The sequence below is a fragment of the Bubalus kerabau genome, chromosome 1, assembly GCF_029407905.1.
Source record: "Bubalus kerabau isolate K-KA32 ecotype Philippines breed swamp buffalo chromosome 1, PCC_UOA_SB_1v2, whole genome shotgun sequence".
In the NCBI taxonomy this organism is placed as follows: domain Eukaryota; kingdom Metazoa; phylum Chordata; class Mammalia; order Artiodactyla; family Bovidae; genus Bubalus; species Bubalus kerabau.
In genome coordinates this window covers 167,468,348-167,540,121 of record NC_073624.1, presented here as the reverse complement: position 1 = coordinate 167,540,121, position 71,774 = coordinate 167,468,348, and the positions used below count along the sequence as shown (strand labels likewise).

The 71,774-nt window shown below is 47.7% G+C and overlaps 1 protein-coding gene across 2 annotated transcripts; it reads left to right on the top strand.

Moving 5' to 3' along the window:
• Positions 1-19,531: 19,531 nt before the first annotated feature.
• ALOX5 (arachidonate 5-lipoxygenase) lies at positions 19,532-66,634 on the top strand. 2 transcript variants are annotated; one of them, XM_055538927.1, is made up of 14 exons: positions 19,532-19,787; positions 26,082-26,280; positions 28,226-28,307; positions 42,355-42,477; positions 48,352-48,458; positions 50,377-50,549; positions 55,042-55,188; positions 60,631-60,834; positions 61,555-61,641; positions 63,241-63,419; positions 63,726-63,847; positions 64,218-64,318; positions 64,647-64,817; positions 65,933-66,634. In XM_055538927.1, exons 1-14 carry the CDS (start codon positions 19,638-19,640, stop codon positions 66,110-66,112), a joined length of 2,025 nt encoding a protein of 674 aa, XP_055394902.1. In that variant the 5' UTR covers positions 19,532-19,637; the 3' UTR covers positions 66,113-66,634. The 2 variants fall into 2 exon arrangements, with proteins under 2 accessions (XP_055394902.1, XP_055394912.1); XM_055538937.1 differs by lacking the exon at positions 64,647-64,817.
• Positions 66,635-71,774: the final 5,140 nt, after the last annotated feature.

Sequence of the window (71,774 nt, the reverse complement as noted above, 5' to 3'; positions counted from 1 at the left end):
ATAGAGGACTTAAAATTTTTTTTTAATTAAAAAAAAAGAATGATCATAAAAATAGCAAAAACATATCTAGGACTTTCTCTGATGTTGTTGTGGGTATTGTGGGTTCAGTTCATTTTCAACTAGTTCCTTGTTCCGGCTTATATTTCTCAAGATCTATAGGCCCCTTCCTATGTAGTCGGTACTAACCACGGGGTTTTAATCTATTGCCTGTTGTTTCCAAGGTGATTCCCTCTGTTACAGCTTCTTCTTTTTGCTGGTCTCTTCAGTGTCTGGTTTCTGCCCTCATACAAAGGGGGTGGTGGTGGACACCGTTTTTTTTTTTTTTTTTTTTTTAAGGCTCACTTGTTCAGTCGTGCTGTGGGGAGGGAGGGACGCTGCAAACAAATAAGACTGGCGTGTGCTTGAAGTGCCTCAGCCACACTGGGTCTGCCCCTGCTCACGGCGCGTGTAGCCTCCCTGCCCACAATTCTCAGGCTCTAGATTGCTCCGCTGGGAACAATCCGCGGTCGGCCCTGGGCTGCCTGCACCTTCCAGGTCCAAGCCGCTCAGGTTCAGGCACTCGGGTAGTCCTCAGAGGCACAGACTTTGTTGGGCCTGCGTTTTGTGCCCTTCCCAGGTCCGAGCAGCTCAGGTGATGAGGTGTTTGGCGAGCACGGTTGCTGCGACTTATCGCCTCCCTGCCACTCGTTTATCTGGGTGTACAACCGGTGCATCTTCTCAGGCGGATGTTGACTGTCTAGAACCCCAAGAAGTTTTGGTTAGCAAAGAAGCCTGCTTACAGTTTTGTAGATAATGTCTCTCTGGGGCTGCGATTGCCCCCTTCCAGCTCTGGCTGCCTGTCACCGGAGGGGGATGGTCTGCAGCCAGCTATCTCTGTACAGTCCTTTGTTTCGTGCATCGGCCTGGCGGTGTCTTAGGTTAGGGCTGGCTTTTCACGTGGTAGATATTCCACAGTCTGGTTTGCTAGCCCAAATTATTTTGCTCAGGTAGCGCTCAGGGTATTCAGGCCAGATCCTTACTCTATGCGATGAAGCCCGCGCAGTGCCTCCCTGCCCAGCCCCCACTTGCTGCTAATGGCGGATGCAGGCGTCTGTGCTGCTTCTCCGCTGGGGGAGTTACCATAGGGCTGGTAATCTGTGGGTTTTAATTGTTTATTTATTTTTCCTCCCTGTTATGTTGCCCTCTGTGCTTCCAAAGCTCGGCACAGACTTGGCAGTGAGAATGTTTCCTGGTGTTTGGAAACTTCTCTTTTTTTAAGACTCCCTCTCCCGGATGGAGCTCCGTCCCTCCCTCTTTTGTCTCTTTTTTTGTCTTTTATATTTTTTCCTACCTCCTTTTGAAGACAATGGGTTGCTTTCCTGGGTGCCTGATGTCCTCTGCTGGCATTCAGAAGTTGTTTTGTGGAATTTACTTGGCGTTTAAATGTTCTTTTGATGAATTTGTGGGGGAGAAAGTGTTCTCCCTGTCCTATTCCTCCGCCATCTTAGCTCCTCCCCCTGGAACCCTCTTGCTTTTTCGATGATCCAGCGGATGTTGGCAATTTGATCTCTGGTTCCTCTGCCTTTTCTAAAACCAGCTTGAACATCTGGAAGTTCACGGTTCATATATTGCAGAAGCCTGGCTTGGAGAATTTTGAGCATTACTTTACTAGCATGGGAGATGAGTGCAATTGTGCGGTGGTTTGAGCATGCTTTGGCATTGCCTTTCTTTGGGATTGGAATGAAAACGGACCTTTTCCAGTCGTGTGGCCACTGCTGAATTTTCCAAATTTTCTGGCATATTGAGTGCAGCACTTTCACAGCATCATCTTTCAGAATTTGAAATAGCTCAACTGGAATTCTATCACCTCCACTAGCTTTGTTCGTAGTGATGCTTCCTAAGGCCCACTTGACTTCACATTCAAGGATGTCTGGCTCTAGGCCAGTGATCACACCAAGGTGATTATCTGGGTCATGAAGATCTTTTTTGTACAGTTCTTCTGTGTATTCTTGCCATCTCTTCTTAATATCTTCTTCTTCTGTTAGGTCCATAACATTTCTGTCCTTTATCGAGCCCATCTTTGCATGAAATGTTCCCTTGGTATCTCTAATTTTCTTGAAGAGATCCTTAGTCTTTCCCATTCTGTTGTTTTCCTCTATTTCTTTGCATTGATTGCTGAAGAAGGCTTTCTTATCTCTTCTTGCTAGTCTTTGGAACTCTGCATTCAGATGCTTATATCTTTCCTTTTCTCCTTTGCTTTTCACTTCTCTTCTTTTCACAGCTATTTGTAAGGCCTCCCCAGACAGCCATTTTGCTTTTTTGCATTTCTTTTCCATGGGGATGGTCTTGATCCCTGGCTCCTGTACAATGTCATGAACCTCCATCCATAGTTCATCAGGCACTCTATCTATCAGATCTAAGCCCTTAAATCTATTTCTCACTTCCACTGTATAATCATAAGGGATTTGATTTAGGTCATACCTGAATGGTCTAGTGGTTTTCCCTACTTTCTTCAATTTAAGTCTGAATTTGGCAATAAGGAGTTCATGATCTGAGCCACAGTCAGATCCTGGTCTTGTTTTGGCTGACTGTATAGAGCTTCTCCATCTTTGGCTGCAAAGAATATCATCAATCTGATTTCAGTGTTGACCATCTGGTGATGTCCATGTATAGAGTCTTCTCTTGTGTTGTTGGAAGAGGGTGTTTGTTATGATCAGTGCATTTTCTTGGCAAAACTCTATTAGTCTTTGCCCTGATTCATTCCGTATTCCAAGGCCGAATTTGCCTGTTACTCCAGGTGTTTCTTGACTTCCTACTTTTGCATTCCAGTCCCCTATAATGAAAAGGACATCTTTTGGGGGTGTTAGTTCTAAAAGGTCTTGTAGGTCTTCATAGAACCATTAAACTTCAGCTTCTTCAGCGTTACTGGTTGGGGCATAGACTTGGATTACTGTGATATTGAATGGTTTGCCTTGGAAATGAACAGAGATCATTCTGTCGTTTTTGAGATCGCATCCAAGTACTGCATTTCGGACTCTTTTGTTGACCATGATGGCTACTCTATTTCTTCTGAGGAATTCCTGCCCACAGTAGTAGATATAATGGTCATCTGAGTTAAATTCACCCATTCCAGTCCATTTTAGTTCGCTGATTCCTAGAATGTTGACATTCACTCTTGCCGTCTCTTGTTTGACCACTTCTAATTTGCCTTGATTCATGGACCTGACATTCCAGGTTCCTATGCAATATTGCTCTTTACAGCATCGGACCTTGCTTCTATCACCAGTCACATCCACAGCTGGGTATTCTTTTTGCTTTGGCTCCATCCCTTCATTCTTTCTGGAGGATCCTTTCAGCAGGATCCTTACAAAGAAAGACACTCATGAGTCTTAAGACTTAGTTTTATCCCTCTTATTCTTCCTGGGATAGAACAAATGGCAACAAATAAACAATGAGGCTGGGAGGAGTTGAGAATATCTACCCTGAGGGGAAGTTGGTCAGAATTTTGAAGACATCTATCCTAAGACTCTGGTGCGGGGATGGATGTCTGGACAAGACTTCTTTTTTTTATTTCTCTAAATCCCCAATGAATGAGCATTTCTTTTTAGTGCTCAGTGGTAGACAATGTTTAATTCTGTTTAACTATTCTGTTTAACAGCAAATGGGTCAGGAGGAATTGAAATGAGCTATAAACATTTGGAGCCAGAAGACAGAGTGGTCCTACAAAACATCCTCCAGAGAAAAAGGACTGCTCAAAGGACCCGAGCCCAGTGATGCTCTTGGCCAGCTAGAACACCAGGGCTGTTGTCCTGCAGGAATGCCATCACTGCAGGGCTTCCTGTGGACGTGTCACCGGTTCCACTCCATGACTCATGGCATCATGTGATCAATTAGAGGGGAAGTTAGAGTTATTCTCTTGAGTTTAGGTTCATGCTGCCTGTCTGCTCTGCCAACCACAAAAACCATACTTTCCAAAACTTTCCTGGTGGTCCAGTGGTTAAGACTTCACACTTCCAACACAGGGGATGTAGGTTCAATCCCTGGGTGGGGAACTAAGATCCCACATGCCGCACATCATGAGGAAAAAAAAAAAAAAAACATACTTTCTTAGCAAATTTCAGGCTCTCCAGTAAGAGCCTACCTAGGAATTATTTACATTTTCTCTATGACTGGCATTGTGCTGGAGACCAAGACATGAATAAGACAATCCCTGCCCTCAAGTACTTCAGAATATGTTAAAGGAGATGGCTGCTGCTGCTGCTGCTAAGTCACTTCAGTTGTGTCCGACTTTGTGCGACCCCATATACAGCAGCCCACCAGGCTCCGCCATCCCTGGGATTCTCCAGGCAAGAACACTGGAGTGGGTTGCCATTTCCTTCTCCAATGCATGAAAGTGAAAAGTGAAATTAAAGTCACTCAGTCGTGTCCGACTCTTAGCGACCCCATGGACTGCAGCCCACCAGGCTTCTCCGTCCATGGGATTTTCCAGGCAAGAGTGCTGTAGTGGGGTGCCATTGCCTTCTCTGAAAGGAGATGGAGACAATAGAAAATACTGACAAGATGGAGAGGCAATACGCCAGATTGTGGCAAGAGCCAAAGTCGTGAGAACTCAGAATACGTGCAGTTAACTCTGCCTGGGGAAGTCAAGAAGGGATCCATGGAAAAAATAACATTAGTGCAGGTTTTTGGAGGAGGAAATCCAGAGACAAAGAAGAATAGGAGTATTTCCTACCAAGGGAAGGAAATGTGCCAGAATTTCATGGGACGAGAAAATGTAGAGTGTTCAAGAAAGAACAGAACAGGTGAAGCAGAGTAGGTCAGCTTTATTCATCAACGTGGCTGGGCTACAGTACTTAGTTACTCATTCATAGGTGTTTCTATGAAGATATTTTGAAGACATAATTAATATCTACAATCAACTGACTTTATGTCAGAAAACATTATCCTGGATTATCTGGATGGAACTGATTCAGTCCTTTGAAAGGCTCTAAGTACAGAAATGAGTTTTCCCTAAGAAAACAGAAATTCCAGCAGCATCAGCACCTGCCTGAGAGTTTCCAACCTGCCTTCCTGATAGCGTGACCCACAAGAGTCAGGCTTACCCAGCTCTTAGAATCACATAAGCCCATATTTGTAATAAATCTCTTTATTTGTACACATACCCTTCTGGCTCTGTTTCTCTGAAGGAACTCCTTCAGATACACATGGAAATGTAAAGCAGTGAGTGGATGAGGGCAGGTAGGGAGAGAGAGTGAAGGGCCAATGCACAAAGTAGATACTTTATCTTAAAGGCAGATGATTCTCAAAGTGTTTGCACTTGCATAAATGACCTAGAGGACAAGAGTGGGGGGAAGGGATGAAATAAGAGAAAAGCCAAGAACATTAGTTCACTTTATATTCAACCAGATTGTCTTCTCTTTTGTTTCCTTACAGGATTTCATTTGAGAAAAAAAAAAAAAAAGAAAGGAATTCACTCTTCAGATTATGGGAGTACGGATACAAAATAAAATTTAAAATATATATATATTTTAAAAAAATAAATAAATATTTCCAGAACAACAACATGAAGAGCTCCACAAACATTCTCCAGAGTGAAACAATCATAACTGGTGAAAATTAAAAACAAAACAAAAAATATTAAAGTGAGTGGAAATTGTCCTAAAGGCATGTAGCAAATGAAGACACATTTATCCAAGAAAATCTATTGATCTCAGTAAGAGAAGTGAGAGTCTGCGACATTTAAGCTTTGACCTGCTTTCTCCCTCCTTTCCACCCAGCCCAGTGAAACCAAAATTCTACTCTGGCAATGTGTGGCCATGAAGATAGGGCTGCCTGCCCTATTACCCAGCTCCCAGACTAGAGTTACAGTTTCACCTTGAGGGAAATCACCATTTCTCATCTCATCTGGCTCTACATTACAAAAGGTCTGTTCCAGGCAAGCTTGGCAGAAAAGTCTTGAAGCTCCTTTTTTCCACTCAACCTCTACTCTTAGAACACAAACTCTATCCCAGGTGCAGCCAATGAGAAGAATGGACCTTGAATGATCTCACCCTGGATCACTCATAGGGTGGAAATTCCATGCCAAAAGAAATGGTTCCATACCTGGAGATGCAGAAGAACAAGGGGTACTGCCTTATTCATAATTAAGGAAATCCATCTGAGAAAAGTACGCCACTGTCTCCAACCCAGGTCAAGAGCAGTGGCATGGAGAATCTGCTCACAGGGCTAACTTTATTTGGAAGAGAGCGTGGGGAAGTTCAACCCTATTCTGTTCAAAAACAGGGGAGATTTTGGTGGTAAGCAATTAAGAAGAGGATGACAGCTTTATGAGAACAACAGTCGAAACCATAGACCAACTAGACATGTGTAAGAGAAACTACATAAGGAGACAGTTAAGGAGAGACTTTCTAGGTTTAAACAAAATTCAAAGGCAGGTTTCAAAGACTACTCCTGTAAGTTCAGCTCAGTTCATTCACTCAGCCATGTCCGACTCTTCGCGACCCCATGGACCACAGCACAGTAGACTGGGTCACCTCAGGCCAAACAACCACAGGGAGGAAGTGCAATCCCGTCCCTCAGCAGATAATTGGATTAAAGCTCTACTGAGCAAGGCCCTGCCCACCAGAACAAGACCCAGTTTTTCCCATCACCAGTCCATCCCATCAAGAAGATTACACAAGCCTCTTAGCCTCATCTGTCAGAGGGCAGCCAGAAGAAGCAAGAAGCACAGTCTCACAGTGGCCAAAACAAAAACCATTTTACAGAAAGTTAATCATGATGAAAAAAGCAGAAAGTTATGTCCCAGAGAAAGGGACAAGATAAAACCCCAGAAAAACAACTAAATGAAGTGAAGACAGGCAACCTTCCAGAAAAAAAGTCAGAATAATGACAGTGAACATGACCCAGGATCTCGGGAAAAGAATGGAGGTAAAGATTGAGAAGATGCAAGAAATGTTTACCAAAGACCTAGAAGACCTAAAGAACAAACAGAGGAATAATACACTAGAAGGAATCAATAGCAGAATAACTGAGACAGAAGAACAGAAAAATGACCTGGAAATCACTGCCACAGAACACAATATAGAAAAAATAATGACATGAAGACAGCCTAAGAGAGCTCTGGAACAACATTAAATGCACCAACATTCACATTATAGGGGTCCCAGACAGCGGAGAGAGAGAGGGGGCCTGAGAAAATGTTTGAAGAGATAATAGCTGAAAACTTCCTGAACATGGGAAAGGAAATAGTCAACCAAGTCCAGGAAGCACAGAGAGTCCCAGAAAGGATAAACCCAAGGAGCAACACATTGAGAACACAGTAATAAAACTGACAAAAATTAAAGACAGAGATAAAATATTAAAAGCAACAAGGGGAAAATGGCAAATAACATACAAGGGAACTCCCATCAGGCTATCGGCTGATTTCTCAACAGAAACTCTATAAGCCAGAAGGAAATGGCATGATATATTTAAAGTAATGAAAAGAAAGAGCCTACTACCAAGAATACTCTACCCAGCAAGACTCTCCTTCAGATTTGACGGAGAAATCAAGAGCTTTCCAGACAAAAGTTAAGAGAATTCAGCACCACCCAACCAGCTTTACAACAAATGCTAAAGGAACTTCTCTAGACAGAAAACACAAGAGAAGGAAAAGACCTACAGAAAATAAACCCCAAACAATTAAGAAAACAGTAACAGGATCATACATATCAATAATTATCTTAAACGTAAATGGATTAAATGCACCAACCAAATGACATAGACTGACTGGGTGGATGAAAAAAAAAAAACATGTATGCACTTCCACTTACCACATCACTCTGCTGGACCGCCCCCTTCACGTTGTATGCAATTATCCTAAATTGTTAATCATGTTCCCATTACGGCTTGCAATTGTAATTTTCTTTTATTTTTGTCTGGCTATTGATTGTGAAACTGATAAACATGATTATATAACTATTACTCACTAATACCATTGTATTGTGATTGGTCAACAGAAAAATAATAGAACTCTATATCAACAAAACTAGGATCTAAGAGGAAAACCTGTAATCACTTTTTTAAATCTAGATACATATCAGAATTATCCTGAAATTTTTGAAAAATACAATGCCCAGTTATTGCTTTTCTTCACCAGAGCTCCAGATATGTTTCTAACGAGCAGTCATGTCTTAAAACAACTGGACTATATGATGATCTTTTACTTTTATCCAGTTTGTTTCACTTTTTCTATTTCATATTTAGTGCTCCCCTTTCATTTAGTTTATGTTCTCCAATTTCTCCATCTCTTTTTTTTTAATGTTCGTTCTCAAGCTTTTATCAAGTGTAGTAGAAAGCTTTCCTACACATATATATGTATCAGTTCATTTCAGTTCAGTCACTCAGTCATGTCTGACTCTTTGCAACCCCATGGACTGAAGCATGCCAGGCCTCCCTGTCCATCACCAAATCCTGGAGTTCACTCAAACTCTTGTCCATTGAGTCGGTGATGCCATCCAACCATCTCATCCTCTGTTATCCCCTTCTCCTCCTGCCCTCAATCTTTCCCAGCATCAGGGTCTTTTCAAATGAGACAGCTCTTCTTGTCAGGTGGCCAAAGTATTAGAGTTTCAGCTTCTACATCAGTCCTTCCAATGAATATTCAGGACTGATTTCCTTTAGGATGAACTGGCTGGACTTCCTTGCAGTCCAAGGGACTCTCAAGAGTCTTCTCCAACACCACAGTTCAAAAGCATCAATTCTTTGGTGCTCAGCTTTCTTCACAGTCCAACTCTTACATCCATACATGACCACTGGAAAAACCATAGCCTTGACTAGACGGACCTTTGTTGACAAAGTAATGTCTCTGCTTTTGAATATGCTATCTAGGTTGGTCATAACTTTCTTTCCAAGGAGTAAGTGTCTTTTAATTTCATGGCTGCAGTTACCATCTGCAGTGATTTTGGATCCCAAGAAAATAAAGTCTCTCACTGTTTCCCCATCAATTTGCCATGAAGTGATGGGACCGGATGCCATGATCTTCGTTTTCTGAATGGTGAGCTTTAAGCCAATTTTCTCACTCTCCTCTTCAACTTTCATCAAGAGGCTCTTCAGTTCTTCTTCACTTTCTGGCATAGGGTGGTGTCATCTGCATATCTGAGGTTATTGATATTTCTCCTAGCAATCTTGATTCCAGCTTGTGCTTCATCCAGCCCAGTGTTTCTCATGATGTTCTCTGCATATAAGTTAAATAAGCAGGGTGACAATATACAGCCTTCACGTACTCCTTTTCCTATTTGGAACTAGTCTGTTGTTCCATGTCCAGTTCTAACTGTTGCTTTCTGACCTGAATACAGATTTCTCAGGAGGCAGGTCAGGTGGTCTAGTATTTCCATCTCTTGAAGAATTTTCCACAGTTTGTTGTGATCCACACAGTCAAAGGCTTGGCATGGTCAATAAAGCAGAAATAGATGTTTTTCTGGAACTTTCTTGCTTTTTTGATGATCCAGAGGATGTTGGCAATTTGATCTCTGGTTCCTCTTCCTTTTTCTAAAGCCAGCTTGAACACCTGAAAGTTCACGGTTCATGTATTGTTGAAGCCTGGCTTGGAGAATTTTGAGCATTACTTTACTAGTGTGTGAGATGACTGCAATTGTGTGGTAGTTTGAACATTCTTTGGCATTGCCTTTCTTTAGGATTGGAATGAAAACAGACCTTTTCCAGTCCTGTGACCATTGGTGAGTTTTTCAAATTTGCTGGCATATTGAGTGCAGCACTTTCACAGCATCATCTTTCAGGATTTGGAATAGCTCAACTGGAATTCCATCACCTCCACTAGCTTTGTTCGTAGTGATGCCCACTTCCTAAGGCCCACTTGACTTCACATTCCAGGATGTCTCGTTCTATGTGAGTGATCACACCAACATGATCATCTGGGTCATGAAGATATATATTTTAGAAAACATGAATTATTACCTAACTAAAAAAATTATGACATTTTGATTCCACTTGTTTGACTTAGTATGAATAGAATGCTAGATTTCTAACTAAAAAATAGATACGCAACAAAGGTTTGCTATATAGCATAGGAAACTATAGTCAGTATCTTGTAATAACCTATGATGGAAAATAATTTCAAAAATAATACATGTGCATTTGTGTAACCGAATCACCTTGCTGTGCACCTGAAACACTGTGAGTCAACTCTACTCCAATAAAATATATATATTAAAAAGTACAACCACAGAAAAAATCAGCACACAAAAATCTGTTGCATATCCAAAAAATAATGAACTATCTAAAAAGGAAATTAAGAAAGCAATGCCATTTACCATAACATCCATAAGTATAAAATACTTTGAAATAAGATTAACCAATGAGATAAAAGACTGGTACACAGAAAACTACAAAAAAAATAGAGACAGCTGAAAAAAAAATTTAGAGACACATAAATGAAACAAACATCTCATGTTAATCTTGTTAAGATGACAGTACTACCCAAAACAATGTACACATTCAATCCAACCCCTATTAAAATCCTCACAATGTTCTTTTTTTTTTTTTTTTTTTACAGAAACAGAAAGTCCATCCCAAAATTCATATGGAATGGCAAGGGACCTTGAATAGCTAAATAATCTTGCAAAGGAAAAATAAAGCTGGAAGCACCACAATTCTTGATTTAAATTCTTATTCCAAAGTAATCAAAACAGTGTGATATCAGCATATGTTGAAAACTTATCCTACACCACATACAAAAATTAAATCAAAATGGATCAAAGACACATAGGAAACAAACTTACAGTTTCCAAAGGGTCAGTGTGGAGAGGGATCAATCGGGAGTATGGGATTAACAGATACACACGGCTATATATAAAATAAACAACATGGATTTACAGCTAGCACAGGAAATGATACTCTATCTTGTAATAAACTATAAAGGAAAAGAATTCAAAAAGAATATAGATACATACGTATACATGTACGATCAAATCACTTCACTGTACACATGAAACTAACACACTATTATAATCAAAAAATGAAAAAAGAGGATCAAAGACCAAAATTCAAGACCTTAAACTATAAAACTCTCATACGAAAACAGCAAAAATCTTCAAGACATTGCATTTGACAAATGATTTACTGAATATGACAACAAAAGCATAGGCAACAAAAGAAAAAATAGAGATAGATAAATAGATAAAATTCAGAACTTCTGTGTATCAAAGAATGTTTTTAACACAATGATAAGATAACTCATGAAATGAAAGAATTCTTTACACATCATATATATGATAAGGAATTAATATCCAGAATAAATAACTCCTACAACTTAACAATAAAAAAAAAATTAACAATGCAATTCAAAGTAGAGCAAAGAACGTAAACGGAAATTTCTCTCAAGACATACAGATGGCCAACAAGCACATGAAAACATGTTTAACATCACAATTTCCTTTCCTTTCCTAGCAATTTCTAATCACTAGGAAAATACAAATCAAAACCACAATGAAATACCACCTCTCACCTACTAAACCAGCTGTTGGTAAGGATATGGAGAAATCAGAACCCTGTACATTGTTGGTAGAAATGTAAAAAGTTCCAGCCACTGTTAAAAACAGTAGTGATTCCTCAAAAAAGTTAAACACAGAATTACCATATGATCCAGCAACTCCACTCTGGGTATACATCCCAAAAAACTGAAAGCAGGGATTGGGACAGATATTTTACACCAATGTCCATAGCAGCATTATTCACAATAGCCGAAAGGTAAAAACAACCCAAATGTTCATCAACAGTAAATGGATAAACAAAATACGATATACTGGAATATTGTTCAGCCTTAAAAAAAGGAATGAACTGACACATGCTGCAACACACGTTAGACATTATGCTGAGTGAAGCCAGCCAGACACAAAAGGACAACTACTGTATGATTCGCATCCAGGAGGTACTAGAATACCTCAAGTTGGTAAAAACAAAATAAATTGGTGACTGCCAGGGGCCATAGACAGGAGGGAATAGAGAGTAACTGTTTCATAGATAGAGTTTCCATTTGGAAAGCTAAAAAATTCTGGAGAGGAAGGCAAAACATCATAATGTACTTATAGCCACTGACTGTACACCTAAAAATTATGCAAACGGTAGTAAATTTTATGTTATATGTGTTTTATGACAATAAAAAGAAACTTTCATAAAATAAAAAAATTATTATAAATTTAGTTTATGTATTTGTACACAATAATAAAAAGAATCATATATCTAGCAAAACTACTTTCCAAAGATGAAGGTGAAATAAAGACATTCACAGAGAGACTTCATAGGTAGCAGCTATGAAGTCTTCTTCTTTTAGCTAACCCTAAAAGAAACACTAAAACAAGTTTTTCAGGATGAAGCAAGTGATATCAGACAATAATTTGAACCCATCCATAAAAACCAAGAGAACAAGTAAATTTAGTTATATAGGTAATTATAAAATACAGTTTAATTCAGTACAAGCATATATTTTTTCCTTTCTTCTTTTAACTGATTTCAAAGACACATGTATTAAATCAGGAACAAGACAAGGATGCTTGCTTTCAATACTTAAATTCTGTCTTGTGCTGGAGATTCTGGCCAAGGCAGTTAGGCAAGAAAAAAGAATAAAAGGCATTCAGAAAGATAAATAAGAAGCAAAGTATCTGTACTCTCACATGACACAATCTTGAATAAAAGGAATATGCACATACATGCAAAGCCATTTGAATCATTAAAAAAGTTTGGCAAGTTTGCAGAATACAAAATTAATACACATCAATCAAATGTTTTTCTATAAACTAGCAATGAACAATCTGAAAATAAAATTATAAACCAATTCCATTTACAGTGATGCCAAAAGAAAAAAAATACCTACTAATAAATTTAACCAAGGAGGCAAAAGATTACCAAAAACTGTAAGATTACAATAAAAGAAATTGAAGACACAAAAAAATGGAAAGATATTCTATGTTCTCAGATTTAAAGAATTAAAATTGTGAAGATTTATATACATACATATATCTGATAAGGGACTAACTTCCAACCTACACAAAATAATGTACAGATTCAAGGCAATCCAAATCAAAATTGCAATAGGACTTTTCACAGAAATAAAGAAAATAATCCAAAAATTCATATGGAACTACAAACAGCCAAAGCAATCTTGAGAAAGAGGAGCAAATATGGAGATATTTTTGGTATCAAATTATATTACAAAGTTATAGTAATCAGAACAGTATGATACTGGCATAAAAACAGACACAGATCAATGGAACAGAGTAGAGAGTTCAGAAATAGTGTGTGTGTGTGTGTATATATATATGTATATGCATGTCAACTAACCCATGAAAAGGGTAGAAAGAACACACAATGGGGAAGGAATAGCCTCTTCATTAAATGATGTTGGGAAAACTGGATATCCACAAGCAAAATGAAGTCAGATCCTTATCTTACACTATATGCAAAATCAAGTCAAGATGGATTAGAGACTTAAATGTAAGATGTGAAGTCACAAAACTGTAGAAGAGAACATGGTGGAAAAGCATAGGGGGAAATCGGTCTCGGCAATGATTTCTGGATATGACACACACAGGACAACAAAGGTGAAAATAAAATAGGGCTGTATCAAACTAAAAGCTTCTGCACAGCAAAGGGAACCGCCAACCGAATGAAATGGCAACCTACCAAGTGGGAGAAAAATTTGTTTACCACATATCTGATAAGAGGGGCTTCCCTGGTAGCTCAGATGGTAAAGAATCTGCCCACAGTGCAGAAGATCTGGCTTCGATCCCTGGATTGGGAAGATTCCCTGGAGAAGGTAAAGGCAACTCACTCCAGTATTCTCACCTGGAGAATTCCATGGGCAGAGGAGCCTGTTGGGCTACAGTCCATGTGGTTAACCTTTAAGCTATACAAGGGACAAGGAACTCATACAACTCTGTAGAAAAACAAAACAAAACAAAATGTCCAATTTAAAAATAGGCAAAGGATCTGAAGCTGCACAAAGATGAACAAATGGTCAACAGGTACATGAAAAGATGCTCAGCATCACTTAGCAGAGAAATGCAAATCAAAGCCACAATGAGATACCACCTCACACTTGTTAGGATTATCAAAAAGATAAGTGTTGGTCAGGATGTGGAGTAAAGGGAATCCTTGTATATTGCTGGTATGTAAATTGGTGTAGAAACTATGGAAAACAGTAGAGAGGTCCCTCAAAAAATTAAAAGTAGAATTGCCATATCATCCAGCAATCTCACTTCTGGGTATATATTCAAAGGAAATGAAAGGATCTTGAAGAGATATCTGCACTTCAATGTTCATTGAAGCACTATTCACAATAGCAAGATACCGAAACAACCTAAGTTTTGATGAATGAATGAATGAATAAAGAAAATGTGATATACGCATACATATGTGTGTGTGTGTGTGTGTGTGTGTGTGTGTGTGTGACCCAATGGAATAGCGTTCAGCCATAAAAAAGGAAATTCTGCCATGTGACAACATGGATGAACCCAGAGAACATCATGATAAGTAGAACAAACTAAACACAGAAAGCAAATGCTGTATGATTTCACCTCTATGTGGAATCTTAAAAAGTCACATCAAAGCCAGAGAGTACAGCAGTAGTTACCCAGGGCAGTGGTAGGGAAAATCAGGAAAGGTTGGTCAAAGGGTACAAACTTTCAGTTATAAGATGTATAAGTTCTAGACATCTAATGCACAGCATGGTGACTATGGTTAATAATACTGCTTTGTATACTTGAAATGTGCTAACAGAGTAAACCTTAAGTGTTCTTGCCACAGCAAAAAAAAAAAGTAACTAATGAACTAAGGGATGTGTTTACTGGCTTGACTGTGGTAATCATGTTACAGTTTGCTTTTATTTTTTGCAGAAATTTACAAGTTGACCCTATAATTTATATGAAAATGCAATGGACACAAAGTAGGCAAAACATTCTTGGAAAATAAAGAAGAAGGGCAGATTCGCACTTCTCAATTTAAAACTCACTATAAAGTTACAGTAACCAACACAGTGTGGCAGTGACAGAGACACACATATTGGTCAAGGGGATAAAATTGATAGTCTACAAAGAAACCCTTACATTTATGCTGAATTCACTTTCTACAAAGATGCCAAGGCAATTCAGTGGAGAAAGAATCTTCTCAACAGTCCAGGACAACTGTATAATCATATGCAAAAGAATGAATTTGGATCCCTATATTACACCATACATAAAAATTAGCAAAATGGACCATAGGCCTAAATGAAGACTCAGATGATAAAATTCTTAGAAGAAAACATAGGAGTAAATTTTTGTGACTTTAGCATAGGCAACAGTCTCTTGGGTATGGCACTAAAGTCACACAAACAAAATAAAATATATATGACTTGGGCTTACTTAAAATTAAAAACTTTTGTGCTTCAAATATAACCATTTAAAAAACTGAAAAGAAAGCAACAAAGTATCTATAAAAGAGTTGATAAGGGGCTTCTATCCACAATGTATGAACACATACAACTCAATAATGAAAAGATAAACAAGCTAAACATTTTAATGACTCAAAGATCTAAATATATGTTTCTCAAAAGAATATATACTAGTGACCAATAGCATGAGATAAGATGCTCATCATCATTTGCAATTAGGAAAGAGCAAATCAAAACCACAATGAGATACCCCTTCACAAAGAATATAATGTGTTGATGAAGATATGGAGAGAATGGAACTTTGTATATTGCTGATGAAAACACAGAATGGTACAACCACTTTGGAGAACAACCAGGCATTTCCTCAAAATGATACACACATCAAATTATTTGGACCCCCTGGATCAAGGGGAATGGTCCAGCAATTCTCCTCATAGTTATTTCCTGAAGAGAAATGAAAACATATGTATACACAAACATTTGAGTGTTCATATCACCATTATTTACAATAGCCCTAACTCAAATTTCCATCATCTGATGAGCAGATAAACACAATCTGGTATATCCATAAAATGGAATATTATTCAGCAACAAAAAGGAGTAAAGTACTGATACATGATGCAACATGGATCAACCTGGAAAAAATGATACTAAGTGAAAGAAGTCAGTCACAAAAGGTCATATACTGTATGATTCCACTCATGCGAAATGTCCAGAACAGGCAAATCTACAAAGATAGAAAATAGATTTGTTTGCCCTGACTGGAAGAAGGAGGAGAGAAGGAAATGGCAACCCACTCCAGTATTCTTGTCTGGAGAATCCCATAGACAGAGGAGCCTGACAGGCTACAGTCCACGGGATCGCAAGAGTCGGACACGACTTAGCGACTAAACCACCACCACCAATGGGAAGTGACTGCTAGTGGAGTGATGAAAATATTCTGAAATCGACTGTGGTGAAAGTCTCAGAACTCTCTGAACATTACATTACTAAACAGCATTGACACAAATGCTTTAAATGAGTGAAATTCATGGCATGCTAATTACATCTCAATAAAGCTGTAAAAATAAAGAAGAAAGGAAGGAAGCGACAAAAGGAAAAAAGCAAACCACGATGGACTTTAAGTAAGGCAATACATGACTCCACCTATGCTACAGAGAATTGGGGGATGGGGTGGGGGCTGGCAGTTAGACTAGAGATAAAGGTATTAGATAGGACACAGTCACTACAATCCATACAGAAGATGTTGAAAGACTGAGCCAGGGCAGAGCAGCAAGGACAAGACGGAGATATTTTGGAAACTATCCCAAGATGGCAAAGTTTCTGTTGAAACAGACATTTCATTTCATTTTCTGCATGAGAGTAAAGGGCATGAGTAGCTTAATAACATAGGTTTCAAATACAAAGGTTTCAAAATGTTCATACACGTTGGTCCCTATATTAAGAAAAACTTTTTTAATGTCTTAAGCACAAAATATGTACTACAGCATTATTTATGAAGGAAAGCAATCTAAATGCCCAATAATAATGGATTAATTAAGGGAATGATGGTATATCCATATAATTATAATTAAATATTACACAGTTGACAAAATATTTAAGACGTGAAACTACATAACAAAATATCTTACAATAGTAAGGAGAATAGAAATATGACAGGAAGTTACACATACAGTGTGCTCTTAATGTAAATATATATAATGCAATTAGTAAGTGTTTACTCACTGCTTTTTCTGCACATTGTTATGAGTTTTATTTGTGTATCAAACTTCTATATCCTACAAAGACAGTTCATTACTTTCATCAAGAAACATATTGTATTTCTTTGTTCTAGAAAAAATAATGGCCATTTTATTCTTAGATTTGAAGAACATTTGCATAGCCACCCTGCATACCTTCTCCAGAGTTCCCTGGAGCACACATTTTGGCTGGCAGGAGCTGGATCCCATTTTTGTGCTATCATCATCCACCCTATCTCAACTGTAGCCAGTCTTTCACGTCCTACGATTTGATTCCCAGAGAATCCCTCTGGTATTTGTCCTCTGATAAATAAAACCAGTCCTACTGAAATCTGCCCTCATTCCCACCTGTAGACAACGGCAAGTGCGCACTCTCTCCCTCTGCCCAGAGTGGTGGTCCTACCAGGCAGAGGAGGAAGCAGAACTTGCCACCAGGCAGTCTCAGCTCCCAGAAATGAGAAATCTATCTTTAGCCTGCCGCTTTGCCTGTCTCCAAAAGTGACTGTGCAAAACAGGCAACTTGAAGGACCCGCCACCTCAGGTGGAATGAATTTATTTTTAAATTTAGCTCAACTCATTACTGAATGCATAGCACAGTCAGTTTTGCAGTTGGGTATGGGGGAGGTATGGAGAAGGCGATGGCACCCCACTCCAGTACTCTTGCCTGGAAAATCCCATGGGCGGAGGAACCTGGCGGGCTGCAGTCCATGGGATCGCTAAGAGTAGGACACGACTGAGCGACTTCCCTTTCACCTTTCACTTTCATGCATTGGAGAGGGAAATGGCAACCCACTCCAGTGTTCTTGCCTGGAGAATCCCAGGGATGGCGGAGCCTGGCGGGCTGCCGTCTGTGGGGTCGCACAGAGTCGGACACGACTGAAGCGACGCAGCGGCAGCAGCAGCAGCATGGGGGAGGTATGGGGAATACAGAAGACTTCTGAGATCAGGACACAGCAGTTAGAAAGCTGACCACCGCGGGAAGTTTCCCTCTAACACAGAAAGCCTTTTACTACCATCCCTTCCGGGCCTCTGCCCATCATCAGTTACAAAGCCGATTAAAAAATAATTAAAATAGATAAATGAATAAATAAAACTCTGCCAGGCAGCGGGTTTTCCAAAACCAGCTCTAACTCCTGGAACATCCTTGCTATGGAGTCCACATCATCTTCCCTAGACTTCCGGCCATGCTTCCACTCCCAAACCATCTCCAACAAGTCCCATTGCACGCCCAGCCTCCCTGCCCTGAAGCTCCTGCAACCCTTCTGAGCTCTAGCCCCCTCCATACACCCTCCTAAGTGTCCGGATTCCAATTTTCCTGTCCTGGCCTCCCTCCCTCTCTGGCTGCCCTGCCTCCCACTACACACTGACCATCTCCAGGCCTGAGTGTGGCTGGCACCTGACTCCCCTCAATGCCCACCTACACCCGGCCTATTGTGACATTCCAGAAAGGCTGTGGAGGAAGCCCATGCCCACGGAAGTCTCAAAGTACCAACTCAGGTGTCACCCCTAAAAAGCTTTGCTGACGCCCCACCTGGGCTCCTCTTCCCGCCCTAGACTCCCCAAGCACCCCTGCTCTCAAGAATCACAGAACTGCCCCAGTCGCGCCGCCTCCCACTCCCCCTGGGGCCTCAGTGAGAGCAGGGGCTATGTCTGGTTTTTCTAGGGGTCCTTGGAGCCCAGCCCTAATGCCTCACAGGAACTCGGGACTGAGGGAGGCCGAGGCAGGAAGGAAGGGTGAAGAGTGAAAACAATGACGGAGAAACGGAATGAGTGAACGGAGGGACAGAGAGAGCGAGGAGGGGTAGCCGCTGAGGTGCAGTCAGTCCCCTGACTGCTAAAACACACGCCAAGTCGAGGACATGAGGTGCAGGGACGGGTGACGCTCATGATGCCCTAGGCGAGTCCGGCGGGGTCAGAGCTGCGGGAGGGCGGGCCCGGGGCGGGGTCAGAGCTGCGGGAGGGCGGGCCCGGGGCGGGGTCAGAGCTGCGGGAGGGCGGGCCCGGGGCGGGGTCAGAGCTGCTGGGGGGCGGGGCGGAGGCGGGAGTGGGGCGGGGGCGGGGCGGGGTCAGAGCTGCGGGAGGGCGGGCCCGGGGCGGGGTCAGAGCTGCGGGAGGGCGGGGCGGAGGCGGGAGTGGGGCGGGGGCGGGGCGGGGTCAGAGCTGTGGGAGGGAGGGCCCGGGGGCGGGGCGGGGGCGAGGCGGGCCCGGGGCGGGGTCAGATCTGAGGGAAGGCGGGCCGGGGCGGGGGCGGGCCCGGGGGCGGGGCGGAGCGGGGGCGGGCCCGGGGCGGGGGTCCCAGGGGCGGGGCGGGGCGGGGCGGGGCGGGGCGGGCCCGGGGCGGGGGTCCCAGGGGCGGGGCGGGGCGGGGCGGGGGCGGCGAGGACCCGGAGCGCTGGGACTGAGGAAGCTGCGGAGCCGGGGGGAGAGGTGCTGAGGCGCGCGAGGCTCCCCGTGCTGACTGCGCCCGCGCCCCGCGGCCCCCGCTGCCCTTTGCCATGCCCTCCTACACCGTCACCGTGGCCACCGGCAGCCAGTGGTTCGCGGGCACCGACGACTACATCTACCTGAGCCTCGTGGGCTCCGCGGGCTGCAGCGAGAAGCACCTGCTGGACAAGCCCTTCTACAACGACTTCGAGCGCGGCGCGGTGAGGGCGCGCGACCGGGACGGGCTGGGGCGGCCGCGGGGCGGGGTGCGGGCGCGTCCAGGACCCATCGGGGTGGCTGGGACCCAAGCTTGGGGGCGAGGGGCTGAGCACTTAACTGAGCACTTGCCCAGTTAAGAGAATCCTTAACTGGGCAAGTGCTGTGACCATTACTTGCGCCCACTTCGTGGGACTCCATAGATGGCGCCTCAGCAGTGGGGAGAATGAGGAGGGCTAGGAATCCGGAGACCTGAGTTCCACCAGGGCCTGATCACTAGCTCGCTCCGCCCCCATCCCGGGCGTCAGTTTCCCCAGACATAAAGTGCAAATCTAGGAGTCCTGGCTTCAGGTTGGTCTAGGAGTCCCAGCCGGTGGCTCAGTGTGGAACTAGCTGATGTCTCCACACCTGGGCAGTTCACACTCCCAGGCCAGGTTCCCAGAGGGATGCAGGGCGAAGGAACGAGAGACCGAGGCCAGGAGAAGACTTTTGCAAACCTGGAGGTCTTCACTGGCTCCCAGTAGGGTGTACACCGGGGAACATTTCCCCCAGGCTGTGAGTGCTCAGAGGAGGAAGAGGAAGGAGGGCTTCCCCTTTCCCCACCTCACCAGAAACCCTGGTGCCCTGGGAGTACAGGAAGCAAAGGGACCCCGTGTTGACTGCGCCTCTAGTCTGCGGTGCCTCGCGCTGCAATAAGGTTTCATTCAGAAGTGGATTCCCAGTGCTGACCTGGGAGTGAATTCTAGCCTGTAGCGTTCTCTGTGAGCACAGAGGTGCTCACAACTGGTCCTTACCAGGTGTTTGGTGCCCAGTCCACTGGGTTTATTAAATGATCATTACTTAAGTGCTCATTAAATGTGGTGATAGTCCCAACACACTACAGGTACCCAGAAAATATCTGTTCCCTTGTGCCACTCCCAACTTCTGAACTGGACCATAAAGATTTAGCTTTTATGAAGCTGTCTTTTTACATCTTCATTATTTTGTTGAACCAAAAGGAATTACTCATAGTTGACTATTTTTGACAAATAAAACTGGCAATTTCATATGGTTCAACCAAACACTTCTTGGGTAATATTCATGAAGCCTGTTTTAGGTCTGCAGAGCCTAAAGTCAGCCAGTAATAGTCCACTCCTTTTCCAGACTCAGAATGGGCTTGATTCCTACCCAGGTGCCTCAGAACCTCGCTCTGGAAGTCCACCTGACATTTAGCCAAGTTCAGCATACTTATGCGGCTAGAGAGTACCCTTCTGGAAAAGTTTTTAGGCATTGAGTATAAGAACTACCTCCTGTTGTTTGGTTTCCCCAACCAGGGACCTGGCCGAGAGGATTGTGGTGCAGGAGGGCTAATGAATCATCCATTTGGGGTGATGATACCCTCAGCTATTTCTGAAGCACCATTATTTACTTCCATTATTTTGTGGCTTCCACCAATACGCGAGGAGGACAGGGTGCAGACTACTTGATCTTTATAATCTGTCTTCAGGGGGTCCATTCTCCTTCATACACTACGCATCGGTGTGTTCATGCTGTTCAGCATGGGGCACCTGGGTGTGGCTTCTCAGAGGGGAGATAAGGATGTGACCAGAACACTGGGCGTTGGAAGAAAGATGAAAGCATACCTCTGTTCATTATTTCCCCACCCTGAGAATTCATTCAAATGACATTGTGATTAAACACCTCGGTGAGAGTCCCAGAAGCAAATTTCAGGAGAGATTTGCATATCACATTTGAATGTGATATCACATTGCATATCACATTGGGGTGAGAAGGGGCACTTCAGGAGGGGCACTGCAGGGGACTTGCTGTCTCCAAAGGCTCTTTGAAAAAAAATCAGCCTTTGAGAAAGTTCGCGTTGATGCAAAGTTACTCCACACTTGGTCTTGCACAGCCCTGAGCTACTTCCTGGTTCTCCAGACAATGTCTCTTTAAGGACAATCTGTCCCTTCGGGGTAAAGGTGAGGGAGAAATCTTAGAAGAAATACTTTCGGAGAAGATAATGCTATCCCATTTACCCTGAAAAGCATTACAGTCATTATAGTAATAACAGTAATGGTAACAACAATAAAGACTTTTTCCAGGCAACCAATTCAGACATTTCCAGGTCATTGTCAGGTCAACACCACACTCCCCTCACTCAAAATTCAGTCCCTGTAATGAACAGGACTGCTTTTTTTCCCCTGCAATAAATTGAGTCACAAATCACTGGTTATTCTCATCAGAGTTTTGCAGAGTGATTCAGGACTGGAGTGGGAATCAGAGTCTTTCACAGGTGAGATTCTCCTGTCAAGACAAGTTGATGTTTCTTTGACTCTGTCCATTTAAAGTAATTCAAGTCCAGGTGGGATGACTTTCACAGATCAGAAGACTTCTGGGAAATCTTAACCTGAGCCTTTTTCATTCCCTGGCAGCACTTTTAGGAAAGCAAAAGGCCATAGGGTGCTGTTTAGTATATCTCCTTGAATGTAGTCAGTGAGTGTGAACAAGTCTTACAGCTTCACTTATTAAATATTTTCAGTGAATATTCTTACAATATGTTCATGAAGAATATATTCTAGAATACTGCCTTCCCAGAAAGACTATATTACTGAAGAATAAGGGCTTCCCTGTTGGCTCAGATGGTAAAGAATCTGCCTGCAATTCAGGAGATTCGGGTTCAGTCCCTGGGGGAGGGGTGGGAGAGATCCCCTGGAGAAGGAAACGGCAACCCCTCCAGTATTCTTGCCTGGGAAATCTGAAGAAAACATATTTCCTTCTGATCCTCAGTCTATCCTTCACCTGCCCTCTCTGCGCCATCTATTCCCTGCGTTCTGCCTCTTCTTCCTCCTTCTCTTCCTTCCTCTGCTCCGTTCTCCTCACAGTTCCCCAATGCCTGGAATCTCTGTCGTCTTTTCTGCTCCAGTTTCTCCCTTCTGCTGTCTCCTAGATTCCCCCAGCTCCCCAGTTCTTTGCTTCTTTAATCTCCCTAACCACTGCCCCTTTTCTCCCTCTCTCTGCCCTGTTGCTGCTGCTTCTGCTAAGTCACTAGCCTCTCCCTATCCACCCCTTAATCACCTCCCTCTCTCTGCTCCACAGGCCCCTCCTCTCCCTTCCCACCCCCCATCAGCCCCTCGTTAGCCCCCTCCACAACAGGCCGTCCAGGCTGGACCACATCATGACTGTTCTCTGTCCTTCCTGTAGCAGGAATCTGGGGCAGAGACAAAGGAACCTTTCTTTAAATGCCAATATAAAGATCAAAACAAAAACTGACCAACTAACACTTTGCTGAAATATTTCAAAGCCTTAGGGTTGTGTGTCCAATGTTGAGTTGAGAGCAACTGGATGAAATCAGCAAGCTGGCCCTTCTGAGAAAGGAGGCTAGTGAATATCAGGTTTCCCTGCCTCCACGTCTCTCTCCAGTGCCTGACTGCTGCACCCACCACTTCTGCCCCAGGAACTCCATGCACCAGACTCCCTCTCCCACATGTGAATTCCTCACCTCCTTTCTCCACATTCAGAATGCCCTGTTCATTCCCCTTCTCCACTCAGCCCACCTCCAAAATCTTACCAACTCCTAAGAGCTACCTCAAATGCCATCTCATAAGAAGCTTCTCCATGTCCTCCACCCCACTCCACATTACCTTCATACTCCATAGAGGGCTTGAACCCGGGCTCAAAGCCAGGTCACCTGGCTTCCAGGCCAAGGTTTTTCCCGTGATGCGATCATCGGGAGAAGTGAGAGGAACCCAGACTGGGCCATCACACAGGTATGGGTTCTAATCATGGGGCCACCAGTTACTTACTAGCATGGTAGCTGCCTGACCTCAGCCTGAGCCTCAGTTTCCAGCTAAAAAATGAGATGAGCATCTGCTCGGCCAGGCACATGTGCTGTATTTAGTGTGTGCTGCGCCACCCACTGCTGGCACTGTAGACTGTGCAGAACGGACACGTGATGTTAATGAGTCAACAAGCATAGTACCCATCCAGCACAGCGGCCCAGGGAGAGGAGGAAGGAAGGTCATTACACCTCCGGCTCTTTGCTCCTTCCTAAGACCTGACTTTCTGTTTGATGGACAGGACCCTGAGATCTCCCTGGAGGCCCCCTCTATCCTCTGTGACTCTCCAGCAGCAACTCCCCCAGAAACCAGTTTCCAGTCACCAGACTGTCCCTAGACAGCCCGAGTGAGGACTGAATTCCTCGGACCCTCGTTCACCTCCTGGGGCACTGCTCCAAAGCAGGGCCAGCCAGAGACCAGCCAGACGCGCAGGCCTGTCCTGCCCCCTCCCTGTCAGATAGCATATTGAGTCCCTGTAAGTCTGTCCACTGATTCCATCCCAGGTGAAGCTCAGGGCCTCCCACCAGGTACCTGTAGGGGCCACTGGGCCCGGGGGACCTGAAGGGTCCATTCTCCTGTGACATAGGTGAGACAGGGTGACCCTGCTCTCCCTTCCCTCAAAGAAGCTACTTCGTCTCTTCTTTATCAGTCGCCACCCACAGCTGGACGTCTGGCCCTCCCTCTGAGAATCGCCCTGGAGAGGCTTCCAGGGCTCCATCCCACGTCCCTGAGAATGTCCACCTCAGATGCTCATGGCTCAGTGGCTGTTCTCTCCCCCTTCACCTCAGCCTTCCTGCATCAGCCCCCAGACACCTGCAGCCCCCGACCCCCACCCCTACGGAGCCGCAGGAAAGCCACTTCCCCTGGAGCCGCCACCCGGGGCCCAGGATTCACCGCACTTCACCACATGTTGACTTCCCTCTGCGGGGTCTGCGCTGCCAGCAGCAAGATGCCTGCAGGCCTCACTCGGCCTCAGTTGGGTTCTCAGTGAGAAACAGTTTCTGGCAACAGAGTAGCCAGCCCATGTGGTGGGTCCCTGTTCTGCCGGATGCCCCACCCTTCAGGCAAAAGAACCCTCCCGCCCCACGTCCCACGGTGTGTCTCGTGAGAGAGCAGGGATCACAGAGAAGTGCACAGAGAACGTGACCCCCAGCCCGTGGGGCCTTGGGCGGGGAGGGGCTTGTCTGTACTACAGATTGTCAATCCCTGGGGAGAAGGCGGCAGGCCCCAGGTTGGGAAAGGAGTCCCAGTGAGGGGCTGGGTGACCAGAGGAGCTGGGAGGAGGGAGAGGAAAGGTCCAGACCACAGGGAACTGGCAAGAGGCTTCCGCTTTCTGACCATAAGCGTCTAGCATCCGCAGCAGTAAAGATACGAAACAGCTCCCTGTGCTCGAAGCAAGAGGGTTTGCTGAAAATACCCAACTTCCCACTCTTCTTAAGAAGTCCTCCCAGGGGTGCCCTGGGGTTTGGAGGGCGAGCATGGAAGTGGGGATGCACAGGGTCTTGTGCACGATGAACACCCGTCCCCTCTACTTATCTCACTATTGCACTGAGAACTCTTTAAGTTCTGCTAAGGAAAAACCTCGGAGATGGGTGAAATCTGGCTTAGAAAGTGCGGCAGATGGCACTGAGTCTGAGTGTTCGAGCCCCAGTCTTCTCTCCCAGCTACACATATGGAGAGGAGGGCCTCCAGCAGCACTGCCGCCGTGCCGGCTCGTCTTCTGGGGTCGGGAGCCTGGCAGCAGCCCAGGGTGCAGTGCTGCGCGTGGCCTGGGACAGCAAGGCCAGCCTCAGCCCACCACTATGCCTCTGACATGGTGGGAACCACTCATCTGATTTTCTTGGCATCACTGTGGCTCAGGGAACTGCAGAGGTCCCGGGACAACTTGAATCTGTGTGACTTCACTTTCACCCGAGCCTCCTCATTTTCACCCAGTTATCTGCCCCGCTGATAATGAGAGACATATGGAAAGGAAAAGCTCTGCCAATTAGTAGTGGGAGTGGGACTGAGTCCCACTGTCTGCATCTGAGACACAGGTCATAACCTTCCGTCCTCCCAGAGTGCCTGTGGAACTGAGAGCAGCAGCAGTGAGCCCTTTGCCAGTCGCCCCTGTGCACAAGGACCAGTTTGCCTCACCCAGCCCTATAGGGAAGCAGGGCCAGCAGCCTGCTGCCCTTGTGAGTGGGGCCAGCTGCAGAGGCCCTCACAGCCTGGCCTGGAGGAGGCACTCCTGCCTGGAGACTCCACCTCCCCCATCCTGGGCCTTGTGAAGACAGCAGAAGGTCTCCCTCCAAGCAGCGCGGTCACTTACTCACTTCCATCTCCCGAGGGCAGAGCTGGGGGACTCGGCCATCTCTGTCACCCAGGGCACAGCACAGAGCCATGCCAAGGGCAGACATCAGCAGACATCTCTGCTAAATGAGCTGAGGATGATACAAAGGCTCAGGGGCTCCCAGACTCTGATTTGCCTTTTCTCCTCCTCAGGTTGATTCTTACGATGTGACAGTGGATGAAGAACTGGGCGACATCCAACTGATCAAAATCGAGAAGCGCAAGTACTGGTTCCATGACGACTGGTACCTGAAGTATATCACGGTGAAGACGCCCTGTGGGGATTACATCGAGTTCCCCTGCTACCGCTGGATATCGGGCGAGGGCGAGATCGTCCTGAGAGATGGGCAAGGTGAGCGGCTCAGTCCCCGCCCACCTCCTGGGCCTCCAGGAAATGAGAGGGTTTTTGGCCCTCTATCCCCGAAGAACTGTATCCACGGGAATAATAACAATGCCGCCCATGGCTGAGCACCTGCTCTGCGCCCTGATGCACCTGCAGGAAATGTGACTTCCTCTGGGTACTGATAAATCCCGGTCTCAGAGGGTGGAGTGACAGGCTCCAAGCTCCATCCAGCCATGTCCCGCCTCTGCCATACAGTCCTTCAGGGGAAGATTATGAGCCCCCCACTTTTGTCAGAGGGTAACCAGGATCTCTAGTAGCACATACCACTAGGACGTGTCCCTGGATGGATGGTTCTCCAGTTTAGTTCTTGGCTCTTCTCTCTGGGAGGTCACAGTGGGGCTTGGGCTCCTAGCGATCCCACTCAGGCCAGGGAAAGGAAGGGGGTGACCAGGAGTACCTGTGCGCCAGCTCAGAGGAATCACGGGCAAGGCTCATGCTTAGTGGTCACCAATCATTAAACCTGAAGTCTCACTTCTTTGCTGAAAGAGAGAAGAACCTAAAATGTGCCCTCTATGCAAGACCCTCAAATGTGCAGACCCCAATCTGACGCTTCCTCACGAGGCCATTCTTGGTAAGAGACACACAGCTAGTTTGATTGGAGGTGGAAGAGAGAGACGAGATGGTGGGGTCAGCTCAGGCCGCTTCCCCTCTGAACAATGCACCTCCCCACTTGCTCACCATCCTCCTAACATGATTCAAATCTGTGCCTGGTGCTCTTAAACCCTCAGACCACATCCCCTTGTTTCTGACCTGGAATTTAACTCAAGAAAGAAAATTTCAGGAGCATTTCTGAACTAGATGATTGGGGCAAGAAAGATTTTTACCTTCTGTCCTCATGGCAGGGAAAAGATCACAAAAGTCATTCTGTCTTTCGGTGGCCACCATGGAAAAGGTCACAGACAGGGCACTTCTCTTCTACCAAGATTTTGAAATTGCAAGCTCCGCTTCCTCCTGCCCCCTGCCACCCAAGGTCTCAGCTGTATAGTCCAGTCCTTCTTCCCACAGACCCCAAATCTCTTTCCAGCAAAAAAAAAAAAATATATATATATATATGGCACATTCAAACTGGGATATTTAGAAGGCATAGGCCAGTGTGGAAGGCCATTAGCACTGCTAGTCCTAGTTGGGTGGGGGAGGGAAAAAATGCCAGAGTAATTCAGAAGGGGAGAGTCCTGCAAGCCAGAGTTGCCTTGGGAGGAGCTATAGCCCTCAGCAGAGATGCAGACAGTCTGAGGAGACACTACAGAGAGGCTGGGGAAGAAATGTCTCCTCCTCACTGTCCCACGCCCTCCACTCTCTAGCCAGGGTTCCCAGTGGCTTGACCCAAAGTGAAGCCCACTGATGCACTGATCAGGGACCCTCAGGGATAGGACAAGATGAAGGGTGGATCTGGAGGGGCACATGGAAGCCACCCAGCATGTCTCACAGATCCATTGCCCTGTGGCAATCTTAGTGGCTTTAAATAGCCATTTTATCTTGCTCATGACCTTAGGGGTCAGGAATTTGGGAAGGGCTTAGCTGGGTGGTTCCTCTGTGAGCTGAGGGGGGAGGGCTAGAGAATCCACTTCTAAGATGGTTCTCTCACGTGGCTGGAGCTTCGGGGCTCCGCGGTCTCTTGCTCTCCACATGGCATCTCATTTTTGAGGCTTCCCCACAGAGCTTAGACTTCTCACAGTTTGGTGGTCTCAGGGGACTCATGCTTCCTAAGTGGTGGTGGGCTTCCGAGAGTCAGAAAGTGGACGCTGCCAGTTTCTTCACACCTGACTCTGGAAGCTGGCCCATGTAACATGCACCGTATTCTGTTGGCACAAGCAGGTTTCTGGGGGAAACCTGAACACTGGATGTTATTTCTGTCCTTCTCTAGGCTCATTTCACACATGTGCTTTCTTCACAGCGAAGTTGGCCTGTGATGACCAAATCCACATTCTCAAGCAGCACAGACGCAAAGAACTGGAGACACGGCAAAAGCAGTATCGGTGAGTATCAGTGAGACTGAACAGCCATGGAGCCATGGTTTCTTCTGTCTCAGAGGCATAGCTCTGCCCACCACTTATGGCCCATCAGTGTTGGTATGTGATGACTAAAGCACCAGATCCCTTCAATTCCCCTCAATACCCAAGCTCCACCTTACCACCACTCCAAGCAGAGATGGTCAAAGAGTTATGAAAGATGTGGAATCAACCATATTGACATTTGGAAGCAATGGGACAGCATTCTCTCACTTCCCATTGTAGGGATTACCCCCTCACTTTTTATGTCTTCTTATCATACTTATCATAAAGTATGACTTCCCTGGTGGCTTGGATGGTAAAGCGTCTGCCTACAGTGCGGGAGACCCGGGTTCAATCCCTGGGTTGGAAAGATCTGGAGAAAGAAATGGCAACCCACTCCAGTACTCTTGCCTGGAGAATGCCATGGATGGAGGAGCCTGATAGGCTACAGTCTATGGGGTCGCAAAGAGTCGGACATGACTGAGTTACTTCATTTTTTTTTTTTATCATACTTAAGTTATAAATGTGATACATGATCCACAAGAAAACTGACAAATCTTTAGCAAACAGACCAAGAAAAAAGAGAAGACTCAAATTATTAAAATTAGAAAGAAAAGAGGGAACATCAATACCAACCTCACAAAAATTAAAATGAATGAAAGGGAATAGAATGAATAACTGTATACCAACCTGTTAGATAACTTAGATGAGGCACTTCCCTGGTGGTCCAGTGGTCAAGACTCTGGATTTCCAATGCAGTGGGCATTGGGACATCCATTCAATGGCATTGAATTATGTATACATGCTAAACTATAGATGAGTCTCAAAGACATTATGCCAAACGCTATTTACAAAAGGCTGTATGTTATGTGAATCTCTTTTTGTGAAATTTCCAGAATAGGCAAGTCTATGGACAAACATTAGATCAGTCATCAGCTAGGGCTGAAAGTTGGGAATGGGTCATGGGGAATGACTATTAGTTGGATGCAAAGTTTCTTTTGGGGGTGAAAATACTCCAAAATTAGATTATGGTGATGGTTGCACAACTCTGAAAATATAAAAACCTTATAATTGGATATTTTTAAGGGATGAATTTTATTGGATGAATTTCATTAGATGAATGTTTAAGGGATGAGAAAATTATATCTCAGTATAGCTGTTTTTCATGTTCACTTTTATTTATTTATGCGGCTGTGCCAGGCCTTTGTAGTGCCACACGGGACCTTTGGTTGTGGCACGCGAACTCTTAGTCGGAGCCTGTGATATCTAGTTCCCCGACCAGGAATTGAACCCAGGCCCTCTGTATTGGGAGTGCGGGCTCTTACCCACTGGACCACCATGGAAGTCTCTTAGTACAACTGTTTTAAAAAATAATACACATGAGCAAGAGTTCACATCTGGAAAGTGATGCTCAATGGGCTGTATGCAGCCTATAATTTAATGGGAATTTGTGGAATTCTGAGTGAATGGAGCTTTTATTATCTTTCCATTTTTGTGTGCATTTTTAAGTATTTCCTCAGGATAGATGCCCAGGAGTGAAACTGCTAAATCAAATAGTATAAATTATTAGTATGTGTTGACAAATTTCTTTTCAAAAATCTTTCAGCTAGTTTTCAGGATCAGTGTGTGGGCATCCATTTCACTTAATACTTGCCAAAGCTGAATAGTATCTTTTATTTTTTAACTTTCCTAGTTTGTGAAAGCATCTCTTAGCTCCTTATTCTTCCCCCGCTTCTCAGAGACCCACTCCTGCCCAGTGGTTGAGAAATCCCCATTGAGACCACTGATTCCCCAGTCTCAAAATTATGTTTAGCTCTATCGCCCTTTCCTTCAAAAATTTACATTTCCATGAAACAGAATGGAAAGTGAAAGAGTCATACACATGTAGATATATTTGATATATTATAAATACATTTTGATGTATTACAAAGGCGCTGATGGTGAGTGGTGTGGGGCTATTAAGCATCATGCAGAATGGAAAGAAAGAGGCAGAGAAAGAGGAAAAGGAGACTAAACTGAACTCTGCATCATGGTGTTCAGAAAACTTATTTTTGGATTGAGTAGGCTTAGATATTAAAGGCAAAACTGTTAACACTTTTAAACCATAAAAGATTCTTCTTCATGACCTCAGGGAAAAAAAGATTTTTCAAATAAGACTCAAAATGCCCTAACCATAAAGGAAGACTAATCTCACCTAATCTCACCTATTTGAAAGTGAGGAAGTCCTGTTCCCTACAAAACAGCACAAAGAGACTGAGAAGGCAGTTCACAGAATGATAAATGAGAATTATTATTCAGTGTGTACCAGGGATCTCAACAAATCTGCAAGAAGAGGATTGTCAGTTCAGTAAAAAAATAAAAAAGAGACTTGCAGTCACTGCACAAAATGTGAACAGCAACATCAAAAAGGTGCTCAGCCTCATTTGTAGTCGGAGAAATGAAAAGATCAGAATGAGCTATTGCTTCTACTATACTACACACACAGGCAGAGCTGAAACCACCTGACAAGGCCCAAGTGTCAAAGACGGCGTGCGGGGTGGGAAGGCTCAGGCACTGCTAACAGGGCTGAAAACTGAAACAACCTCTGCACAACACAGTTTTGTAACATCTGATGGAAGTCAAGCTACATTATGATCTGTGGCTCAGAAGCTCTACTCCTGGATCCAAATCCAGGTGTGCAGCTGCACCTGGACCCATGCACAGAGACGGCCACAGTGGTGTTATTTATGAGAGCAAAGCAACAGAGACCACCCAATGCCCATCAAGAGTAGAAGAGATGAATAAACTATGACAGCTCTACGCTGCAAGGAGGAGCAATGAGCTGCTGGCACTCAGAGCAACAGGAACAAACCTCACACACACAGTGCTGAGCAGAAGCCAGCCACGTGTCTGGTCAATTCATGAGGTTTGAAATTATATTGTTTAGGGAAACTTGTATAGCAGTAAAACAATAAATAGTAGCAGGAAGTGATTATTACAAAGTTGAGGTGATTGGGGAGGTTGAGTGGGCATGTGGGGGGCTGAGACTACTGGCAGTGTTCTGATTCTTGATCTGGATGTTGCTTACACAGATGTTTTGTGCATTTTTCATATGTGAGTATATGTGTGCATATATATATATATATACACACACATATGTTTATATATTCTTTTTCATAGTAAAAAATTTTTAATGAAACTTTTATGATTTTAGTACCACATATGGGAGAATAAAGGGCTTCCCAGGTGGCACAGTGGTAAAGAATACGCCTGCCAATGCAGGAGACACAGGAGATGTGGGTTCGACCCTGGTTCAGGAAGATCACCCAAAGGGCAACCCACTCCAGTATTCTTGCCTGGAAAATACCATAGACAGAGGAGACTGGTGGGCTACAGTCCATGGGATCACAAAGAGTTGGACACAGCTGAGCCCCTGAGCGTGCATGTGTGATGTTAAGGATCTATGAATTTGCGACTTGTTGCAGAGTATTTGTGAGTAAGCCTCTCAGCTCAGGCAACATGTGAGCTTTGAGACTTTTGTGCTTGATGCAGCGCACAAGGCATTGTCCAAGAGCGCTGCGCCGCCCATTCCCATCCTAGGGGGCTGCTGTCCTCATACCCCTTCCCTTCCCATTTCAACCACAGTGGAAAGCCCCTACAGCAAGTACTCCACGTGCTTGTGGAAGGAAGGAGTCCTATGCTATGGTGAGTTAAGCAGCAGCAGAGAATCTGCGAGTTTATGTGCAATTAAGAGAGTGGACAGCAGATTTTATCAGTTCCACACTAATTCAGACTAAGATGTTAATTCTTATAACAGGCATTTTGTCTTAAACCAGTATTTTCCAAAATGCACCCTGGAGCATTGGTCCCCAAACTTTCTCTCCAGAAAAGGGTTCCATGGTAAAACAAGTTTGGGAAACTGTTTATCACAGTCTCCTCCTGGACGTTCACGGTGCACATAAGCACTGAGAATTCTGAGACGTTTTGGAGTAATGATCCCTGGTTGATCTTTTTTAACCCAAGATTTCCTGAGAGAATTTGATGTAGGCCTCAATGTCCTGAAGAAGGAGGGCTCTGTGAAGCTCCTTTGGGAAACACCCCTTCCCCAGGGAGAGGTGGATTCAGTGGTGTGTTTGTCTTATAGGGATGGGGCTTTGGCAGAGTCTAGAGAAGACTGGCGGGCTACAGTCCATAGGGTTGCAAAGAGTCGGACATGACTGAGCACACACCACGCACGAACGCACAGGGACATGGGGCAGAGGGTATTCTGATGAGGTTGTCTGCTCCTTTCGTAGATCTAATCATTATTTTTCTTCTTCTTTCTGCTCATCTGTTCTTTTCAGACCTCCTCCTCTGTTTCCGTTTAGGAAACACTGAACTTTGCACAGTCTGCGTATTCTTAGAGTTCCTCTTTCACATGAACCCTCAGGCTTCCAGATAAGAGTTTGAAAGTAAAGTTAACAGCTAAGAATAGTCTCCAGAACATCAGAGGCTGGCAAATTCAGCTGGTTCTCTTCACTCACTCAGCCAAGCTGGAAGATGGAGAAGCCCACGCAGCGCATAACGCAGCACCCATGTTCTCTCACTGTGACCGCATGTGTGGTGTACAGTCACACACACACACAGAGCAAACGAGAGTGTAGGGGGGTTTCGTCTACATCATTTAATCTAATCATTCCATGGCTTGCTTTTTCTTCCCCCGTTATTCTGTTGCAGACAGCTGCCAATTGATAGGTGCCGTCCATTCATTTCGGAGAAGGCAATGGCACCCCACTCCAGTACTCTTGCATGTAGCTTCTGTGTAGCACACCGTCGTGTGAATATACCATCATGCTCCCCACTCCCCTGCTGGTGGACATGTCGGAAGTCTTTAATTTCTGGCTGTCACACCCAGTGCAATAAGTCTCCTCATATCTTGGCTCCTGATTTCTTCAATGAGTTGCTCCAGGGAACAGACACAGGAGCGGACCGCAGGGTTGCAGACCACGTGTTAAGTTTTCTAAATATTGCCTATTGTTTTCCAAAAGGCTTCTGCCAGTTTTCACCCCAGGAGCTGTTCCTGAGTTGCTGTTTCCCTACATCATCCACCCACTTTACACCCTGACACATTTTCATCCTTGTCAGTATAATGTGTGTGCAATAGCATCTCACTGCTTTCCTCATCCTTAAGTTGCCTCTGTTTCTTGCTTTATGTGACGGTATGAGAGTTTATTCAACCGTTCTCCTACTGATGGACATTCGGTTTGTTTCCCATTTGTACACTGGATTATACTTTGTATTAAAACCAGTGCTGCAAGAAGCAACCTCATACAAACATCTTGATGTACTGGTGCTCGAATTACTGTCAGATTAATTTCCAGAACTCACATACCTGGGTCACATCATCATTTTTCACTTTAAGAAATAATGACAAAACTCTCTTCCCAAACTTTTACAGCAGTTTTCAATCTGACCAATGTTATATGAAATATACTATTACCTATACCTTCGCTAATGCCTGATGACATCAATTTTTCAAATTTTTAACAAAACAAAAGGCCCTTACCCTGAAGTAAGAGCCTACTGCTGTCTTAATCTGCATGCCTCTGACCACTGGTGAGTTTAGCCTCTGCTTTGCTTCTTGTTCAAATTGCCTGTTTCTACACTTTATTTTTCTATGAGTTTATTATTAATCTAAAGGGGTCTTCGTATATTGGGATAGCATCCCTTTGTTATATGTATAGTGTATGTCATTTATCTTCTGTTGCTCTTGCCGCAGATTTTAGCTCTTTATTTTCTTAATATATGCATTCTTTTTCTTTGTAACTTTTGGGTTTCCTGCTTTGCTTAAGCAGGCCCTCCCCATCCCAGGGTTACATAAGTACTCATATTTTTCTAATATTTTTATAATTTTGTTCTTGACTTTAGGCTTTTAATTCATCCGCTATGTACTTTTATACATGATGTGAAATCAGAGTCAGTGTTTCTGGTATCATTTGTTAAGTAATAAGTTTCTTCCTGCTGCTTTGGGATGACCCCACGGCACTCGGAGCTGCCGTGACAAGCGTGTGTGCAGGCTCTGCAGTCGATGCCTGGGCTCAGCCCCACTTACTGCCTCTGTGAAAGCTGTCCAGCCTCTTTGCACCTCAACTGCCCCATCTGTGAAGTGGGAGAAATGATAAGACCACCTCTTAGGGCTTTGAATTAAACAGGTCACACTATGAAAACACATCAAGGATCTGACACACAGAAAGCACTGGGTGAGTGTTAACTAGTTTTAGCTGCTAGCTACGTAGGATTAGCTATTTTCTTGGGTCTGTTTTTCTACCCCATGACCCAGCATCATCTTTTGGTGATCAGAACTTTCTAATAAATGTGAATGGTTGTTTTGCTATCTCACTGTTCTTTTTAGTTTTTCATGATGAGAATTGCTTTGAATTACAAATAAATGTGTCCCATACTGGCATTTTAATAATGTTCCATCTTTCCACCCACTTAGATCTATGTGATATCCTTCAGTGGAATTTGTAGTTTTATTCATGAAGTGCTTTCACCTTTCCAGTCGCTTTATACCAATGGAAACTGTAGCTGTTACCATTCTAAGTGGGATATTTTTTCCATTTTTAATGAATACTGCTGGGATAAAGATGAATTACTCATTTTTCACTATTTACTTTGTATTGATACCTTGCTGAACTACTTTATTGGTTCTAATTATTTTTAAGTGAGTCTTTTAATTGCCTGGTTATTTGATCATGTTATAAAAATGATGATACTGTTGTCTCTTAGCTTACATTATTTACATGAGTGATCATTTTTTTCTTATTGCCAGAACAAAATAACAGTAGCAAGGATGAACATCCCTTCTAAGTCTTAATGTTTTAGAAAATGCCTTTGATATTCTTATTTGTTCAATATCTTGTTTTCTGATAAACACTCTTTGCTTATTTATTTGTTCAATATATTAGCTACTGTTTTGTGATAAACAGTAACTTCATGGTTCATTTTAACATCATGTCTGTTTAGCTGAATTTGTTCAATTAATATGGGGCTTCCCTGGTGGCTCAGCAGCAAAGAATCCTCTTGCAATGCAGGAGGGGCAGGAGACGCAGGTTAGATCCCTGAGTTGGGAAGATCGCCTGGAGGAGGGCATGGCAACCTACTCCAGTATTCTTGCCTGGAGAATCCCACGAACTGAGAAACCCAACGGACTACAATCCATAGCGTCACAAAGAGTTGGACACGACTGAAGCAACTGAGTGCTCACACATGCACTTTCAGTTAATATATGAAAAAGTGGGCAATGTGATGCCCCATTCCCTGCTTGTCTCCACAACCCCTCCCCACAAAAGTATTTCTCCTGCCCTCACGAATTCCTCGACTTGATGTAAGAGGCTTAAATGATGATCTGAACGACGTCCGTTAAACAGCCTACACTGCCTCCCTGTTGTCACTGTGGCCAATAGGAAGCCTAATGCTAGTTCCTTAGTTTCCTTTTCTGGAAGCTTGTGAGTTGGTAGGAGCAGCTCTCCTCCTCCATATCCCTTCCTTCTGCCCACCTCCTTCCTCCAACTTTCTCCTACTTGGCATTTACAATATAATTAGAATATATCTAGGAATGTCTTTTTTTCCTTTGTTATTTTTTTCTGTATAGGATTTACTCAGAAAATTGAGGTCTCTTCAGCTTAAGGACGGAGAAGGCAATGACACCCCACTCCAGTACTCTTGCCTGGAAAATCCCATGGACGGAGGAGCCTGGTGGGCTGCAGTCCATGGGGTCGCTAAGGGTCGGACACGACTGAGCGACTTCACTTTCACTTTTCACTTTCATGCATTGGAGAAGGAAATGGCAACCCACTCCAGGGTTCTTGCCTAGAGAACCCCAGGGACGGGGGAGCCTGGTGGGCTGCAGTCCATGGAGTCTCTAAGAGTCATACACGACTGAGGGACTTCACTTTCACTTTTCACTTTCATGCATTGGAGAAGGAAATGGCAACCCACTCCAGCGTTCTTGCCTGGAGAATCCCAGTAATGGGGGAGCCTGGTGGGCTGCTGTCTATGGGGTCGCACAGAATCAGACACGACTGAAGCGACTTAGCAGCAGCAGCAGCTTAAGGATGTTTTTCTCCAATTTCTTTGATTTTTACTCCTCCAGATATTACTCTCTGTCCTTTGGAACTCTGGCTCTCCACATATCAAAGCCTGTATACCCAACTTTCATGTCTCCTGTGTTTTTTTCCATGGCTTCCATTTCTGTGTATATCGGTGTTACAGTTTCTTCCATTTGGCACAGGGCAGTTCCCGTCATATAACAGGTGCTCAACAATCAGATAATGAATAGACTTTGTCTTCCAGGAGACTGATCAGATCTCACAGTGACTGGTATTCTCTTCCCATTTTTCTATGGAATTTTCAGTTCAGAAATCATGTGTTATGGTTGCAGAAAGTCTTTTTAGATTCTAATTACATCTCCTTAAGACCTCTCTAGCTCTCTCTCTTTTTTAAGAAATTAAATGTCTTTTCTGCTTTTTCCTTCCAATTGATTGTTCAACATGGTCTTCCCAATGGAGTGTGGTTTCTCTTTGCCTACTTATCTATGGCTGTGAAGGTCTTTGGGCCTTGCCCAGGTCAGCCTGCCAGGTCTCGCAGGCACCAGGCCTTGAGTGGAAGGAACATAAGCGTTTGGTTCAGGTGCCAGCTGTAAACTGGCTGGCAAACTGCACTGTCTCCATGCACCAAGAGGCTGTGGTCTCATGACCGCCCAAAGTGGAAGCATTTCGGAGGCTGGGGTCAGCGGAAGTCAGGGAGGTCCTGAGGAAATGTGCTCCAGGTAAACTCTGCACTTAAAAAAACTGGGAACGCGTTACCTGGCACCTCTCCCCTCATTGGCTCAGTGCTTGCATACTGAAAAAAATCCAGCTCCACTAAGCTCTTAAAATTGATTAGAGCCCTTGGACTTCCAGTGCCTTAGAGAAAATGTTTAGTAATGTTTAAATTGATTTGACCAACAGTAATTGGTGGCACAGTGATAAAGAATTTGCTTGCCAGTGCAGGAGACACAGGATAGGGGGGTTCAATCCCTGGGTCGGAAAGATCCCCTGGAGGAGGAAATAGCAACCCACTCCTGTATTATTGCCTGAAAAACCCCATGGACAGAAGAGCCTGGCAGGCTACAGTCCACGGAGTTGCAAAGAGTCAGACATGACTGAGCGATTGAGCATGCATGTGCCCACAATTGGTAGTTAATACCAGTGGGGCTACCAGATGACTGTCTTAGTTTTAGAAATATATTGGAGATGCCTCGAATCATTTTTTAAAACAAAGGAAAAAAAACAATAAATTGGTTGATATTTGTGCATTCACCCACATTTTTACTCTGGTTAATGTCCCAGCATTGGTGTTAATACAAACAACAAAAAAAGAAGGCTTCCTTAATGTCTAGGAAAATAGAACACTGTAAGTAAACCAATAGCAGGAAACATACGGTTCTATGCAACAGAAAACACTTATCAAAAGCACCCTGAGTGATTATAAGAGTGCTCATATCCATTTCCTGTTCACCTCTAATGATAATGAGAGGCTTACTGGGCAAACACTTCAGTTCAGTCGCTCAGTCATGTCCGACTCTTTGCGACCCCATGAATGCAGCACGCCAGGCCTCCCTGTCCATCACCAACTCCCAGAGTTCACCCAAACTCATGTGCATCAAGTCAGTGATGCCATCCAGCCATCTCATCCTCTGTCATCCCCTTCTCCTCCTGCCCCCAATCCCTCCCAGCATCAGAGTCTTTTCCAATGAGTCAGCTCTTCACATGAGGTGGCCAAAATATTGGAGTTTCAGTTTCAACATCAGTCCTTCCAGTGAACACCCAGGACTGGTCTCCTTTCGGATGGACTGGTTGGATCTCCTTGCAGTCCAAGGGACTCTCAAGAGTCTTCTCCAACACCACAGTTCAAAAGCATCAATTCTTTGGCTCTCAGCTTTCTTCACAGTCCAACTCTCACATCCATACATGACAACTGGAAAAACCATAGCCTTGACTAGACGGACCTTTGTTGGCAAAGTAATATCTCTGCTTTTCAATATGCTATCTAGGTTGGTCATAACTTTCCTTCCAAGGAGTAAGCATCTTTTAATTTCATGGCTGCAGTCACCATCTGCACTGATTTTGGAGCCCCAAAAAATAAAGTCTGACACTGTTTCCACAGTTTCCCCATCTATTTCCCATGAAGTGATGGGACCAGATGCCATGATCTTAGTTTTCTGAATGTTGAGCTTTAAACCAACTTTTTCACTCTCCTCTTTCACTTTCATCAAGAGGCTTTTGAATTCCTCTTCACTTTCTGCCATAAGGGTGGTGTCATCTGCATATCTGAGGTTATTGATATTTCTCCCAGCAATCTTGATTCCAGCTTGTGCTTCTTCCAGCCCAGCATTTCTCATGATGTACTCTGCATAGAAGTTAAATAAGCAGGGTGACAATATACAGCCTTGACATACTCCTTTTCCTATTTGGAACCAGTCTGTTGTTCCATGTCCAGTTCTAACTGTTGCTTCTTGACCTGCATAGAGATGTCTCAAGAGGCAGGTCAGATGGTCTGGTATTCCCATCTCTTGAAGAATTTTCCACAGTTTATTGTGATCCACACAGTCAAAGGCTTTGGCATAGTCCATAAAGCAGAAATAGATGTTCTTCTGGAACTCTCTTGCTTTTTCCATGATCCAGCAGATGTTGGCCATTTGATCTCTGGTTCCTCTGCCTTTTCTAAAACCAGCTTCAACATCTGGAAGTTAATGGTTCATGTATTGGTGAAGCCTGGCTTGGAGAATTTTGAGCATTACTTTACTAGAATATGATATGAGTGCAATTATGTGGTAGTTTGAACATTCTTTGGCATTGCCTTTCTTTGGGATTGGAATGAAAACTGACCTTTTCCAGTCCTGTGGCCACTGCTGAGTTTTCCAAATTTGCTGGCATATTGAGTGTAGCACTTTCACAGCATCATCTTTCAGGATTTGAAATAGCTCAACTGGAATTCCATCACCTCCACTAGCTTTGTTTGTAGTGATGCTTTCTAAGGTCCACTTGACTTCACATTCCAGGATATCTGGCTCTAGGTAAGTGATTACACCATCGTGATTATCTGGGTCATGAAGATCTTTTTTGTACAGTTCTTCTGTGTATTCTTGCCATCTCTTCTTAATGTCTTCTGCTTCTGTTAGGTCCATACCATTTCTGTCCTTTATCAAGCCCATCTTTGCATGAAATGTTCCCTTGGTATCTCTAATTTTCTTGAAGAGATCCTTAGTCTTTCCCATTCTGTTGTTTTCCTCTATTTCTTTGCATTGATCGCTGAGGAAGGCTTTCTTATCCCTCCTTGCTATTCTTTGGAACTCTGCATTCAGATGCTTATATCTTTCCTTTTCTCCTTTGCTTTTCGCTTCTCTTCTTTTCACTGCTATTTGTAAGGCCTCCCCAGACAGCCATTTTGCTTTTTTGCATTTTTCTTTTCCATGGGGATGGTCTTGATCCCTGTCTCCTGTACAATGTCATGAACCTCCGTCCATAGTTCATCAGGCACTCATCAGATCTAGTCCCTTAAATCTATTTCTCACTTCCACTGTATAATCATAAGGGGTTTGATTTAGGTCATACCTGAATGGTCTAGTGGTTTTCCCTACTTTTTTCAATTTAAGTCTGAATTTGGCAATAAGGAGTTCATGATCTGAGCCACAGTCAGCTCCCGGTCTTGTTTTTGCTGACTGTATAGAGCTTCTCCATCTTTGGCTGCAAAGAATATAATCAGGCTGATTTCCATGTTGACCATCTGGTGATGTCCATGTGTAGAGTTTTCTCTTGTGTTGTTGGAAGAGGGTGTTTGCTATGACCAGTGTGTTCTCTTGGCAAAACACTTTTAACCCTTGCCCTGCTTCATTCCGTATTCCAAGGCCAAATTTGCCTGTTACTCCAGATGTTTCTTGACTTCCTACTTTTGCATTCCAGTCCCCTATAATGAAAAGGACATCTGTTTTGGGTGTTCGTTCTAAAAGGTCTTGTAGGTCTTCATAGAACTGTTCAACTTCAGCTTCTTTAGTGTTACTTGTTGGGGCATAGGGTTGAATTACTGTGATATTGAATGGTTTGCCTTGGAAATGAACAGAGATCATTCTGTCATTTTTGAGATTGCATCCAAGTAGTGCTTTTCAGACTCTTTTGTTGACCATGATGGCTACTCCATTTCTTCTAAGGGATTCCTGCCCACAGTAGTAGATATAATGGTCATCTGAGTTAAATTCACCCATTCCAGTGCATTTTAGTTCGCTGATTCCTAAAATGTCAATGTTCACTCTTGTCATCTCCTGTTTGACCACTTCCAATCTGCCTTGATTCATGGACCTGACATTCCAGGTTCCTATGCAATATTGCTCTTTACAGCATTGGACCTTGCTTCTATCACCAGTCACATCCACAGCTGAGTATTGTTTTTGCTTTGGTGCCATCCCTTCATTCTTTCTGGAGTTATTTCTCCACTGATCTCCAGTAGCATATTGGGCACCTACTGACCTGGGGCGTTCCTCTTTCAGTATCCTATCATTTTGCCTTTTCATACTGTTCATGGGGTTCTCAAGGCAAGAATACTGAAGTGATTTGCCATTCCCTTCTCCAGTGGATCACATTCTGTCAGACCTCTCCACCATGACCTGCCCATCTTGGGTGGCCCCATATGGCATGGCTTAGTTTCACTGAGTTAGACAAGGCTGTGGTCCTAGTGTGATTAGATTGGCTAGTTTTCTGTGATCATGGTTTCAGTGTGTCTGCCCTCTGATGCCCTCTCGCAGCACCTACCATCTTACTTGGGTTTCTCTTACCTTGGGCGTTGGGTATCTCTTCACGGCTGCTCCAACAAAGTGCAGCTGCTGCTCCTTACCTTGGACGAGGTCGCTGCTCCTTACCTTGGACAAGGTCGCCCCTCCTGACCTTGAATGTGGGATATCTCCTCTCGGCCCTCCTGCACCTGCGCAGAATGCCTCAAAAAACACTGGGAATTTTTGTGACAGTAAAAATGCAACATGATATTAAAGGGCCGTAAGGCTTTTTAATGACCTGTACACTCAGTGTTTTACTTCCCTCTCATAAGAAAGATTAAAAAGTAAAGATAGTTAGGACTACAAATGGAAAAGCTGAAATCCCAGAATGTAAATTTTGGTTTTTAAACAAATATAAGATCGTTCTCCCTGCACTAAAGAAGTTAACAGATTTTTGGTTTAGTTTGCTTCTGTAGTAAACAAAATTTTTTAAAGATTTAGAGAATTCTCTGGCAGTCCAGTGATTAAAACTCTGAGCTTCCACTGCAAGGGGCTGGGTTTGATCCCTTGTTGGGGAACTAAGATCCCACAAACCCTGAGACATGGCAAAAAAAAAAAAAAAAAAATTAAATGCCCAGTGCTGCAGAATAAATTTCAAGGATAACAGACTCTAAAGACTTTGGTATAGACTTTGGTACTTTGGGTAGAGTACAGGGCCTGTGTTTGAGGGGGAGCTCTTTGACTGAACCCGCTATTGGCAGCTGTCTGTGCCTGGAGGTCCTTGCCAACTACCCTGCTGCCTGTGCCCTGTGTGTGAAGGCATGACCACTGTCCCCTTTCCCCTGACCGCCACACACAATACAAGGGTGTTGACCAAGCTGGTGAGACATTGGATGTCCAGGTCAGATGTGGGAACAGCCTACACCGCTTCCCACTCCAGTTAACAGCAAGGCAGCTCTGGGCTGCGGGCATCGCCCTTGAATGTCACCTCAAAAAAATGAGGTCTTCTGATGCTTTCTGTATGCCCATACCTTCCAGTCCTCTGCTGGAAGCCCAGCCTCAGGTTTAGGAGACCTCAGGCCTCCCACTGGGAGGCTCAGGACCCAGCAAGGTGGGGGGCTACCAGACCGTGGGAGGCATCCCAGTACCTCACCTGGCACACACTCAGCCACAACGTGGTCACCTGATAAGCAGCCTTCAGCCTGAGGGGCCCGTCCAGAGGCCAGACATTGAATTCTGTTTTTTCTCCTCCGCTTTCACACTCAGATGGATGGAGTGGAACCCTGGCTTCCCACTGAGTATCGATGCCAAATGCCACAAGGACTTACCCCGAGATATCCAGTTCGATAGTGAGAAAGGAGTGGACTTTGTTCTGAACTACTCCAAAGCGTAAGTGTGCGAGAACTTGAGCAGCTGGGGCCGGAGGCGGGACTCCCATTCCTCCCCTCATGGGGGTCTTGGGCTGAGGGAGCAGCTCTGCTGAGCAACTCATCTCAAATCACTTGATTACCTCTTGGTCATAGCATGGATCCTGAATGCGCAATCCCTGGGGAACCTGTATCTAAACAAAGTTACAGCACACAGGACTCTAGATGCCAAACTGAGCTGTTTCCAGCCCAGAGTGAAGGTCTTTACTTGGAGTGTCTCATCTCCCTGTGGACCAGTTCCAGGGTAGACAAGGCGTAAGCTGTCCCCTAACAGCAGGGTCCTGCAGTAATAAAGGCCAGCATGCCAGATGGCTCAGACGCACCTCTGTTCGTCTTTCACTGCAGCCCCATGAGGTGGGCACAGTTCTTAAGCTCATTCTGCAGTTGAGGAATCTGCAGAAGAAGGAAGTCAGATATTTGCCCGATAGCTCCTGCTGATAAATGGCAGAGATCTGACTTCTGTGCTCCTTCTTGGCAGCTGAATTGCTGACGGTTTTCAAAGACTCCTCAGGTGCTTGTTACCAACGTGGGGCCCCAGGCCCACCCCGGGGCTGGTGGAGGGTCTTTGAATCGTTACACTGACGCTTTAGGGAAGTCTCCCCGTCGTGCAAATCTGGAAAGCCCGAAACCGCGGACGTGCTCCCTGACCAAGCCTTGGACTGCCCTGAGGAGCTTCAGCACCTCCTGGTGCCAGCCAGTCCCTACCGCCAGGGTGAGAGTTTCCCCAGGTGGGCCCTCGCCTTGGGTTGGCGTAACCACGAGGCAGACAGGCTCATTAGTTAGCCTCTGTGGCAACGTGTGCTTAGTTACACAGCTTCTCCCCTCGAGAAGTTGCCTCATTTGGTTGAACTTCTGCACTTCTGTAAAGAAAGGGTGGGAGGCCACACCCCCAGGTCTTGCTCCTGGGGACATTTGAGAAAAACCCTACACAGACACACACACAGCCTGACAAGCAAGCTCTGCAGGGAAGCCCTCATATCAGAGAGACCCAGTTTATCTGTCTTCCTGAGGCTGTGTCTCTGCGAGGAAGAGAGTAATAAGGGCCTGACGCTTACCACGCCCCAAGTCAGTGCCAGGCTGTAGGTATGGGTGCTTTCTCCATAGGACTGTCTGCTTTAACCTTCATGGCGACCCTGGGGGGAAAGCGATTAATCTCTTAAAATTATAACAAATGTTAACTCATCTCTAAGTACCCTTTACAAGCAAGGGGTCACCTTATCTAGAGCCTGGAAAGCAGTGGACATTTCAGATTCTAGCTGCACCATCTTGGGAGAGGCTTTTAAGTTTCCTGACTTTAAAGTTCTCTGACTATAAAGTAAGGCCGATGCTGCCTAACTGCTAGAATTGTGAGACTGAAATGAAGTCATGCGGGCACTGCTGCTGTGGGGGGGCCTAGCACACTGTAGGGGTGTGGCCTCCAGTAGCTCCCTTCTGGGTGACTGGGGGGACCGCCTTTTCCCTGAGTGCAGGGAAGGAGACTGGCCAGCAAGCTGCCACCTGAGGCTCTGTCACGGCCCATCTGCTGGCTCCCCTGGGCCCCCTCCACCCCCGTGGAAGCTGGCCCAGAGCAGGCCATCTGCTGCTCGCCCTTTGACAAATGTTTATTGAGCTCCTGGGAGTGGGGGCCTGAGATGCATCAAAAGCAGTCCAAGAAGCTCAGAGTCTAGTGGAGACAGAGCTGCGGGCGGCTCATCGCGATGGCATGTGATGGATATTCCTTAGGAAAGGAGCACTGGGGAAGCGGGAGGCAGGGAGGGAGCTCTGAGCAGGCAGCATCAGGAAAGAGCTTTCTAAGAGGGAAGCCCAACCTGGGTCTTGAAGGATGTATAGGAGTTCACCAGGCTGATTGGAGGAGGACAGGGGTGGCATTCAGGGCAGTGACAACTCCGTGATCTGTGAGGACTGGACCCGGGGGCCTGTGTGGGGAAGTGGGAGTGAGGCTGCCAGTGCAGGGAATGGGGCAAGGATCCCAGCCTTTACTGGGATGAGGCTGCAGGACTAAGGGTTTGAAGCACCCTCACCGGGGATGAGGTCCATGGGGGTCAGTATTTTAGTGTCAAGGAAAGAGAAGTTGGTTTGTCAGATGCTTTGGGGAGGTGAGGGGAGCTTAGAGCTGACTCTGTGGATACAGTGACTAGGATGTGACCCCCAGTGTCCTGGAGGAGAGCACTCAGGGACAGCAGAGGCGAGGAAGCAAAGAGGAACCAGTACATACAGATTCCTTGGTGAACTGAGTGTGAAGCAAGAAAGGGATGAGTGAATTAGACAGCAGGACCCCAGGAAGGAGGGGGCAAGTGCTGTGCCGTAGCCTGGATTGTGAGCTTATCCACTGGTCCCCCCAGAACACCATAGCTTAAGGCTACAGACTTTAATATTAATATTAACAGTAAGTGATAACCAGGGTGCTAGTCACTAATATTTGTTGAACTCATTTTACATACCAATGCTTTTTGTATATCATGTCAGCCCTGTGAGGCAGGGACAACCATTATACCCATTTCATGGATGAGGACACTGGGCATAGAAAGTTAAGGATTTGCCTGAAACTACACTTCTGGGAAGAGATGGGGCTAGGATCTTCAGCCAGGCTTGGCAACCTGCATCCATCTCAACTGTCCTCTTTGGCCTTGGCCTGGGCTTGCATATAGACTCCAGCCCCACTCAGGATTCTTGTGTCCAGAGCCCAGCAGTGGAGCTGGGGCTCCAAGACCCTCTGGTCCATCCCCTCTGTGGTCAGAGGGGAAAAGCTGTCCACACTGCATGTGGCAGCCCTACTGCCCTGAAGGTCCCTGATCTGACCTGACCTGGGCCCTGGCCTGCCTCCCCATAGCTCCCTCCACAGAGGCGCCACTCTGCCCTCAGCTAACCTCGCCGGCATTTACTATGGAAAACAGACCCAGGGAGGAGATCTTCAGGGCCCTTCCCTCTTGAACCTCCGCCTTTGGACAGCTCGGTTTCTGCACCACTTCTGGGTAACTGGCAAGTTTCCTCCGAGCCACCTGCTCTGCCTGGAACGGGGCTAGCCCTGTTCAGTAAGCTTGGCCCCCCACCCCAAAGAGCAAAACCATGAAATGGGAAATGGAGAAGCTGTTCAAAGAAGGAAAGGGGTGGAGGGGGCGGAGGAAGCAGGAGCTCCCGCCTCTGTCAGCGCAGGGCCCACAGCTGGTGCCCAGCCCAGGCCAGCGAGCGGCTCCATGTGAGTTCCCGCCTGGCTGTGTCTATATCTGGTTCTGTTTTTACCTGGCCGTGCCATTACCTGTCCTTGCTGTCACCTGGCTGTGTGACCTCAGACGAGCCAGTGCCCTCTCTGGCCGCAGGTTCTGCTCTGTGTGATAACACGTCTTTAAAGTCCCTAATATCCAGTTGTCTGTGAGTATGTAACAATACTTTGCCTATAGATGACTTGCAAATAATTTTCCTCCTAACTCCTCTTCTTCCTGGATCTCTGGCTTCCTCTGGGTAGTCCTACCACACCCCACCCTGTGTTCGGTGCCGGGCTTCTGTCTTAAGGTCAAAGAGACCAGCTAGGGAGACCCGCGACCACGTGGGGCTGTGACATGCTCCCAATCCCCCACAAGGCACCCCGGGGCCCGAGACCTCTTCCAGGGCAATGCGTGGCGCTGGCCATCCTCCAGGCAGGGAGGGTTGTACAGGCCTGGGAAGGGCTCTCCACACCCAGACACCAGAGATATCAGAGGTTTAGTCCTCCACCTTAACAAGGATTCCTGTCCCAGGAAGCTCAGCTAACAAAGGAGGTTGGAGGAGGAGGGCTGGGTGCTGGGTGAGGAAGGAGGAACATGGCTGGTAGAAGCTTAGCTGGGGGCGTTCCTGGAGGCCTGCCTGCAGTGGTGAGGCTGCAACAAGCATGTGCGTACAGCAGGCATGTGGGTAAAAGCGCCCCTTCCCCATGAAGGGCCGGCATCATTGCTGGTGATAATAGACAGAATGACACCAGGGTTCTTCTCAGGCTCCGAGGCGCTGAGCACCCACTGTGTGCGCCACCACAGCCCAGGCTGTGCTCTAGCACATTCCAGGCCTCACAGTGTATCAACCATCCATAGGCAGCTGATTCCTCTAACTCGCTGAGGTCATTGGCCTCGTGGCCCCAGGACCTGCCCTCAAGCAGAGTGGGCTCCCAGGCCTCCAGGTGTCCGGGACCAACAAGAGCAGCATTTGCTAAACCGTGGCAGGACCCGGACAGGAGTCTTCAGGCAGGGGTGTCCTTTTCTGCATCAAGCCTTTCCTGGGACCAGCAGAGCCAGGAGGGGCCCCAGAGCCTGCCGCTTGTCTGCTGAGTCCCCATCTTTGGTCGCTGGGACTTGCTGCCCTCCTGCATGCTCACAGGTGTCCCCTACCCACCCTCTGCCCCCCACCACGATGCTGTTCAGAGCCCTCTGTACCCGTCAGCCAGGTTCACTCCAGACAAAACACCCAAACCTCAGTCCCTGGAAGGCGTGAGGAGGCTCCGGGATTCCCAGACATTTGCGGACATGCTCAGTCCCCGCCAGCCCACTGCCCCAGGAATAAATGCAAGGAGGGGGCTGGGGCCTCTCCATAAGGGCTGCTTTCTGGGGGAGGCGCCCTTGGGGAAGATGGGTGGGCAGGACAGGCAGCCCACTGGAGGAGCACCGGCAAGGTCCCCCACCCCAGGCCCTGACTATGCTATGACCACGCACCCTGAGCCCACTGTTGCCCAGAGCCCAGGCCCAGCGGAGCAATGCAGACCCACCTCACCCTCCTGGTGCATGGGCAGCAGGCAGGTTTTCATGTGAATGTGTTTGTACATAACCTGCCATCAGCGACGTGGAAGTAGCATCACAGGCCTGTGGGGAAGGGGAAGCTTCACGAGATCAGAGGAGAAGTGGGGTTCACTAGGCAAGCCCTCCAGAAACATTCACCCCATATGCTCAGGAGGAGGAGAAAGAGGGGCACACGGCACTCCAAATGGGGAGACCACACAGGCCAACACCACCAAGTCAGGATCAAAGAGACAGAGCCGGTGGGGAGGCCTGGACCCTGGAAGACTGGCCGGCAGGAAGGAAGCAGGGTGACTGCTCGTCATTCTCAGCTGCGTGTGCCAGAGAGGGAAATGAGGCCGCCACCGCCGCCATGAGCACTGGCCAGGGTTCCCACAGCTCCGTCGTGCACCTTGCCTAGGTTATGTAGGAAAGCCTGGGATACCCCTTCCTGCCTTCTCCACCTTTCCCCACCCATCCCACAGCTGCCTCCTCCAGGAAGCCCCCCGGGTTGCTCAGGCCTCTCAGATCTCTCTCCTTGTTGCCTGCAGCCTGCCTTTTGAGTTTAGTAAGCTCCTATCCTGGGTTACTTTGCTCTCCTGTGTAATGAGTATTTGAAAGCTGTGTCCTCCTCAGCACCAGGCAGAGAGCCAGAGTTAGGCAGACAGTGAAGGATGGCTATGCTCCACCGAACTGCTCATCCTCCCAAATCCAGGAGACCCAGGAGAGCAGCTGCAGAGGAAACAGCAGTGCTCGGTCCCTGGAAGCTTGCCTTCATCGGGGGAAGCAGCAAGTGCTCGGTCCCTGGAAGCTTGCCTTCATCGGGGGAAGCAGCAAGTCTGATGCCTGAATGGAGGCGTGAGCACTGTAGACTGTTGCTGAGGGCAGACCACTGGGCTCCTTCTGAAGGGAGTGCAGAGGAAGCACATGGGCATGCGTGCCAGTTTCGTCCTGCTTTCCACAAGGCCAATCAGCTGCCCCTTGGAGCTGCCCCGGGTTCAAGGCCCCTAGAGGCGCCATGAGACCCAGGTGCAAAGGGACTCTCAGGGGGAAGCGAGGCCAGAGCGTGTGCAAGGGGGCCACCATGTCTCGATCTGCAGGATGGAGAACCTGTTCATCAACCGCTTCATGCACATGTTCCAGTCGTCCTGGAGCGACTTCGCCGACTTTGAGAAAATCTTTGTCAGGATCAGCAACACTATTTCTGGTGAGTGTGTTTTGGGACGCTCTCGTGGTGCTGGGGGAGCCTTGCCTGGACATGGGAAAGGGCTGCCCCCCTGCTCCAGCCCGGGCCCTCCCTGTGCCCCAGGCTGGCACTGCCTGCACCCACACAGCGCCCTCTCCGGGGGACCCCTCCCCTGGCCAGAGGTGTCCACTCCTTGGATGTTCAAGGCTGAGCACCCTCAACCTCATTCCACCATCAAAAGTCTTGAAAATATCAGAATCTTTTCTTTACATAAATCATTTTTTATGCTTCTTAACCAAAAAAAAGGCAGGAGTTAGAGTGGTTTTTTAAGCATTTACATGAAAGAAACAATGGGTTCCTTTGGACTAGGATGTGTTTGGTAGAGCAGTAGCATCGTATACCTGCCAGGGATGGCATAGGATGAACCATGCAGCAACAGAAAAGTTAGGAGACAGTAAGGAAGCAGGCACAGGGAACAGCTGCCTTCACCGACTCCTCCCTAGGCTGCCCCCTGCTCCCCTCCTTCTCCTGCATCCCGGGCCCCCCTCCTTCCTGGGCACAGGACCTGGGCTCTTTTTCTTTCTGTAGGTACAGTGTTGCACAGCAGATCTCTAGAACTTATTCATCTTGCTTGATTGAAACTTCATGCTCACGGATTACTAAGCCCCCCACCCCCTCCCAACCACCACCACGCTATGCTGCTTTCTGTATAGATGTTTTCAAGATTTTTTTTTAATGTGGACCATTTAAAAAGTCTTTATTGAATATTTTGCAATATTGTTTCTGTTTTATGTTTTGGTTATTTGGCCATAAGGCATATGGGAATCTTAGCTCCCCAACCAGGGATTGAACTCATAACCCCCCGCACTGGAAAGTAAAATCTTCACCACTGGACTGCCAGGGAAGTCCCTGTGCTGCTCTTTGATTCTATGAGTGTGACTAATTTCGACTTTTCCTGTAGGTAGAATCATGCAGTATTTGTCCTTCGGTGACTGGCTCTTTTCATTGAGCGTAATGTCCTCCAGGCTCATCTATGCTGTGATATACTGCACATGTACTTATTTTTAAGGCTGAATAGTATTCCATTGTATGTATACACCACATTTTCTTCATCCCTCTGTAGATGAGCATTTACATGGTTTCCACATATTGGCTGCAACGGATTGTGCTGCAATGAACATGGGGATGCAGATATCTCTTCGAGATCCTGATTTCAATTCTTTAGGATGAATAACCAGAAATAGGATTGCGGGATCATGTGGTCATTCTATTTTGAACTTTTTGAGGAAGCTCCACACTGTTCTTCATGACAGCTGAGCATCCTGCCTTCCCACCAACTTTGCACAAGGGCTCCAGCTTCTCCACAGCCTCACCAATACTTGCCTTTAAAAAGTAATAATAACAGTGTCCTGACAGGTGTGAGATGGTAGCTCATGGTGGTTTGATTTGCATTTTGCTGATGATTAGTAATGTTGAGCATTTTGTCATATTCCTGCTGGCTATCTCTATACCTTTTTCAGAGAAATGTCTGTTCAAATCCTTTGCCCCCTTTTAATTGGGTTATTGGTGTTTTGCTATTGAGCCGTAGGAATTCCTTATATATTTTGAAGAGGAGCCCCTATCAGATATATGGTTTGCAAACACTTTCTCCTGTTCTGTAGGTTGACTTTTCACTCTGCTGTTTCCTTTACATGCACAAGTTTTTTAATTTGATACAGTATCATTTGTCTATTTTTGTTGCTTCTGAGCCACTAAAGGCTAGCTCAGGGAGGATGGGGCGGTGCCCTGGCCTGACTGAGTGGTCAAGAAGTTTGGCATGGTGGGCTATCCAGTGAACACCTGGGAGAGAGTACCAGCTGGGACTCTGGCCCTTGGTCTGCATCAAGATGACCTCAGCCTGGCTCAGAGCTCAGGCTGAGCTGCAGTTCTCTCCCCGCAGAGCGGGTCATGAATCACTGGCAGGAAGACCTCATGTTTGGCTACCAGTTCCTGAACGGCTGCAACCCTGTGATGATCCAGCGCTGTCTGAAGCTGCCAGACAATCTGCCGGTGACCACAGAGATGGTGGAGTGCAGCCTGGAGCGGCAGCTCACCCTGGAGCAGGAGATCGAGGTAGGACCTGGTCTCGAGGTGGGACCTGGTCGGCTGGAGACAGTGGCCTGGGCCAGAGGCAGCTCAGATGGCCAGGTCACACTCAGTCAGTCAGAAACCACTTACTGCTGGCCCATGCTTGCTGGCCTCCGGGCCACTATCTCCGGGCTCTTGTTGATGGTCAGATTGGCTGCCTTTGGTGAAGTGGGCTCTTCCTTTTCCTGAGCATTTATGAAAATGGTCTTGTCCAACATAGGTGAGGGAATTGAGAGTAACATTTCTCCACGATGCTCAGGTCTGAGAGCATAAGATCAATGTTTTCAGTATCACTATCATAATTAAAAGAGCTCCCTCTAACAAGGGCCTGTTACGAGTCAAGTATTGTGAGAGATGCTTTACATGCAGAACCATCAATTGTTACCCACCTTGCAAAGGTAAAGAAACTGGAGAAAAAGCTAATGTTACATCAGGACAAAACAAAACCAAGACAACAGGAGAAAACCGCTGGGACTCTGGCTTTTTAATTAGAAGTGTTGGTCTGCTCCTGTCCTCGCCCTCTTCCCACCCCTCTTGTTGGCCCTCATCTGCAGGACCAGCTCTCTCCAGTTCCAAGACTCATCTAGTTTTGAGACAGAAAGGGTTCAAACCTCCTCCTCTGGTGGGACTTGGTGTCAGCCACCTCCATGCCGGGAGCTTGAGGCTCTGGGAATGGCCCTTAGTCTCTCGTCAGCTGGCCCCTTCCCACTAGAGCCAGGATGAGCAGGCCTCCTGCCAGCCGCCCCTCAGGTGTCTAGGGGGCTTTCTGATGCTTCTAGGCACCCCGTGTAGCTTGCTCGGCTCATCTTAGGAGCCTGGCAAGAAAGGGATGGTCAGTGCCATTTGAAGATAGACCTCCTAGCCCTCACACCCTGCCCGCCTGACTCCAGAGGGCCGCCTGCCCAGGTAAGGTCCCCAGGCAGGGCTCCTGCCTAGTCACATGGACAGGTGACAGCACACACCCCCATGCATGTAGGCGCACACAGCAGTGCTTCTCTGTAGACTTGATGGCTGGACCTGGCAACGTTGATTCCGTGATATTGATTTCAAGCTTCAAGTCAGAGAAGCACTGAACCCTGAAAGTCAGAGAATCCTAGAACCGGAAGGGACCGAGCAGCCAGCCACCCTAGCAGGGGGATCAGCCTCCACTCAGGAGTCCTTGTCACCACAGTGGCCACTTTTCCTGTGAGTAATGGTCTTGGTGCTCAGCTGTGGCTTCAGGGTGAAGCAGTACTCCAATAGCTACCATTGACTGGATCCTTAGACATGCACCACCCATCTCTTACGCGTACATGGCCCCATCCCCCATCTCTTACACGTACATGGCCCCATCCCCCATCTCTTCCGCGTACATGGCCTCATCCCCCATCTCTTACGCGTTCATGGCCCCATCCCCCATCTCTTACACGTACATGGCCCCATCCCCCATCTCTTACACGTACATGGCCTCATCCCCCATCTCTTACACGTACATGGCCCCATCCCCCATCTCTTCCGCGTACATGGCCTCATCCCCCATCTCTTACACGTACATGGCCCCATCCCCCATCTCTTACGCGTACATGGCCTCATCCCCCATCTCTTACACGTACATGGCCCCATCCCCCATCTCTTCCGCGTACATGGCCCCATCCCCCATCTCTTCCGCGTACATGGCCTCATCCCCCATCTCTTACACGTACATGGCCCCATCCCCCATCTCTTACGCCTACATGGCCTCATCCCCCATCTCTTCCACGTACATGGCCCCATCCCCCATCTCTTCCACGTACATGGCCTCATCCCCCATCTCTTACACGTACATGGCCCCATCCCCATCTCTTCCGCGTACATGGCCTCATCCCCCATCTCTTACACGTACATGGCCCCATCCCCTATCTCTTACGCGTACATGGCCTCATCCCCCATCTCTTACACGTACATGGCCCCATCCCCCATCTCTTCCGCGTACATGGCCTCATCCCCCATCTCTTACACGTACATGGCCCCATCCCCTATCTCTTACGCGTACATGGCCTCATCCCCCATCTCTTACACGTACATGGCCCCATCCCCTATCTCTTACGCGTACATGGCCCCATCCCCCATCTCTTACGCGTACATGGCTCCATCCCCTACAATGTAGTTCTCAATCCCCACAATCTTTTCTGCTACCTCTCTTTGGCAGCATCTTATGATCTACAGAGATCATAGATTTGTGGCCAACTAAAACTCCAAATTTTTTTTTCTTCTTTACCTATGCAATTTTTTTTTTTTTTTGCAATATGAATAGGTAAATTCTACCCCTATTGTTGTTTTTGAGTCATTGTCACAACTCTTCAAGAGTGTTTTAGTTCTTAAACTTTATATTAGGATTCTGTGGTTTCAAGTTAAAACCAGTTTAGTCTAAGAAATGCCTTGGCTGGGGCAGCAGCATAGAGCAGACTGAACTAGCGGGTCCAAGACTCAGGTGATCCATTAGCCTCATTTCTCCAGTTATCAATTTTCTGCTGCTGTTGGAATTTTTTTTTTTCCTGAGGGTGTCCTTATGTGGAGGTAAATATGGCCGCTAAGAGCTTCAGATTTACCTTCCATCATTTTAGCAAACACTGCTGAACCCCAGAAAAAAAGTCCCTATTTCCCGACACTTTCAGCAAATGTCATGGGTCCAGTTTGAGTTGTGAGACAATTCCCTGAGCCAGTCACTGCAGCCAGGAGAATGGAGAATGCTGGCAAAAGGAGAGGACAGCAAGACCACCGTATCTTCTACAGAACCTAGAATATCAGAACTGAGATATGGTTGACTCCTCACTTTCCAGAAGGATGAAATCACAGCCAGAGAGAGGAGGTGGCCTGGAATGACAGAGAAATGCCCCATAGGTAGCCCCAAATCCCAGGCCTCCAGGTTCCCAGGGTCTCCCTTTAGCCTCTCATTCATCAGGTTAAATAATCTGGTCTGCTCAAGAGTTGATTGGCAGACATTTCTTCTGCACAGTGGTCACTGATGGCTGCTTTGCTCTGGAAGTCCATTTGTCCAGCCCATCTCAGAAGCCCAGCCAGGCCCATGACCCACCAGGCCTGGGTGTCTCCAATTTCTGGCCAAGGTGTCCCGAGGGACCATCACATACTCTGCTGGAGGCTGCCTGTCCCCACCTTCCCTCTGCCCTGACTGGCCAAGGGCACCATTACCTCTTGCCCCCGCCCTGGCCCCTTCCTGCCCCAGGTGCCTCTCAGGCCGATGCTCAGAGCTCATCACTGGTGTCAGCTGCAGGGCGCTGCAGCTGGCGGGCCTGAAGCCTGTGCGCTGTGGTCACCCCGCGCCCTCTGCTGGCAGGCTTATGGACACGCAGCTGACTTGAGCACCTGTTGACAGGTCTCTACCACATACACCTTGACGGCCTTCCCCAACCGGATCGCAACCCCTGCCTCCATTTCTAGCTTAAAACACGAGAGGCTTTAGAAGAAGCACCACTTGTCCTCCACCCAGAATCTTCCAGCTCTGTCCTGAGCAGGCCCCGGCCCTGCAAAAGGAGCCCTCACGACGCTCAGGTTAGGCTCCGTCTTGGTGGCTCAGATGGTAAAGAATCTGCCTGCAATGAAGGAAATCCCAGGTTCGATCCCTGGATCAGGAAAATCCCCTGGAGAAGGTAATGGCTACCTACTCCAGTATTATTGCCTGGAGAATTCCATGGACAGAGAGCCTGGAGGGCTACAGTCCATGGGGTCACAGAGTCCGACACGGCTGAGTGACTGACACGCGGGGGACTCAGGTGTAACCTGGAATGCGCAGCTTGCTACCTTCCCCACATGCATTTTTGTTTTATATTAAAGTATGATATCTACAGGAATCAAGAGTGGCAGCAAGCTCAATGATGGCTTGGTAGCACCAAGTTACCCTGCCATGCCAGAACCTCACACCAGGACACAGAACACACACCACCCCTGCAGACCCCACCCCCACCCTTGTAGACCTCCTTACCCCTGAAGACCCTCCCTGGAGACCTCAGGGTCCGCCAGCCCTGACGACCCCCTCCTGGCATGGCGGATGCCCGCTTTTGAACCTCAGAACCTCCCTGCTGCTGCCTTTCCAACTCTCCTCCAGGGGCAACCTTTGTCCTGACTCTGACACTTGAGTTTGCCCAGCTTGGAACTCTTGTAAGTGGAATCCTGCAGCATCACTCTCTCATTTATTTCATCCAAATTCTGTCTTCTCTCTTAACTGTCACTGTGGGTGGTCTTTCAACATCTTTCATGAGGGTCAGGCAGACTCAGGTACAGCAAGTGTGTTAGGAGCCCCTGGCATTTCTTCACCTTGCTGAGCCCCACCACAGCCTATGAAAACTTCTGTCAATCAGCCTTGGAGTCAGAGGACTCCAAGAACTCTAATCTCTGAACTCCACTATGTTGACTGGACCTCCTATCCCTCCCACTGGGCCCGATTCCTGGGCCCGTCTCAGACTGAACCTGATTTGGATGTATTCCCTCTTACCTCCTGCAGCAAGGGAACATCTTCATTGTGGACTTTAAGCTGTTGGATGGCATCGATGCCAACAAAACAGACCCCTGCACTCTGCAGTTCCTGGCCGCGCCCATCTGCTTGCTGTACAAGAATCTGGCCAACAAGATTGTCCCCATTGCCATCCAGGTAGGCGGCCCAGCCCGGTTCTCATCCTGGGCGGCTCCATCCTCAGTAGCCAGGGCTCAGGGACAATTTCCTGGGTGGATCCAACAAGCCTCCAGGAGGGAAAGGCAGCAGCGCTGCCTGGGATTGCCTGCTTAAGACTCTGCAAGGTGGGCAGGACAAGCAAGAACACAGGGCTTCCTGCCAGTGTGGGGAGGGCTGACCATAGTTGGCAGAAAGGGCTCCACTCCACAAGATGCCCTTGAGCACTTCCTGGCTCTGGGGGGGGACCTGCCCTGGGATGGCACGGGCTCCCCACCCCAGCATTCTGACCAGCCCCGAATCAAAACACCTGTAGGACATAGAAAACCTGAAGATAGTATCAGAAAACCACTAGAGCCAATCAGTGAATTTAGCAAAGTGCAAAGTTGCAGGATACAAAATCAATATACAGAAATCACTTGCATTTCTATATACTAACAATGATAAATCAGAAAGAGCAATTAAGGAATCAATCCCATTCACCATTGCAACAAAAATAATTAATATCTAGGAACAAACTTACCTAAGGAGACAAAAGAACTGTACACAGAAAATTATAAGGCACTATGGAGGTGATGGAATTCCAGTTGAGCTATTTCAAATCCTGAAAGATGATGCTGTGAAAGTGCTACACTCAATATGCCAGCAAATTTGGAAAACTCAGCAGTGGCCACAAGACTGGAAAAGGTCAGTTTTCATTCCAATTCCAAAGAAAGGCAATGCCAAAGAATGCTCAAACTATCACACAATTGCACTCATCTCACACGCTAGCAAAGTAATGCTCAAAATTCTCCAAGCCAGCAATACGTGAACCGTGAACTTCCTGATGTTCAAGCTGGTTTTAGAAAAGGCAGAGGAACCAGAGATCAAATGGCCAACATCTGCTGGATCATGGGAAAAGCAAGAGAGCTCCAGAAAAACATCTATTTCTGCTTTATGGACTATGCCCAAGCCTTTGACTGTGTGGATCACAGTAAACTGTGGAAAATTCTTCAAGAGATGGGAATACCAGACCACCTGACCTGCCTCTTGAGAAGCCTGTATGCAGGTCAGGAAGCAACAGTTAGAACTGGACATGGAACAACAGACTGGTTCCAACTAGGAAAAGGAGTACGTCAAGGCTGTATATTGTCACCCTGCTTATCTAACTTCTATGCAGAGAACATCATGAGAAATGCTGAGCTGGAAGAAGCAAAAGCTGGAATCAAGATTGCCGGGAGAAATATGCAGATGACACCACCCTTACGGCAGAAAGTGAAGAGGAATTAAAAAGCCTCTTGATGAAAGTGAAAGAGGAGAGTGAAAAAGTTGGCTTAAAGCTCAACATTCAGAAAACTAAGATCATGGCATCTGGTCCCATCAGTTCATGGCAAATAGATGGGGAAACAGTAGAAACAGTGTCAGACTTTATTTTGGGGGGCTCCAAAATCACTGCAGATGGTGATTGCAGCCATGAAACTAAAAGACGCTTACTCCTTGGAAGGAAAGTTATGACCAACCTAGACAGCATATTAAGAAGCAGAGACATTACTTTGCCAACAAAGGTCCATCTAGTCAAGGCTATGGTTTTTCCAGTGGTCATGTATGAATGTGAGAGTTGGACTGTCAAGAAAGCTGAGGACCAAAGAATTGATGCTTTTGAACTGTGGTATTGGAGAAGACTCTTGAGAGTCCCTGGACTGCAAGGAGATCCAGCCAGTCCATCTTAAAGGAGATCAGTCCTGGGTGTTCATTGGAAAGACTGATGCTAAAGCTGAAACTCCAATACTTTGGCCACCTGATGTGATGAGTTGACTCATTGGAAAAGACTCTGATGATGGGAGGGATTGGGGGCAGGAGGAAAAGGAGACGGTAGAGGATAAGATGGCTGGATGGGATCACCGACTCAATGGACATTAGTTTGAGTGAACTCCAGGAGTTGGTGATGGACAGGGAGGCCTGGCATGCTGCGATTCATGGGGTCACAAAGAGTCAGACACGACTGAGCAACTGAACTGAACTGAATGAAAGAAATCAAAGATGACATAAACAGATGGAGAGATATTCCATGTTCCTGGGTAGGAAGAATCAATATTGTTAAAATGACTATACTACCAAGTGCAATCTACAGATTTAATGCAATCCCTATCAAAATACCAGTGGCATTTTTCATAGAACTAGAACAAAAAATTTCACAATTCATATGGAAACACAAAAGACCCTGAATAGCCAAAGCAGTCTTGAGAAAGAAGAATGGAGCTGGAGGAATCAAGCTTCCTGACTTCAGGTTATACTACAAAGCTACAGTCATCAAGACAGTATGGTACTGGCACAAAATCAGAAATATAGACCAATGGAACAAGATAGAAAGCCCAGAAATAACCCCATGAACCTATGGGTACCTTAGTTTTGACAAAGGAGGCAATAATATACAATGGGGGCAAAGACAGCCTCTTCAATAAATGGTGCTGGGAAAACTGGACAGCTACATGTAAAAGAATGAAATTAGAACACTTCCTAACACCATACACAAAGATAAACTCAAAATGGATTAAAGACCTAAATGCAAGACCAGAAACTATAAAACTCTTAGAGGAAACCATAGGCAGAACATTTGATGACATAAATCAAAGCAAGATCCTCTATGACCCACCTCCTAAAGTCATGGAAATAAAAACAAAAGTAAACAAGTGGGACCTGATTAAACTTAAAAGCTTTTGTACAGCAAAGGAAACTGTAAGCAAGGTGAAAAGACAACCCTTAGAATGGGAGAAAATAATGGCAAATGAAACAACTGACAAAGATTAATTTCCAAAATATACAAGCAGCTCGTACAATTCAATACCAGAAAAACAAACAACCCAATCAAAAGGTGGGGGAAAGACCTAAACAGACATTTCTCCAACGAAGACATGCAGATGGCTAACGCATGAAAAGATGCCAAACATCACTCATTACTAGAGAAATGCAAATCAAAACTACAATGACCTCACACTGGTCACAATGGCCCTCATCAAAAAGACTACAAACAATAAATGCTGGAAAGGTGTGGAGAAAAGGGAATGCTCTTACACTGTTGGTAGGAATGTAAATTGATACAGCCACTATGGAAGTCAGTATGTGGATTCCTTAACAAGCTAGGAATAAAACCACCATATGACCCAGCAATCCCACTCCTAGGCATAAACCCTGAGGAAGCCAGGGTTGGAAAGACACGTGTATGCCGTTGCTCACTGCGGCACTATTTACAGCAGCCGGAGCATGGAAGCCGCCTCGATGTCCATCTACAAATGAATAGATAAAGAGCTTGTGGTAAATGTACACAAAGGAATATTACTCAGCCATAAAAAGGAATGCATTTGAGTCAATTCTAATGAGGTGGATGAACCTAGAACCTATTATACAGAGTGAAGTGAGTCAGAAAGAGAAATACCATATTCTAACACGTATATACGGAATCTAGAAAAATGGTTCCAAAGAATTTATTTACAGGGCAACCGTGGAGAAACAGACATAGAGAATAGACTTATGGACATGGGGAGAGGGGGGAGAGGGTGAGATGTATGGAAAGAGTAACGTGGAAGCTCACATTACCATATGCAAAATAGGTAGCCAACGGAAGTGTGCTGTAGGGCTGAGGAAACTCAAACAGGGGCTCTGTACCAACCTAGAGGGGTGCGATGGGGAGGGAGATGGGAGGGAGCTTCACAAGGGAGGGGATGTATGTATACCTATGGCCGATTCATGTTGAGGTTTGACAGAAAACAGCACAATTCTGTAAAGCAGTTATTCTTCAATTAAAAAAAAAAAAAAAAACCACCAGTAGGGCCTGAGCAGGTGAAGCTGTGAGATGAGCTCTTAGCTGTGGCTGCCAGGGAGGACCATGGCGGTCAGGAGCCATGCCAGTCCTGAGATGCTCCCGGATTCTTGTCTCCACCGAGGATGATGGAGGAGGAGAGGGGTGCAGTTTGGGGAAGGGACAGGCAGGGCCAGAGCTTCCTGTCTCCCCATTCCTGGCTCAGGTGCTTTCTCAGGGTGTCATGCCACTGCAGTGCTGTGGGAGATGTTACGCAAGCAGCAGGAAGCCACACCGAGGCCAGGGCCAGGTGTGGGTCTGTGAAGGAGGGAGGCTCCACAGGGCCCCCAAGGGCACAGCAGACAAGCACTCAGCAAACAGCACTTTGAGTCAGTCATGGACCGGGCACTGGGCGCCGTGGGCATGATAGCAGCTGGTTTTGCCAGATGTTAACCACATGCCAAGTTTACCCAAAGGTTTGCCCGCACAGTCCACAATATCTTACTCCCAATTCTGAAATCTAAACTCTTAGATTCTCAAAAAATCTGTAGCAGATTCATTGGCAGTAAAGCTTGCTCTGAAGCAATGTGCACGCATGCTCAATCGCCCAGTCGTGTCTGACCCTTTTCGACCCTGTGGACTGCAGTCCGCAAGGCTCCTCTGTCTGTGGGATTCTCCAGGCAAGAATACTGGAGTGGGTTGCCATTTCCTCCTCCAGGGGGATCTTCCTGATAGAAGGGAATACTTCGGAGGCTTTCTCCCACTCAGTGTGAAAGGTGTATGTTTCAAGCAGAAATATTACATGTTTGAGTGTAAAACATTGTGTTGCCGCAGACCCAGGGCGAGGAAGACAGCTGTCACATAATGATGTGTACACGCTGCTAAAATCCTAAAAATCCTGGATTCTGAAACATTTGGCCATCAGGGTTTCAGAGCAGAAAGCCTGCCTTTATTTACATAATGTCACTACACCCCCTGAGTAGACAGGCAGTCCACCTACTGATCCTTTTAAGCAGATAAGGGGACCGAGGCACCAGGGCACACAGTCAGCGGCAGAACGGAGACTGGGGCCAGGCCATCTGGCTCCAGAGTTCGTGTCCCCCCCACTGTCCCCCACTCCCCACCAGTCTAATCAATCAAGGGCAAGAAGGGGATTCAGAAGCACCCAGACAGAGTCTGGGGAGCAGCAGCATTTAAGAGGAGAGCCAAGGAAGGAAAAATCAGGAGACCAGAGAGCAGCTGCAGAGCAGTGGGTGGGACCAGGAGAGAGGGGAGAGATGGGGAGCAGGTGGAGGGCCACCACCCACACCTCCACACACCACAGCTCACCCTGTGCTGCCTTCGCACCCTTCCATTCGCTTCCCCTGGTAACTGCCAGGCTAGTAGACCCCGTGCCCTTGTTAACGACAGGGAAGCTGGAGTTCATAAGGGCTAAGTTGTCCAGGGTCCCACAGGTAGTAAATGATGCAGCCGGGAGGAGAAATTGTTACAAACCTGGGGCTTCTGCCCTCCTTCGTGATCCTCTCATGATTCAAAGTCTCTGTTGAAGAAATCTGGATTCTCCTGGAATTTCCTGAGAGGGCAGGCTCTCCTACAGTTACAGCCTGGAGCAAAATATTGCAATGCCTTCTCTTTCTGCAACGCATCAGCTCAACCAGGTGCCGGGAGAAGAGAATCCCATTTTTCTCCCTTCGGATGCAAAGTATGACTGGCTCCTGGCCAAGATCTGGGTGCGCTCCAGTGACTTCCACGTCCACCAGACCATCACCCACCTTCTGCGCACACATCTGGTGTCTGAGGTGTTTGGCATCGCCATGTACCGCCAGCTGCCTGCCGTGCACCCCATTTTCAAGGTACAACAAGCTCCTGCCTCACCTAGGGGGAGAGGACAGAAGGAAGGGAGGAGGGGTACCAACATCCCCGCAGGACTGTGGCTGGGAGAGGCTGGGGAGGAGGGGAGGCAGCCCCAGGGAGAGAGCAGCTCAGAGCCTGCTGGGCCCTGAGGACATCGGGCGCAGCCGGGGTCTGGGCCTGCTCTGGCTGTGGCTGGCCTTGGGGGAGGGAGCAGAGTTTGAAGAGACAATGAGTTCAGCGTTGCTCTGCCTGATCCCAGCGGGCAGCCCCACTGTCACTGCCCTTCTCTCTCCTGAGTCCTGCGGACACTGACTGCTGGAGTGGCTGCGGGCTGAAATTACCTCCATTTCCCCATCTGTAACACCGAGATCAGATAGCACACCTGCCCCCTAGGATCGCTGTCAGGGTTGAAATAGTGGACACAGTCGGAGAATTTCAGAGTGCCCAGCGCACAGTTACGCTCTGCGTAAGCGGTGGTGATGGTCATTTTCGTCACAATCATTCTTGCTGAGCGGCAGTCCCCAGGCTGCCATGCCAGCAGCTCGCAGCAGTGCAGGTCGACACGCCAGCTTCTCTCCCTCCGTGACCCTTGGCATCACTCCTCCACAGTGCACTGGGGTGGGGTGGGGCTGGGGGCCTGGGGACCCCGAGGAGGCGCAGGCCGCGTGGGGAGCCCCTGCCCCGGCCCCCTCTGAGGCCCACCCCTGTGGCTGCGCCAGCTCCTGGTGGCGCACGTGCGGTTCACCATCGCCATCAACACCAAGGCCCGGGAGCAGCTCATCTGCGAGTACGGCCTCTTTGACAAGGTGAGGGCCTCCTCCCGCCCACCCCAGTGCCCGAAGAGCCTCGGCGGCCCCCACCCGACCTGAGGCCCGGATTTCCTCTCCGGAGACCAGCCCCCTAGGCACCACCTGGGTGGAGGCCTGGAAGGGTGGGAGGCTGGGTGCGCTCCGAGTGAAGCCCCCCCATGTTCTCTGGCTGGCATCCGCCCCTTCCATCCACCCTGTCTTCCTCTTCACCACGGTGTTCTTGTCACCTCCTCCCACCCCTCCCCGCCCCTCCCCCTGGCATGTGGGTGTAAGCCCTGCCTGCCTGCCCCCGCAGCCCACACTAGGTTCCTGCATCTCCCCACCCACTCTGCCGCCCATCACTCTGAGCACAGCCTCCCACCCTTCCTCCCTTCCAGGCCATGGGCACTCCCAGCCCACTCTTCCCTTCAGTGGGGCCTTGTATCCCCACCCGCCCATCACGCCCTCTCAGGCAATACCCCTTGCTGTGACCCCTCTGGAGCCTGGAGCCTCCCACAGCCTTACCCCCAACCTTGCTCCTTTCCCACCTCCAGTTAGTAAGCCAGCCAGACCATCCCAAGGGTCACCATTTGGGTGGAAAATGACAAAACTCATCTCAGGCCAGCTACAGCTGGAATGGGACTGTGTCATCTCACACACCTGGACACGTCCGGGTGCTTCAGCTCCTGCTCCAAGTTCCCTTGGGCAACGCTGGCCCGTGGCCTCCACCTCAGTACCTGGTGCTGGGCCCGAAGCCCCCAGGCGCCCCCTGCCCTCTAGGGTGCCTCATACATGGGGCCCGGGACTCAGTGTCCCCAGGGTACAAGCCCATTGGCTGGCACTCTGCCTCTCTTTAAACTGTGTGGGCCTCACTGTCTGAGACGGGCTTTGCAGACAGGCTTCCCCCAGTGGGAGCGGGGACATCACAGAAAGCTCCAAGCTTACGATCCCACACATGACATCATCTTCCATGCAAATAGAAAGTACCAAGGAGCAACTCTGTTGGTCCTGCTCGGGTCAAACGCCCACCGTGGACCAGTGTCTGGTCCCAGCCCCCAAGTCCTCCTTGGAAGACACTGTGCCCTGAGCACTCAGCACATGCATGCCTGCCTGCAGGCCTGTGTGCCAGCATGTCTGCAGCTGGGATGACGGCCACAGCCCTCACTCGGCACACAAGAGGCTCTCGGCAGAGTGGTGTGTGTCCTGGGGTCCAGTGTGCGCCCCTGTCTTATGCTCGAAGATCGGGTCTCTGAGGGCAATGCTCGGCCCTGGGCAGCCTGTGCTCAGAACGAGGGCAGGCCTGGTGCAGGGGGTGCTCTGGCCTGGATTCCACTCTGCCTGCCATCCTCACTGCACCACTCGGGTGGGGGGCTCACCCCTCCCTCCTGCATCCTCAGCCCCTCATATTTGGATCAGGACGAGGCTCCTCCCCATAACCTCCTCCTGGGGCTGCCCTGGGCATGCTCCGAGTTAAATGTCCCTCCAACTCCACCTCACTGGACATGGGTTTGCTCTGGTGGGCCCGGACATCTCCCTGCCCTTTCAGTTTCTCATGCTGAGCTTTGGCCCTGGAGGAACTGGCCTCGGCTCACAGCGCTTCCTCCCCTCCTGCTCAAGGCCAACGCCACCGGGGGCGGTGGGCATGTGCAGATGGTGCAGAGGGCCATGCAGGACCTGACCTACACTTCCCTGTGCTTCCCCGAGGCCATCAAGGCCCGGGGCATGGACAACGCGGAAGACATTCCCTACTACTTCTACCGGGACGACGGGCTCCTGGTGTGGGAGGCCATCAAGACGTGAGCTCCAGGCCTGGGGGGTCAGCTCTGGGCAGCGGGAGCTGAGGGGCTGCAGGAGGAGTGGGCGGGGCTCTGACGGTCATGACGGGGGTGCTGGACCGCTGACTCAGTGGGCCGGGGGGCCTGGCTCCATTGTCGGGGCAGTGATGGGGGAACGGGGCTGTGCCAGGTTGGACGGGGTTGGGGGAGAGTGTGACCTGAATCCAGACATCAAGAAGTGACGGGGTCACGGATGGGGCCAAGGGGCCAGTTCTGCAGACCCTGGCTGGTCACCCACTCTTGGTTGGGCCTCTCCTCCTGAGCCAGGTTCGTGGCTGAGGTGGTGGACATCTACTACGAGAGCGACCAGGTGGTGGAGGAGGACCAGGAGCTACAGGACTTCGTGAAAGACGTTTATATGTACGGCATGCGGGGCAAGAAGGCCTCAGGTGGGGACTGCGCTCCACACTGCGGCCTCTCCTCTCTCTCCCCTGTGCCACTGAATTGCTGTAGGTGATGCTGGCCGTTGGCCTCCATCTTAGCACCTGGTGCTGAGCCCACAGCTCCCAGGGGACCCCTGCCCTTCAGTGTGCGCCATGGGGATATCCCAGGGGCTTTCCAAGAGCCAGGAAAGGGAGGAAAAGCAACTGGAACACCGGGCCAAGCAGCCATGCTCTTCCAGTGCGTCTTGCTCATGCCCAGGCCCTCCCAACACTGGTGTGTGGGCACCCAGGGACCTGTATGGGTGGAGTGGGTGTCTGCTGATCGAGTGGCCCTTCCTGGGGGTGGGGCCTCAGCCAGCCCAGGGCTCTCCCTTAGGCTTCCCCAAGTCCATCAAGACCAAGGAGAAGCTGTGTGAGTACCTGACCGTGGTGATCTTCACAGCCTCAGCCCAGCATGCGGCAGTGAATTTCGGCCAGGTGGGCAAGGACGGGGCAAGCCCTCTGGGTGGGAGAAGGCCAGGGCCAACTCAGCTGCTTCTGAGGGCCCTGGGTGGGCCGCCCCACTTCCTCCACAGGAGCGGGGGTGGAGGGGTGGAGGGGCGTAGGGGCCAGGAGTCTGGTGTTCCCAGTGGCCAGTGGAGTTCTGTTCTGTGCTAAGCACTGGATGCCAGTATGAGGGAGGGGGCTTCCCTAGCCCTGCTGGGGTTGGAGGAGGGGGCTCGGGGAGGTAGCATGGGAGGCAAAGGTGGGTGAGGGCTGCACTCGCTACAGGGGCACCCAGCTGGGTCGGTGGCTGTCCCTGCAGTATGACTGGTGCTCCTGGATCCCCAACGCACCCCCGACCATGCGCGCCCCGCCACCGACAGCCAAGGGTGTGGTCACCATCGAGCAGATTGTGGAAACGCTGCCTGACCGCGGCCGCTCCTGCTGGCATCTGGGCGCAGTATGGGCTCTGAGCCAGTTCCAGGACAATGAGGTGAGGCTGGGTTTAACGCCTTCCTCAGTCCCAGGGTTTTATGATTCAGGGCTCAGGCTGGACCCCTGCTGGCCAGGAACCCTGACTTGCAAGGCTGGAGGGACCTGTGAGGTCCTCAGGCCAGAGTCTGGATGGAGCTCAGAGTGGGGTGGGGCAGGAGAGCAGGGGTCACTGCTCCACTGTGACGCTCCCCACAAGGGCACACCCAACCTGTTCCCACTGTTGGCAAAGCTCTTCCATGTGGGTTTCTCCCTGGCACCCCACAGGTGAGGGCTGAGTTTCCTGGGTGTCTTTTGAGACATACTCATACAACCTATTGAACCTAATTCCAAAGGCCCAAAGCTGGATCTCAGACGCCACCCCCGGTGTTAGCTCGGTGCCGCCCAGAATGACTGGCCGGTTGGACTGGCCCCAGACCCACCGGCCTTTGTTGGCCGTGTGTTGCTTGGGGACCTTTGTGTCGGCCCCTGACATCTTCACACATAGGTCTCAGCACATGTGTTCAACAGAACCAGTGCATTCCTTGTAGAGGAATTTCTTGGTCAAAGAATGCTGAGACTGAATGGCCCTCCACAAACTGAATCCAACATCCCGTCAACAGTGCAGAACACTTCTCCCACCCTGCCCAGCCCTGGCTATGAAACTTTTCAATTTTAACATTCTCGGATTTTGTTTCTAAAAGATACACCTAGGTTCAATTTGAAGACATTTGTGTGAATGTGCAAATGGGCACACCACCCCAGCAGAGCCTGGCTGTGGCCGACCTGGGCTGCAGAAAAGGTCAGACTGGCCCTGTGCCCCCGTGGCCCCAACACCAGGCGGCAGCGTGCCTGGGGACTGGGCCACGTGCCCACCACAGCCAGGACCAGCCCAGCCTCCACATCTGCCTGAGCCATTACCAGTCCTTATAGCCTCCCTGCAGCGGGGCATTGATCTGTGAGGCCCCAGCCCAAGAGCATACTCGGGTGCTCTCAGCAGGTGGCAGGGGGTGGAGATGCGGGGAGCGGTGATGAGCACAGGCCTTGACTCCCAAAGGCTGGGCTCTAGCGGTGGGACAAGTCCTGTCGGTTTACATCACCTCATCACAGGTTAACCTATCTCTGTCTGGCTCTCAGCTGTTTCTGGGCATGTACCCAGAGGAACATTTCATCGAGAAGCCCGTAAAGGAGGCCATGGCCCGGTTCCGTAAGAACCTCGACTCCATCGTCAGCGTGATCGCCGAGCGCAACAAGAACAAGAAGCTGCCTTATTACTACTTGTCCCCAGACCGGATTCCCAATAGCGTGGCCATCTGAGAAGCCACCTGAGCCCGTCTCATTGCAGGATGCCCAGCTGCTCGAGGCTGGGCTCGGCCCCCAGACTGCAGCCTGCCTGTTTGGGCAGGCTCCTGGGGGCACCAAGGGGTGGGCCTTCAGATTCCTGGGAAGTAGCCTGAGGGACCCAGGCTCCTGGCTTCAAACCAAACACTTCCCAGATTGGACCACAATGTAGCTCAGCTTTGGAGCATTTTCCTGTTTGTTCCTCAGTCTTTAGCAAATGCCATACTTTGATCAGTGTGTGTAAAGACTGCAGGGACCTTTCCTACACGGAACAGGACTGTGCCCCTTCCAGTCCTTACACCCAGCTCAGCGCTTCACAGTAGGCAGCCCAGAAGAGCAAGACGACTAATGGATGTTCTTGCTGAGAAATGGGAAGATGATCTTCTGTTCTATTTATGCTTAGTCCAATCTCTTGCATACAGTAGGTATCCAGATAAATTCTTGTTGAATGAATTAAGAACTGGTTGTCATAAAAATAAAGGAGTTTGCTCAAAACAAGTCTCCAACATGCTATGTTCCAATCACCCCAAACAGCTCACATCCCCTCCCCACACAAAAAAAGCCATAATCTTTGTGATCCCATCTAGGCAAAAGCTGCCCCCATTCCATTTGGACAAAAGGCACTTTTCTCTCTTCTTTGCCCACAATGTTCCTACGCTTCCTTCAGAACACACTTCCTTCAGGACACTTCCTATGTCTGTGGAAGGAGCCCCAGGACCAGGGCTCTCAGGTGACTAGATTTTATGGACCAGAAACGTTTTGCAGGAAAAATCAGGAGGGACGTTGTTACCAAGTTTTTGTTGCTATGAACCAACCAATCCACAAAATCACCCCCGCCGGAGGGAGGTTCAAGAGGGAGGGACAAACTATACCAATGGCTGGTTCATGCTGATGTTTGGTGGAAACCAACACAATTCTGTAAAGCAATTATCCTTCAATTTAAAAATGAATTTAAAAAAATCACCCCCACCAAGAGCTACCATCTACTCTCATCACTGTTCTGTAACAGGGCATTTAACAACAGAAAAGTACGAGAATGGGGGTAACAGACTACTCTTTCTCGCAACAACCTATGTTGTCTTTTTCCCGCCTACCCCCTGCCCCACCCCCCACCAACAGTGGTGCCAGGCAACACAGTGAGGCCGGCTCCCCTCTGCCAAGACCCTGGCTTTGTGTGTCTTGAGTGAAAGGGTGGAAGCTGGACGAGGGAACCAAAGTGGAGCCCGGCTCGGCTCCCTGGACCAGTGGACCTCCAGACACGTACTTCATGCAGAGGGAACCCTGAGATGCCCCCACAGAGCCTGGACTCTGCTTCTCTCGTTTCAGGTCCCAGAAGCAGCTTGGTGAGGCAGGCCAGACGAGGCTTCTCTGACAGCTGAGGGGCCGAGGGAAGCTCTCAGCTCAGGACAGCAGGCTTATCCCTTCTTCCTTTTACTCCTGAACTAACCTCAGCTCTTTCCAGAACCAGCAACAGAGATGCATAGCCGGACAACTGGTCACTGGGGCACCTCTGAGGCTGGGAGAAAGGACAGGCCCTAGAAGAGGGCCGTCTACACCTCTGTCACCACGTGGGCTGTGCACCAACTCCAGGGGCACCATCACACAGACCAAGGGTTGGCAAACTTTTTCTATAAAGGGGCGTGTAAATATTGTAGGCTTTCCAGGACAAAGGATCTGACAGTGTAGCAGGAAATAAGCTGAACACAGCAAGTGCACGAAGGGACAAGACTGTGTCTGTAAGTGTATTTACCAAACAGGAGGCAGGTCTGCGAGCACCAGTGGCCACCCCCTGACCTGGAGGACTGGAGGCTCCCCTAGCAGTGTGACTTAACCCATCATCCTGTTAGGGGACGCACACTGACTGAAGCCGCCCACCCTGGGCCAGAAACCATAGTAACCATTTGATGAGTTGTTTTATGACAGGAGATCCTGATAAGGAATACGGAACTAATGAGCCACCACCAACCGGAAGAGTCCGGGAAAGGTCTAAAGGAGACACCGCGTGTCCGTCCACTTCCCAGAATCCCTCTGCTAGCATCCATCTTGATGAGCGATGCGTGCGCCACCAGGAAAGACTCTGAATTAGAATGATTGGCCAGAGACCACCTGGAAACTAATCCAATCACCATAAAACCCGAGACTGTGAGCCACGGGGCAGAGCAGTTCTCCTGGGTTCCCTTACCCTACTGCTCTCCACCCAGGTGCCCTTTCCCAATAAAATCTCTTGCTTTATCAGCACATGTGTCTCCTCGGACAATTCATTTCCGAGTGTTAGACAAGAGCCCAGTTTCAGGCCCTGGAAGGTGTCCACCTTCCTGCAACAATTCTGTGGCTCACATCAAAGGGTGAAGAGGCTTGGGGCTGGCGTTGTTTCAAAGCCTCGCTGCAACAAGACCTTATTCGGTGTCTGTTCAGCCAAACTCACTAAAATTCATTGGGTCCCCAAAGAATCAAAGCCCCTCACGGGAAGCCCCCTCCCCACATTCTTACGGATTTCTCTTCCAGCTCCAGGCTCCCAACATTCCCTCCCACCAACAGTTCAGCGCGTGAGCCCGGGGGGCACTAGTCTCTGTCCCTCATGCAAGAACACTCCTGAGCAGGTTCAGCTGTTCTGCGGCCATCCTCTCCTCTAGGAGCTTCCACAGCCGCGCTCAGTTCCCGGGACCTGTTCTCCCAAGTTAGGCAAGGACACCAGCAAAGCACCCCCCTGCATAGCTCCCCAGTCTCCTGGCAGCCCTCTGTGATGCCCTGAACTTGGGAGCCAATTCTCCTGGCTCACCCACACAGTATGTTGGGGCAACCTTGGCCTCCCTCCTTTCATCTCGTGAGCACAGGTGAAGCCAGGTGCCCACCCTCAGCACTCCCAGCCCCAGGAGTGGTTTGCATTCCCGAGACTGGAGGATCAACCACATGGGCATTATTCAGGGAAGCGCCGCGAGCAAGAGGGTAACAGGCAGGAAGGCCAGGGGTCTCCAGACGGAGGAAATAGGCTGCGAGTGTTAGACACTTTTTCTCTCTTAAGGGGCAGGAGGAAACAAATGAGTGTTGTATTTTTCCCCTTATCTGTACAAATTTAAAAAGAGCTTTCTCTTAAAACTCTGTTGCCATAACGACACCTGGCTCCACCCAAACTTAACTTTTCTCAAACCTTGAGCTAAGGATGCATTTTTCTTATCTTAAGCTATGTTAACGTGCTATGCATTTACCCCAGACTCTGTCTTCAAGTTGGTTCGGCCTAAAGGCTCAGAACTAACTTGACAAACCAGTATGTTATACTCATACATTGCTCTCCTAATCTATGTTAATGCAGCTATTTGTATGGAAATTTGCCTTTCCTGAGAGTCTTGTCAATCAATCATTTTATGTCGTCCCTCCCCTGCCTCGCCCCCCGCCATGACGCGCCAGCTGCGAAGGACCGCGCAGAAGCGCGGCAGGGAGGAGCTATCCCATGTCCAAGGAGCGGTGGCTGCGCAGGCGCAGGAGGGCCGAGAGGAGCTACTGGGGCGGCCGTGCGGAGGTACCCCTCGTCCAAGGTAAGGAGCAGCAGCTGCGCTTTGCTGGAGCAGCCCTGAAGAGATACCCCACGTCCAAGGTAAGAGAAACCCAAGTAAGACGGTAGGTGTTGCGAGAGGGCATCAGAGGGCAGACACACTGAAACCATAATCACAGAAAACTAGCCAATCTAATCACACGGACCACAGCTTGTCTAACTCAGTCAAAGTAAGCCATGCCGTGAGGGGCCACCCAAGACAGGCGGGTCATGGTGGAGAGGCCTGACAGAATGTGGTCCACTGGAGAAGGGAATGGCAAATCACTTCAGTATGCTTGCCTTGAGAACCCCATGAGGCATATGAAAAAGCAAAATGATAGGACACTGAAAGAGGAACTCCCCAGGTCGGTAGGTGCCCAATATGCTACTGGAGATCAGTGGAGAAATAACTCCAGAAAGAATGGATGGAGCCAAAGCAAAAACAATACCCAGCTGTGGATGGGACTGGTGATAGAAGCAAGGTCCGATGCTGTAAAGAGCAATATTGCATAGGAACCTGGAATGTCAGGTCCACGAATCAAGGCAAATTGGAAGTGGTCAAACAGGAGATGACAAGAGTGAACGCTGACATTCTAGGAATCAGCGAACTAAAATGGACTGGAATGGGTGAGTTTAACTCAGATGACCATTATATCTACTACTGTGGGCAGGAATCCCTTAGAAGAAATGGAGTAGCCATCATGGTCAACAGAGTCCGAAATGCAGTACTTGGATGCAATCTCAAAAATGACAGAATGATCTCTGTTTGTTTCCAAGGCAAACCATTTAATATCACAGTAATCCAAGTCTATGCCCCAACCAGTAACGCTGAAGAAAAAGTTGAACGGTTCTATGAAGACCTACAAGACCTTTTAGAACGAACACACAAAAAAGATGTCCTTTTCATTATAGGGGACTGGAATGCAAAAGTAGGAAGTCAAGAAACACCTGGAGTAACAGGCATATTTGGCCTTGGAGTATGGAATGAATCAGGGCAAAGGCTAACAATGTTTTGCCAAGAGAACATACTGGTCATAGCAAACACCCTCTTCCAACAACACAAGAGAAGACTCTACACATGGACATCACCAGATGGTCAACATGGAAATCAGACTGATTATATTCTTTGCAGCCCAAGATGGAGAAGCTCTATACAGTCAGCAAAAACAAGATCGGGAGCCGACTGTGGCTCAGACCATGAACTCCTTATTGCCAAATTCAGACTTAAATTGAAAAAAGTAGGGAAAACCACTAGACCATTCAGGTATGACCTAAATCAAATCCCTTATGATTATACAGTGGAAGTGAGAAATAGATTTAAGGGCCTAGATCTGATGAGTGCCTGATGAACTATGGACGGAGGTTCGTGATATTGTACAGGAGCCAGGGATCAAGACCATCCCCATGGAAAAGAAATGCAAAAAAGCAAAATGGCTGTCTGGGGAGGCCTTACAAATAGCGGTGAAAAGAAGAGAAGCGAAAAGCAAAGGAGAAAAGGAAAGATATAAGCATCTGAATGCAGAGTTCCAAAGAATAGCAAGAAGAGATAAGAAAGCCTTCCTCAGCGATCAATGCAAAGAAATAGAGGAAAACAACAGAATGGGAAAGACTAAGGATCTCTTCAAGAAAATTAGAGATACCAAGGGAACGTTTCATGCAAAGATGGGCTCGATAAAGGACAGAAATGGTATGGACCTAACAGAGGCAGAAGATATTAAGAAGAGGTGGCAAGAATACACAGACGAACTGTACAAAAAAGAGCTTCACGACCAAGCTAAGTATGATGGTGTGGTAACTCAGACATTCTGGAATGTGAAGTCAAGTGGGCCTTAGAAAGCATCACTACGAACAAAGCTAGTGGAGGTGATGGAATTCCAGTTGAGCTATTTCAAATCCTGAAAGACGATGCTGTGAAAGTGCTGCACTCAATATACCAGCAAATTTGGAAAACTCAGCAGTGGCCACAAGACTGGAAAAGGTCAGTTTTCATTCCAATCCCAAAGAAAGGCAATGCCAAAGCATGCTCAAACTACCGCACAATTGCACTCATCTCACACGCTAGCAAAGTAATGCTCAAAATTCTCCAAGCCAGGCTTCAGCAATACATGA

Excerpts from the sequence above, each read along its gene's own strand:
- ALOX5 (XM_055538927.1), top strand. The coding sequence starts at position 19,638 with ATGCCCTCCTACACCGTCACCGTGGCCACCGGCAGCCAGTGGTTCGCG. Across the intron at positions 48,459-50,376 it reads GATCAGCAACACTATTTCTG|AGCGGGTCATGAATCACTGG; the intron begins GTGAGTGTGTTT and ends CTCTCCCCGCAG. Across the intron at positions 61,642-63,240 it reads AGTACGGCCTCTTTGACAAG|GCCAACGCCACCGGGGGCGG; the intron begins GTGAGGGCCTCC and ends CTCCTGCTCAAG.